The sequence below is a fragment of the Eriocheir sinensis genome, unplaced genomic scaffold (assembly GCF_024679095.1).
Source record: "Eriocheir sinensis breed Jianghai 21 unplaced genomic scaffold, ASM2467909v1 Scaffold98, whole genome shotgun sequence".
Classification (NCBI taxonomy): Eukaryota; Metazoa; Arthropoda; class Malacostraca; order Decapoda; family Varunidae; genus Eriocheir; species Eriocheir sinensis.
The window spans coordinates 22,001-94,089 of NW_026112363.1; the positions used below are offsets into that span (position 1 = coordinate 22,001).

The following is a 72,089-nucleotide window of genomic DNA, read 5'->3' on the forward strand; positions in this document are numbered from 1 at the left end:
TCTTTGAAGTCGTTCCACACGTTGTCGATTGTATCGTCGGTTGGGTTAATTTGGTCTCAGGTCGCAGAGGGTTTTAGTAGGATTATTTAGCTGTTCTGTGTTAGGTTAGTTTTGGTTCCACCAGAGCGGTTTGTTCAATGTGTAAGAGAGAAAAAAAGGGTGTTTATATTGTATTAGGTCTCGGGAGAATTAACAAACAAATTTTCATTAAATTTTATTATTACCAACTTAAAAATGAATAGCTTGCCGTAAATACTTAAAGATTCCTGGAGACAAGGTGCAGGGCATGGATATATGAAATAAAATGTTCCAGAGCAAGGTGGTTAAGCCCATCACTCTTCTCTCGTACTATATTTCTATTCTTTTGACTTATACTAGTTTCCCCTCCCCCTTTCCATTTTTTCACCCCTCCTTTGATCTATCCACCGGAATGAATGAATGAACCCCACTAGTCCCTCTCTCCCGCTCGCTCCGGTAAATTCTCTCTCTCTCTCTCTCTCTCTCTCTCTCTCTCTCTCTCTCTCTCTCTCTCTCTCTCTCTCTCTCTCTCTGTATGTTAACACTAAGATCCATGTGTCCATTATATGATTAAATAATATGTGCCAGGAACGGAGATGATCCTCTTTGACCTGTAGCGCTCTGTATCGCTTCTTATGTCCTCCTTCTCAACACTTCTATACTTCACACTATGCACTAAGTTACTTCACAGTGCACACTTAATACACTTCACCCTGTACCTAGGTGTTTTTCTGTTCTTTTCTTCCCCTGACTTTGCTTTTCTGTGCCCTTTTGTTAATAGTGTCCACTATAAGAGTGTTGTAGCAGCCCCTTCACTTGTAGTTGCCACATAGCAGGTGACTGAGTTGCCTAGTATCGGGATGGAGGATCGGCTTGTTGAATATAGTAATTGTGACGACAGCGTTATGAATGTCAAAAATAAATATTTAGAAACTGTGACAAATCAAACTAATAGGAGTACCCAGTTACGACTGTCAATGTATTTATATATTTTTTGGTGTGAATATTTCTCCCTCTCCTTACACTATATCCCCTTCGTGTCGCGGTGTGAATATGACTGGAGGGGTTGCCTGTTCGGTCAGCGTTTTTTTTATATACCCTGTGCTACGTCACGCGGTCTAGGGGAGGAGCCTCGGGAGGATGCGCTGAATGGGACGAGTTTTGAGCTGACCATGGGTTGACCTCCCTTTCTTTAGATCTTGAGCCTACCAGCCCCTCTAAGCCACAGATACAAAACTTATTCCTTAATACAATGATTCCTACCTGTATGAAGTTACTGTAGAAGATATTTTTTTATGTGATTATATTTAGTGTGCCTAAGTGAATGAGCTATGTAGGAAATAATGACGAAAAGTCTATAGATAGCCTACTATTGCCTTCAATGCTGCTGCTGTATTGTTTTGAAGGCCCGTTCTCCCTTGGAAACTGGTAGTAGTAGTATTGTATTTTGTTTCTTAGGTGATGTCATTGATTGTTAAATTAGAGTGCCGTCATTCAATTAAATTACGAATATTTTTTAATCATGAAACTAGCGAGATTATCTCAATCATATATATTTGGTACGTGTCAAAAACAATACATGATGTCATGAACAACCAATCGGATGAAAGGGGGGCGGAGCTTAGCCAGTACGGGGGAGGGGCTTTTCGGTGCAAATTGGCCAAGTTAATTTGGACAGACTTATACTGCAAGTGTTGAAAGAAAGTTTTCCACATTTGGCCTGGTACACTAAAAACTTAGGAATATAGACTGGGAGTGAGAGAAGGCTGGGAAGCTAGTTTTCCTTCACAAGATTTTAAACAAAAATTTAAATTTAGATTAGACAGTGGACTAGATAATCTTTGCTATAGGCCAACTGCCTATTACTGTGTTGATAGTTTCCTTTCTCTCTCTTATTCTTTAACGCAGTGTTCTGTTGTTTCTATCATAACCAGAGCTCAAGTGGGCCTATGGAAAATATAATGCTTTTGTATGCTATTCAAATTTAAATACCAATATTTTTTTTGGTGGATCAATATAGTACTGAATGCAATATATATAATTGCTCTGTAGGAATGAATATCAATTTGCTGTTCTCCTTTATAAATTACACATACCTGATTTTTGTGGCTTAGTGCAGTACTGTATGTTATATACATTTGCTCAGTAAGTTTGAGAAAGCAATACGTATGAATAAGCATTGTACTACATTTGAATTTACACATAATTTAGCTTCCAGTATTTTTCTGTATGCATGGTTGGAAAGGATTTTTCTTAAACAATTTATCTGCTGTTTAGTGAAGTGGCAAATATATTTATTTATTTATTTATTTATTTAGATATAATGTACCAAAAAATATGTTTTCAGTTACTTTGAAGTTGCAGCATTTGAATAGAGATTTGAGTTTACCAACTGATGTTTTCATCCTGGTATTAGTAAAATGACTGTGCATAATTAAAAATTAAAAACTCTATATAATTAAAACCACAATACCTGATGAAACTAACAAAGGTACATAAAAAAAACACTGGTTTTATTGATGTTTTTTTTAGTTTAAACCAGGGCTGTCAAACTCATGGCCCGCGGGATAGTCATAAATGGCCCGCGGCATCACGATAACTTCAATCTTGTCAATGTATTTTCTACCCTTGTTGGCCCCCATGACGGCATTTCAGAGGATGAATTGGCCCTCGAAGGGTTTTGAGTTTGACACCCCTGGTTTTAACCGCCAACCCTGCTGTACATAATTAAAATCTTACATATAGTTAAAACCACAATACTTATGAAACTAACAAAGATACACACTAAAGAAAAGAAGAATAAAAAAGTTTTATTAGTTGGTTTAAACCACTGTTTTTATTGGTTTAAACCATGGTTTAAACCTCTCACGGGGTCAAGACGTGTCACATGGCGCTCACCATAGCAGCCACAGGGTCGTCCTGTTGACCCTTTTCCTTTTCCTTCGCTCCCCATTCCCCTCCCCTTCTCATTCTTTCGAGGAGCTCATCACTCCAAAGAACTTTTTGTGAAATGTTGTAACGTATAGACATAGAGTGAGTGCAGTGTGTTAGTGGTGCTGGAAGGATAGCGAGCTGTGTCGCTAACACCTCGTCATCCACAGCGTCCCAGCAGACACCCTCAAGATCCGAAGGATACCATCATCTAGGTCACCCAGCAGCAGGGGAAGGTCAGTTCAGGTGGCAGGCAGTGTGGCAGTCTCGTCACTCAGGTTCGGAGCAAGATGTACAGCAACTATATCAACGCTGTGCACTTGTTCCCACGACTACATCTACCAGCCCGTCCAGCCGGGCAGCACCCACCACCTGTGTCTCGCCGCCCCAAGAGCTTAGCACCTCCCTACCAAGCCTGGGTATACCTGAGTGACCCACCCCCACAAATTGCCCACCTGCACCACCACCATCGTCTGTCACCTGAACCCAGCGTCTGACCTGAGGATTAACACCTGACCTGACCTCACCGTCATCTGAAGAGACCGCACCTTCCCCTCCTCTCGGCACCACCGCACTGCACTCCCCCCACCGCCCCTCCTCCCCCACCCCAAGCTCCGTCGCCTCAACCCCCCCCACACATATCAGACTCCCATTCCCCGTCCCTCTTCTTTTTGTACTTGTTTCATTAGCGAAGAAAAATTGTATTTATAATATGTAAATTTTCAGCCTGACGGCTGCCGCAACCAAATAAACCCTTTATTATTATTATTATTATTATTATTATTATTATTATTATTATTATTATTATTATTATAACACCTTATGGCCTCTTGTTTTTACTTGGCCGTCACCTCGTAGACGTCGTCTCGCATCTGCTTGAGGACAGGAATCATTTGTCGCACCTTATCCACGTAGTCCATGTCTGAAAGGGTTTAGGGCTTGTTAGTGCTGTTGTGGAAATGTCTCGATCCTTACTACACAGTGCCGTAAGGTCTGGAATAGGGCAACATCAGTGTGGTTCCCAGTATGGCAATGTACCTAATATCCAACCCGAGATGGTCTAGCAGCAAGAGGAGGTCTCATAGGACTTGTAAATTTATGGCATAATTCTAATACCTCAACGCTATCTCAAGACTGTGTTTTGAGTATCAGCAGTGGCATAGTTAGGCCTGGGCTTTCGGGGCTATAGCCCCGAATGTTTTATGGATAGCCCTGGATCTCATTTTTTTTTAATTGCCCCAACCAGGCCAATACAAAATGTTAATTCTTGTTAAGCTGTTAGTAATATAAATGAGATTTCATAGATCCCATATGGAGATTATGTTTGTTCCCGTCCGGTTCACGTTCCTGTCACGTATTCACGGCCATCAGTCAGGCAGTGGTGCCACCGTGCCAGGCGCCAGCCAAGGTGGGTATCCCGGCCCGCGCACACGTGTGGGCGAGATAATTTGTTGATTGGTAGTAGCAAGCAAGACCTGTGTCTGAGGCTATGGATGTAAGCAGTTTTTTTTCAAAAAGAAAGGGGACCAAGGCAATGAGGTGCAGCCTGCAAGGCAAGAGCAGGCAGAGGAAGAGTTACTTCCTGCTGTTGCTTCAACTGCAGATGAGTCATGACGGGAGCTAGACTGCCGCTGCCTTTACATTGTCTGTTAGTTTAGGTTGGTGAAGCAGAGGGCTCTTTAGCCAGCTAGTAAGTAGCCATAGTCTAGCTGAGGGGTTTTCAAACGTTTTTGTCACGAAGGCATTACAAAAATATGGTAGTTATGTATACTATATAATGCCGGGAAATGTGCACGCTGCACCGAATTGCTCCAGCATTCAGCAGTTCGAAGTGGAACGAGGGACCGTGCTTTTTACGATTTCCAAAGGATCCAGTTATTTTTTAACGAATTTCAAGAGGTAATTTAGTGATATTTTGCTGTGGGCAAAAACCTGTGGTGACAATTACACGAGATCGAATTTCGTTGATATAAAAAATAAGTTAAAAGCATTACAGTAAAAGCTTTTAATACGTCTTTAACCCTGTATTTAATAAACTTGCAGGAACTGATGACATGGCAGGAGTGAAAACCAGCATCTAAATTTATATAATGTAGTAGTAGAGTAGTAGGCTGCAGATGAAACCTGACAGGCCACAGTAATTATTTACTATCGTGATATGATTATCTAGGCTATGACAACGGGGTAAACAATACGTCTATTATAAAGCTAAAGGTAGAAAGTTTTTTTTCCTTCTTTTTTTAGGTGAGTAGACCAAAAAAATAAATAGATCGTTCCGTTGCCGCTGGAGTGTGAAGTTATTTTTTCTTCAGTCTTAAGTTGTGGCTACCATTAATATAAATATTATTTACAAGATTAATTGCTTAATCTTCCTATTGAAAAAAAGGGGGTATTATACTGAACGTGTTGGCGGTCTAATTTCCAAATACGGTCAATTTTTTTTACGAGCAAAAAACAAGAGAGTTAAGTGCAGAGGTGGACGCGGTACTGAAAAATCAGTAGTAAGGTTGCGGTAGTGCGGTACTTTTTCCGGAGTAGTGCGGTTGCGGTAGTGCGGTCCCATTTTTTGTATTTCCCAGTACGGTACTGCGGTAGCGGCAGTCACTAGTCAATAAAAAATATAAAAAATTTCAGTGCCTATCCTGGCTATCCATTGACTAACTAATAACTTGTGAGATACAGAAAAATAAATAAAGGAGGACTGGGGGAGGGAGAGAGGGAGGTAAGGGAGGAGAAGGGGGGGACAGGCCGGGGAGTAGAGGACGGGAAGGGGAGGAGGGGGAGGGGAAGGGAATGCAACTTTTCGAGGGAGGAGGGAGGGGACAGGGAAGGGGGAGGAGGAGATCAGCGTCATGTGAGAGAGGAGGAAGTGGGGAGTGGGAAGGAAGGAAGGAGGGAAGGAAGGCAGGAAGGAATGAAGGGTGGTGCAGCTGCAGGGATATGGGGGAGTGAAAAGGAAGGGGAGGAGGGGAGGAAGGAGAGGAATATTCTCCAGCGTTTGAGCGAAAACGAAAGATTACTAATATAGGAAAGTCATGACAGGAAGAGTGAAATATTATTCAAACTGTCCAACATATTAAGACAAAACACATCAACTGGAACTGTTAATTAGCGGCTACCATGGGAAAGCTGTAAGCCCTGGTGTCTCATGCCTCAGCGAAGAAACCACGTGGAAATTTCAACGTGGAGATAATATAATAATAATAATAATAATAATAATAATAATAATTTTAATAAATTTTTTTTTTTATGTTTTTTTAATATAATCTATAAATATTGATCTTGGATACATTTTAGAGAGAGAGAGAGAGAGAGAGAGAGAGAGAGAGAGAGAGAGAGAGAGAGAGAGAGAGAATGATAAAATAGAGAAGTTACAATGAAGTTATAAAACAGATATAGTATGTACTATGGTCTATGTTAATGTTATGCATCAGAGAAAAAATTGTGCGGGACATGAGATTGAGCGGCGATCATGTTAGTGCTTGCTTGTACTGTTGTACACTGCCATGTACAGTCATCGTCAGAGGCAGTCATGGCGCGCCGCCTTGGGTTGAGTGACGAACAGATTTACTCTGAGTTATTCATTTAGTATTTAATTTTGAACAATAACTGAAAAGTCAGAATGATTGAATCACTGATTCTGATGACTGATACCGATTGACTGATTGAGTCCGATTCACTGTTAAAAAAAAAAAAACATTTATGTGAGCATGCCGCGCTGCAAATGTCTTCGATGGTTTTCTAAGTACCGCAAAAAGTACCGCAGGATTTTTTAGTGCGGTCCGCGGTAGTGCGGTATTTTCAGAAAGTTTGCGGTAGTGCGGTACTTTTTTTGTGATGCGGTACTACCGCACTACCTCACTAAATACCCCACTTGCCCGCCTCTGGTTAAGTGTAAGAGTGCTGAGTTGTAGTTTTCAATCTCCTTGGTAACAATTAAAAAAGCAAAAAAAAAAACATGAATTTGTGAAAAAAGTGGAAGTTTCTGATTGCTAATTACTCGATGCTCACTTACTAAGATGTTCCTTATTTTACTGTAGTACAATGTAAAAATGGCCAATTGCTTTTCATCAGTTTTTAGTGCTTTGTTCCTTGCAGTAAACGTACCTGAGAATAAATTTTAATTTGAGTTGTCTGTACAGTACATTTATATGTATGACACATCAGTCTTAAGCGTTTTACAGTAATGTGCTTATGCTCTACCATAATTTGATTATGACCTCGAAAGTTTTAATATGACACACTTGCCATATTTTCAATGTTACTGCTAAATACAATAACACATACATTGACCCTAAAGTATGTCAGAGAGGCCTCAGAATTACCCAAAAACCTCCGGGCTTCTCTCGCCTACAACCACCCAGCATTTTGGGCTGGGCTTAAGCCCCTAATGTTTCAAGGTCGTAAATACGCCCCTGATTTTCAGTGCCATGTTCTTGTCTTGCAAAGCATTCTGTGACTAGAAAGTGTCAACCCTTCACTGTGCCATGTGGGAGTGCTCATCCTGTAAAAAGAGCATGTGATGTTTGGACACCAGGCACATGCTGTGGCTCCAATGCCCAAGCTGTGATGTATGGACATGCTCCCCTGTCCTAGAAAGTCCTGCCTTCAGAGGCCACTGCCATCCGTTGAGCACTGTGGTCATTACACTGCTCTCTTGCTGCAGGGTTTGGAAGGAACTTTTCCCCCCAATGCCAAAGCTGTGATGTGTAGACATGTTCCCCTGTCCTAGAATGTCCTGCCTCAGGGGCCACTGCCATCCGTTGAGCACTGTGGTCATTACAATGCATGTGTCTCTTGCTGCAGGGTTGGGAAGGGAGTTGTCCCAGAAATACAAATTTTGGTACATTTAAAAATTATTCCTGCACGTTGTTTGTACCTACAACTTCAATATGAGTATCTGTTTGGGACCGTATGTAAATATAGATCATATGGAGGGTATGAGATATGGTGAAAAGGCACTGTAGTATGTGATGATAAGTTTTTTTTTTTGTGTGTGTGGAAATGACTATCAGGAACAGTCTTGAAATCCAAATATTTATTCATCAAAAAGGTCACACTCACCCAGGTCACCATAGACGATGGTCTCCTTTTCCTCACAAGTGGCGATGACCTCCCCCCAGGGGTTGACAATCGAGGAGTGGCCCCAGGTGACGAAAGAATGGTTTGTGTTGCGAGCGGGAGAAACGTTCGCCACGTACACCTGGTAGTAGAGAATTAAAGATTGAGACTGATGGCGAAAGTTGACAGACGGTATTCAAACAGCTGTTCAAAAGTCAAGGATGTACACAGCAGGTATGGACGTCCCAGGGTTTTGATGTGAGTTTTTCTTGGCCAAAGTCTTTTGGGAATTAGGTTCAGCAGAAACAAACTAACCATACCTTAACCATAACCATTCAAAAACTGTTTAAAAGTCAAGGATGTACACAGCAGGTATGGAGGTCTCAGGATTTTAGTTTGAAATTTCTCTGTGCAAGTCTGGGGATTTTGGTTGAGTGGACACAAAATAGTAGCCATTTTTTGCTGGGTATAAGATGCTGGATTTCCTAAAATGCTCTAGTTTTGTGGACTGACATTCAATCACTTATATGATTCACATACAGCAAAACAAGCCGGATCCCATCATCACTACACACTTTTGATATTTGTTATTTGTCCAATATTGCTGATATGGTGATGGTGTAAGATCCACTTCCCAACAGTAGAAGGTAAGTAAATGCATGTCATGGGCTGGAGCCACACAGCTGAAGCACTAACAGCCTTGTGGCATGGGACAGGCAACGCCTCCAGCAATCATCAGCAACACAGCGGTGCTCGTGCAGTTGCCACCAGAGCACAGCCGTGTACAAGACGTCTCTTTTAAACACCAAAAGGAGCGTTACTCGCCTGGTTGTCGATGGCACGGCTTCGTTGCAACAGCTGCCAGTGGTCCGGACCGGTGACCATACTGCAGGCTCCGGGGTACAGCACCACTTTGCACCCTAAAAAAATCAATGTTAAGCCTTACTTGTATGTTACACATTTTTGCATTAAGAAATAAAATAGAAAGCTCACAGTCCATTTTCTATATGCAGAGGTTGGGGATATCAGATGAATGAATCAGTCACTACATGCAGTCATTATACATTAAATTTGTCCAGCAGCCCTGCCTCCTCCCTCACCCTTGCTCCATTGTGACCTAAACTCTTTTCACCCAACCAGTCATCTCCCATAGCTATGAAAGAGGGGAGGGGGGGGGGGGGCAGGGCTTCTGGGTCACTCTAGTGTATGCTGACTATACCTATTAGCACAAGAAAATGTATCGATTCCTTGAAACAAAGCATAAGTCAGTTCCCACGAATGCCACTGGTCAGAACATCAAAAGTCTGGATTCCTGAAGGCACGGATCTATGATTTAAAAACAGCTGTTCAGATATTTTTAGGCAGGAAACTAGACCCCAAAATAACGATAAGAATTACAGATTAAAACTACTGCATGCCTGGCTGTCACCCACCCATCAGTCATACCAAGGAACTGCTGGACAAATTCTACCAAAGCCCTTGCTACGTGCACTAAAATATGGATACCAAAATATTGAATAATGAGAAAAAAATAAATAAAGCCTCCAAGCCAAACATCCACCAATCAAACCAAGAAATTAGTTCATGTTGACCCTCCCCCTCAATCCTGCGCTCACAAACTCTATTTTACAAAATCACTCTCCTTCATTCTCATTACAAGTCCAAACCATCTCATAATACATATTTTCGCTGCTTTGAAAAGTGTGAAATAATACACAGTACAATCTGCAAAGTGACAAGCTGTGTCCCAGAACGCTAAGTGTGAGTATGTTATGCACGGAATATCAGTACTAGACTGAGACCAATGCTTTGTACAAGAGGAATTGGGATGTTACGTCTCCTTGCTAACCTTGCTGACGTCACGGGATTGTGTAATGGGAACAAGCACAGAAGACAACCATGTGATTTGTAAACTTCAGCACATAACATGTAGGAGATAAAGAGTGACAAACATAACAAATATGCAGTAGGCAATGACAAACATAACAAGTAGCATGCAAAAGAGTTGGCAAACGCAGCACAATATAAGCACTCACCTAACTTTGCATAAAGTCGGGCCGTTTCTGGAAACCTCATGTCGTAACAGATGCCGAGACCAATCTTACAGTGGGGGAGCTCAAAGGTGGTCAAGGTGTTGCCAGGAGTGAAGAAGCTGGACTCTTGCGAGACCAGTTCACCAGGCATATTGACGTCAAAAAGGTGCATCTGGAGACAAAACATCAATTCGTAATTTGTTCAATTTGGTCAATTCAATTTGTTTTGTTTTTTTGTCTTTTTTTGCCCTCGAGGTGCTACTACTGTAAAAGAAGTTTCCAAAATGGATCGTAGGAACAGTGAGAATTGGATCTAGGTAAACAGCCAAAACATGTGATCAAGGTGTGAGGCAGAAGAGTGAGTGTGGCAGGTCAGTGTAAAAGCGCGTTCAGACCTGTGCAACTTTTCGTGCGCACAGGAGGCATGCGCCTATTGCATGAAGAGGCAAGCAGAGGCATGAATCGGAGCAAGGTAAGGCATGCTTTAAGTCTGTGCGCACAGGCCAACGTACGCAGACGCATGAAGGCGCAAGTTTTTCCCCATCCATGACGAGGAGACTCGTGCAACAGTCGCCCGTCAGCCACGGTTTAATATACCTTGTGTTTTCTAATTTTCAGGTCCTCCTTTGTATTGCCAGTATGGCGGATTGGTCCAATGAAATAAATATAAACTTTATTGAGGATTATCGTTCATCTACTTGTCTGGATGGCTAGCTCCGCAGACTATAAAGACAGGGTGAAACGGAAGGATGCTCTACAGTTCCTCAAAAATATATATGAAATAGGGACGTCATAGGCAGTCCTAAACAAAATTAAAACCCTTCGGTCGTACTCCCTCTTCTTCTACACTCACACATACGTGCAAGATATTTACTGACCCAGCACTAACGTTTTTTCCTTCGATTTCATCTTTGTCGCAAAATAATACCAGCTCATTGCCGTCTCGATTGTAGAGAAGGCCTGACAGCTCAAATTATGAGTCATCCAAGTAAAGCCGAGTGTCCCGCGCTCTCCAATGAAAAAAAAATGTTTGTTTGTTTTAATGCATATCTTTATGAAAATATATTTTTTCTGTGATAAATAAAGGTTTTCCAACATTAATATCTAATAAACATTATCAAATTAGACATAAAAAAGAGGAAATAAATAAGATATAAGGAGAGGGAGAAATATTCACACACAAAAATATATTAACACATTGACAGTCGTAACTGGGTACTCCTATTAGTTTGATTTTTTTTTACCGTTCCTAAATATCTCTTTTTGACATTCATAACGCTGTCGTTACAATTATTATATTCAACAAGCCGATCCTCCATCCCGATACTAGGCTACTCAGTCACCTGCTATCTGGCACCTACGAGTGAGGGGGCTGCTACTCAAAAGGGCATAGAAAATCAAAGTCAGAGGAAGAAAAGAACAGAAAAACACCTAGGTTCAGGGTGAAGTGTATAAGTGTGCACTGTGAAGTAAATAAGTGCATGGTGTTGAAATTCCAGAATTTTCTCTTTTCTATACCCCAACACGACCACTGCGTGTAACGAAACACACGATAAATTAATCCAGACAAGGTAAGGTTTTCCCGCCGCCGGGGATCGAACCCGCGACCAGCGAGACGGGAGAGCCATTCCTTAACCAGTCGGCCAAAGAGGTACCCCCCTGGCAGAGTGAGTTATGGGAGGCTCGCCCATCAGGCAAGTCGCTGCACTACACGGCTCCCCATTCCTACTTAGATTAATTTCTGTGTGTTGAGATTTCCCATTTTCTATGAACTTCGGAGAGCATGGGCCATCACTCTACCTGTTATATACCCACTCGGGGTGACAACATAATCACAAGGAAGGATGCCACCGCCTTACCACCAGTGAAATGCCAGAATTTTATCTTTTCGATACTCCAACGCGACCTCTTGCGTGTAACGAAACACACGAGAAATTAATCCAGACAAGGTAAGGTTTTGCCGGCGCAGGGGATCGAACCCGCGACCAGAGAGACGGGAGAGCCACTCCATAACCAGTCAGCCAAAGAGGTACCCCCACTCGCAGAGTGAGTTATGGGAGGCTCGCCCATCCGGCAAGTCGCTGCAGTACAGTGTGAAGTATAGAAGTGTGGAGAAGGAGGACCTAAGAAGCGATACAAAGCGTTACAGGTCAAAAGAAGAAGAAGAAGAAGGTTTAGGGTTCAGGTGAAGTGTATAAGTGTGTACTGTGAAGTAACTAAGTGCATGGTGTGAAGTATAGAAGTGTGGAGGATGGTGTGAAGTATAGAAGTGTGGAGGAGGAGGACGTAAGAACAGAGACGCGTTTTGTGCTGGCCGCCACCACTCGGAGGAGTGTAAAAAAACGAATCAAGGACGGTGCCTCCTTTCCGTCTCGGTGCTGTAATTGTGGTTGCCCTCATAATGCCCAATTCAGTGCGTGTCCGGAGAAACCTGCCCCCTTCTTCAGCTCCCTACGGGAGCAGTCGGACCCCTTCACCCGTCAACATGTCACTTCAGCAGCCTACCGCCCTGCACCGCTCCCTGCCCATAATGCCTGGGCAACTCTATCTAGCTCTGGACCTCGACGACCCTCCGCTGGCACTGTCTCTGAGTCCTCACCTGCCCCTGCATTCCCCGCTGGGGGTCCACTAGTTTACGCTCCTACTGCTGACCTCTTTTCTAGTATCCTGCTCACCGTCCAAAAGGAAATAACCAATCTCTCAGCTGTCCATGCTCAAGTTTCTGAGCGCCTCACTGTTGTGGAAGCTCGCCCTGTTCCCCCTGCTCCATGGCACCCTCCTAGCCCGGCTCCTGTGACTGCTGATGCTGATGGAGGATCCCGTTCTCTACCGTTCTCGCCGGCAGCCGATCCCCTGCAGCCTCATGCAGCACCCAGTACTTCTCTCGGTCCAGTTCCTCCTGTGCAGGCTACAGTGACACATGTAGCTTCACCCGCCTCCGGCAGCGGTGCCCAGATTGTGGGTGACTCTGGCCTGACCGCAGTCTACTCTCGGATGGATTCGCTGGAGACTGCGGTAGAAGGCATGCATTCTGCGATGCAAGCCCTCTTCGCAAACAGGCTCGGCAGCGATAGTGGGGTGACTTCTTGGGGCAGCTGCGTAAGATTAAGACACTGCAGAGGATTTGGCTCCATGTCAACAGGGTTAGGGGCAAACCCAGGTCGTAAGTATCTGCACCCACACTTATGGAAGGCTTAGTGCATCCTATGATCTGGTGGTGATGCGGCTGAGGCTGGGCTAAAGATATTACTGGGAAGTCAGTGGGGCTGACCCTGTAACTTGTGTGCCAGGCCAGGGGGTCACACGCTCAAACACTATGTCCTGCAATGTCCTGCTCTTAGTGCTTACCGCCCACAGGGCCACTGGGACCTGTCTGAGTTGGTGGGCTGGTTCGTTAACAATAATGTTCTTTCAGTTGTACTCAGTGAGTATCCTGCATTTGCCCCTAGATTGTAGTTTATATGTTCAGTCCCTTATGTCTACTCCCCTGCCTAAATCAAGGCCTTTATTTTTTTAGCACTTGTCCCCTACTATTGTATCTTTTTAGTTTCCTGTTGCTACTTCCACACGTATCCTTAGTTGTATTGTGTTGCCTTCAGCTGCGATCCTCTGTTTTTATTATCTTACTAGAAGTGTGCTTCCTGGTTGTTAGGGTTACGCAACACAAGGTTTAATTATGAGGTTTATTCACATTATGTTGGTTTATAATGGTAGGGAGCTTATGGAAGTTAACAATATTATTTTCAATTCATCATTCTGTTGGTAATGGTAGCGAGCTTACTGAAGTTAATTTACAATGCTATTGACAACACATTCTGTTAGTAATGGTAGCGAGCTTTTATCGAGTTTCTTTACAATACTGATTACAACTCATCATTCCAATCACCAGTAGGGCATACTCATCACAGAACATTTCATAAAATATAGAGAGAGAGAGAGAGTCCTGGCCATAGCTAACAAAACCTACTCTGGTCAAGTTTCTATGATGCATAATTGTACAAGAAAATATATCCCTTCAACCACCGATATGTGTTCACAAAGATGATCATCCGTGGGGGCAAGGTATTCGTGTGGGGTTAAGATACCAAGGGGGTGATCATAAGCCCACACAAAAGGGGATGTTCACATACGTACTCTATATAATGACACAAGTGAAGTGCCAGCTCAGTCAGTATGCTAGGGAACCTGTGGGGTGAGGTTGAGGCGGTGTGTGTCAATTCACCTCTTATAAGTAACATTAACATTGTATCAAGATAACACACTAACAGGCTTGGTCCCAAGGAGCTGGGTTTAACGTAGCTGTGGAGTGAGGTTGAGGCGGTGTGTGAGAGAGACTCGCTCACACCGTCGGCTTCTCACCTCCCCCCACTGCCCGCGGGCTAGCCAGAGGCTAGTGAACGCATTTATCGGTGGTTTAGTTAACATACAATTGGCCTGTTCCACCAGTTCAGAAGGAGTTTCGAAGCAACTGGTTCTCTCTCACTTAAAACAGGTGAAAAATTCTACGAGTCCCTCCTCCGTGAAAAAAAACTGAACTAATGATCATTCGGCACCTTCGGCTGGGGCGTAGTCATGCCAGCAGCTCCACATCTGGTTCGTCTGTCTGTCTAGCGGTTCGTAACCACCTGACTCACAAGCAACACATCAGTTATTATAAGTTATTGATTTCTCAATTTTCCCCGCATTACACGACATTTTCGCCCCCTGAAGAAGTTTTCACCCCTCAAATCCTTCCTTCACAATCCAAGGTCCACTCTGCCTTTCCCCTGTAGGGGAGTTATCTCTCTTCCCTGACTGTAGTAACCCCTTGCACTTAACATTACTCTGGACGGAGCTTATTATCCCCAAACAGTGACCACAATCCGGTCACAACTCCACAATGTCCCTTTGAGACATAACTCCACAATGTCCCTTTGAGACATAACTCCAATGTCCCTTTGAGACATAACACCAAGATTAGTGATAGGCAGTTCCACCCCAGCCAACCTCTTGGTTCGCCGGCAGTGTGGGTACTTAACCTTAGTCCCCTGGTACTCTCGATGGCAAGATTCGGCACCTCATTCACCCATTCCTTTCATTCTAGTCTACTATCACTCCCTCATTCATTCTAACCTTTCATTTTGTCAGGTCTCCTAAGGTGGGGATACGAGAGCTTGTCACGTCCTGAAGTCGTCCCACCCCGGCGCGACCCGTGTTGACTGTTAGTTGCAGCCAATTTCTGCGAAATAAAGTGGCTACCACATCACAAAAACCTTCCAACTACTACTCGCGTCTCCGCCAGGTGTGTTAGTGCACCGCAGGGTTACCAGTAGCCTTACAAACATTCTAAACTTTCCATGTCTCACTGGATCGTCACTTCTAACTCGTCTGGGGAAGTCATGGCCACCGTAAAAGATGACCCTGGCACAGCACAGCCAGGAGAGACTTGAGTGTGCGAAGCATCCTCTCCATGACGACATTTCCAGTGGGGCGGTAGGTGGTAGGGGAATATAATGTTTTGAAGTGTTGCTGGCAGACATCTGGGAAGGCGTTCGATATGAACCCGCCCCCGTTGTCCAGGTCGATACCTTCTCGGGCGTTCCGTAGTCAGTCACATACTCTACTATAGCCTTCAGCACTTGTTGTGTGTGCTTAGATTGAAGTGGGTGGAATTTTACGAATCGACTACAATGACTGATGATGGTGAACACATATCGGGTTTTCTGACCTCCCGCAAACAGGTCGGTCAGATAGACGCCTTTATACAACGGTTTCCCTACTGAGGGTAATTCCTGCCAGGGCCTCTATAGTCCTTGAATTATTGTCAAGTTGGACCTTGTTCTACATAACGACAGACGACTACTTTCAAGTTGCACCGATGTAGAACATTTACTGGTGATTAATAGACTAAGTTAAGCGTGTATCAAAATGGAGAGAGGATTTTTCCAAGAAATATTACACGAGGTTAAATTTAAATATCTCATTTAGCAAACGAAAATTATCACTTCCAAACCCATGTTTAGAAACTGCTTCAACCGACAGTTATAATATGATGGATCCTTTTTAAGTAAGATCACCTATCCTATTTCTAACTTAAATTTTACATATTTATACTCGGCCAGATTCTTAAAACCACATTTAACTTGTAGTAATAGGAGGCCTATTCACAAGTTTTTGCCCGAGCGGTATATTTAGTAAAACGAAGTATATGAGTATGTAGGTCTAGTAAATTTTATTCTAATCTAAGAATAATAAAGATTAATATTTTTACACTTCAGCAATAAAACTCTGCATTTGCATACTCGCTCTTCACTCGGAAATAACCTTAAAAAATCTCACTTAAAAGTTGAGCTGTTTTCGAATTTGGTTATGGCTTATTAAAGCTGTTTTCCACATGGTCTGTGATGAGTGGGCACTTAGGAAAATAATGATGAGACATCCCACCGCTTATGCCACTTGTGTGTTGTAAAGCTTCGGTCTTTAAGCTGTGAGGTATACGAGGGTGTAATGTATGCCTCCATCAATTGTTTCCCTAGCATAGTATAGAATCTCATCCCCTATTTCAAATTGCTGCAAGATGGTTTTATGGTAACGTTTAGTAGGGACAGAGCCTCCTTCCAGATATTCAATTAATTCTCTCCATTTCACTTCTTCTCTCTGTCGTTCTTTAAAGACTAATTTGGGATGACCTAGGAATGTGGTTTCAGGAATACGTTGGATGATTAGCACTGGCCTTGAAAGTTGGTCGGCCACGAAGTTGTACTTCCCCTTTAAATACTGTATCTCATAACTGGATTCTCTCATTTCTAAGACCCAGCGGTTCATTCTCGCGGATTTGGTCTTCCTTTTAAAAATACTGGTAAGGGGTTGATAGTCGGTTACTATGGTGAATCTAGTACCCCACGGATAATGGTGAAACTGCCGACAGGTAAGCAAGACCGCTAGTGCTTCCTTGTCAGTGGCGGAGTATCGGCACTCTGTGTGATTTAATTTCTTCGAGAATTAGCCGAGAGGTTTGGTGACTCCGCATAGTTGGATCTGACTTATGACTCCGCCTACATGGGTGCTACTGGCGTCGGTGGTTATTATGAACGGCTGGTTAGTTTGCGCTCTGGCTAGCACTGGCGCATTAGCAAGGCATTCCTTAAGTGTCTCGAAAGCCGTTTGACATTGTTCATTCCAATTGCAGCTTTCCTTGGCCCGAATGAGGTTAGTGAGAGTGGCGGCTATTTTTGCAGTTATTTACATGTTTTCGATAGAACCCGGCCATTCCTAAGAATCTCCTGACTTCTTTTACTTTAGTTGGGGGTTTCATTTATAAGATAGCTTCTACATTCTCAGGATTAGGTCGGCTGCCCTTTTTTGAGATCTTGTATCCTAGGAATGTGACTTCCTTCTTCCCACATTCGCATTTACTTAAGTTTAGTTTGACGCCATTCGCAGTGAGTAGGGAAAAAACCTTTCTCAGTCGGCTTGTTAAGGTAGAAAAATCTGGTGCCCATATGATTAAATCGTCCAAATAGTTTTTAATCCAGCCATCATTAAGCAGGAGAGATAGGAGGGTAGCCATATGGCGAGAAAAAATCGCAGGGGAGCAGCTTAAGCCAAACGGCAGTCGCCTAAATCTATACAAGGTGACTTCATCACTGAAGGTGGTAACGTCCCCGCTGTTTTCATCTACAAAAATTTGAAAATAAGCCTCACGCATGTCAAGGGTGGCATAAAATTGCTGGCCCGCTGCTTGTTCTACTAGCTCTCCCAGTCTCGGCAAGGGATAAATATCAGTACTAAGGTGCGTGTTAACGTGTCGGTAGTCCAGACACATCCTCTTACTACCATCAAGTTTATTCACTAAGACAACGGGTGAAAGCCACGCAGATGTCGATTTCTCAATGATTTCCCTATTCTCTATGTCTTGTAACATTTCCGCTATCACCTTTTTTGCCTGTTCAGGGTAACGATATCTAGGGCCTCGACTCGGTCTCGGGTCGGCTACATTAAGTTTCGCAGGGGGGCCTGCCATTAACCCTAGTTCACTTTTGTCCAGAATGAAAAGTTCGGTGTGGTCTAGAATGGCTGAATTCAGTTCCTCCTTTTGTTCATGAGTAAGATGGTTCCATTTCTGCTGTTTTATAATTTCTGCTAGTCGTACTGTTCTGCTACCCTGGATGTTCACTTGATCGGTGGTTGGGAGGAGGTCATGTTGAATCTCCCGGGTGTTCCGGATAACCTCGGCCGTCTCACTCGCATGGTCTGGTTCGTCGTCGAGGTATTTATATGAACCTAATAGCGTTCCCGGTTTGAATCAATTTACTGCTTTGGTGTTGTTAACGAAAGGAAGGTAGATGGTGCTTTGCTCATTTACTTTAGTTAAGTAAACTGTTTTGACTGATTTAGGGTTGAGGATGAACCAGCAAGGTGGTATTTGAGTTTTCCTTTACCTGGATAGGGATAAATTGTGACGTATAGGGTTCCATATGAAGAGGCTTTGTGAGATTTACCCCTTTAGGGATGTCGCCGTGGGCTAGGGGCGGGGGAATGCTTCGTATTCTCTCTACTTTCCTTTTCTGTCGTCTTATGTGACCAACTACGTATGAAGCATTACCCCAGACTATCTCGTCCTACCTTCCGTTCCATTGAAAAGGAACCTTCCCTAAGATGTCAGTACCCAGCAGTAGCTCTGCATCAAGGTAACTGTTTGGGACTACTGGAACCCATTGTTTGTGTACATGATCGTTACCTACCCCGATTTCTAACCAAACCATATCAATAACTCGGAGATCGGAATCCGTGACGCCTCTTAAACTAGGTATGTTGCGTCTTTTATTTATTTCACTCCCTAGTTCATATGCAGCCGATTCTTTGATAAGGGTATGACCATTACCCGTGTCTACTACCACTGCTCTCATGATTTTACTGATGATAGCCAAACTGTGTCCCTGTATTAGTCATGTTCGGCTGGCTGATTGACCTGGGCAGTTTTTATTTCCACGCCAGCATCCGTACTTCTTGCAATCGAAGCAAGTACCACGTGTCGGTTTCCGCCAACATTATCTCAAGAAATGTGTGTGGGACCGACAGTATGAGCAATATCGTTCTCATCGTGACTGACGGGTTGAGGTTTGTAATTGTCCTACCCGTTCCGTTAAGTTCCTAATCTGCCTTTTAAGTTGTTCTACCTCTGAGGATTCGCTGGATGTAGCATTTGGTTTAGGCGTATCGTTAGGGTTGGGTGGACAGTTCGCAGGTGGTGATTCAGTGGCCGTTTTTCGCTCTTCTCTAACTCTATATAGAGAGGATGCGCGGGTAGCTTCGGGCCACTGGCGATCATGTTCCACTCGATCAATGAATTTATTTAATGGGTAGTCCTCATCCAGGAATCCTTCTAATTTAGCTTTTGATTCGGGAGTCAAGCCGTGCCACAGTTTCCTTTTTATTGCTTTGTCCGCGTCTCCAGAGTGGCATACTGGCAAATTAAATTATTAGTAATGGTCTGGGGCGATGATGCCCAGTCATATTTTAGGGAGTCTATTTCTTGTCATGCTCATCAAAATTTACGTCGGTGGAGAACTCTGTTTTTAATAACTTTTTAAGGTCTTCCCAGGTGATACATTGATGTTGGGTCTGATGGTTGTGAATGAGAGCTGCTAGCTCAGAGCTTACTCGCCCTTTTGCTACCTGCATCCTTCTCAGATCGTCGTCGCTAACCTGCTCGACTAGTTCAAAACATATATGGAGCTGTGTGGTTGAATTGAGCCCTTGTAGTTGGTCCAGCTCCAGAATAGGTATGTCTCGCGGTTTGGTATTCCCTGTGACTGGCCGTGGGGGAGTTTGTAACTGCGCCCCGAGTCTTTGAATAACTTCATTCTGCCGGGTTAAACATCTTTGAGGCAACTTACTTCCTGCTCTAAGGCATCTATGTCCCTTGCAAACCGCCTATCGGCCGTGGGGTCTCGTCCTGGCGGGGGTTTGGTTTCTACTAATTGATCGTATGAACCCCACATCCGCGGCAGTGGTTTCTCGGCCATTTTTGACAATGTGACTTCTCACGATGGGTGAGATGTAGGTCAGGGGTCCCAGGTTGAGGTTCGATCCTCTTTTTACCGTCGGTACGGGTGTACGCTCCAGTATCCTGTTACCATTCCGTACCTACACCTCACTCATCGGAGTCATCCCCTCCCATGAATCCCTGGATAATCTTTTTGAATTTATCTTCGATACTCATTCGACCGGCTTCGCTCCAATGGACTCCGTCCTCCGATAGCTCATCCACAAATTGCTTGTTGTTAAAATGATGTTTTTAAGGTCTTTCTAAATTCGGTTATTAATCCCGCACTGAATTATCTTATACTGGTCAGGGGAAAGATTTATGGGTTGGAGTCTAGGTTCAATTTGACATACATACACTACAGCCTGGCAGTTTTCTTAAAACGCGTGACAAATATCATTAATGTGGTTGTAAACAATTGCTGGGTCAATACTGCTAGTGATATCATTGCTTTCGATCCACAAAATGGCCAAACCATGTTCCCACTTGAGCACTTAATTCATACGTGGGTCGTCAAAGAACTAGCGAGCTTTGCCTCCGGGGGCACGGCAAATCCTTACGTTCGCTCCTGGCAGTTTAATGAAAAGACGATGTCTCTGTAGAGCTTATTTTCTCTTTTTCTTCTTTTTCCCAACACGTCCTCTGCGTGTATCGAAACACACGATAAATTAATCAAGACCAGAAGAGGGCATTCGCGGGCTGCCTGGGATTGAACCGGCGACCAGCGTGACGGGAGAGCCACTCCTTACCGAGTCGGCCAAAGAGGTACCCCACTGGCTAAGTGGGTTATGGGAGGCTTGTTCATCAGGCATAGTCGCCGCACTACACGACTTTCCCCTCTATGTAGATTAATTTCTGTGTGTTGAGACCTTAAATAGTGACCACTGTCGGTTCACTATTTCACAACGTCCCCGTAGAGACATACCTCCAACTCTCCCACTTTCTATTACCCTCGGAGAGCATGGGCCATCCTCCCTGTTACCCCTTCGGGGAAACTCAACAGAATCGCAGGATAGGATCCCACCTCTGCCACCAGTTTAATGAAGAGACAATGTCCCCGTAGAGCTTATTTTCTCTTTTTCTTCTGTTTCCCAACACGTCTTTTGCGTGTATCGAAACACACGAGAAATTATATCAAGACCAGAAGAGGGTATTCGCCGGCTGCCTGGGATTGAACCTGCGACCAGCGTGACGGGAGAGCCACTCCTTACCGAGTCGGCCAAAGAGATACCCCACTGGGTAAGTGGGTTATGGGAGGCTTGTTCATCAGGCATAGTCGTTGGGATGGCATGTTCCTCCATTCTCCTTTGCTGTTTACTTGCAACAATACACTATCAATCAATATAATGGCCACATGGATCTCAGTGTTATGGTATATTTAAAATTATATTTTTTAGGAAGATATATTCGTATATCAACAATGAAATAGTTTACGTTTATAATAATAATACCTCTATGTTACTTGTAGTTGCCAGATAGCAGGTGACTGAGTTGCCTAGGATAGGAATGGAAGATCAGCTTGTTGAATATATTAATAGTAACGACACCGTTATGTATGTCAAAAGAGATGTTTAGAAACGGTGACAAATCAAAATAACAGGATTCTACCCAGTTACGACTGTCAATGTAGCCTATTTATATAATTTTTTATGTGAATATTTCTCCCTCTCCTTATACAATATCTTATTAATTCTCCTCTATTTTAGGTCTAATTTGATGATGTTTAGAAGATATTGATGTTGGAAAACCTTTTTTTATCAATGAAAAAATGTATTTAACACAAAAATATGCATTAAAACACACAAAAAAATAACATTTTAGATGGACAGCGCGGGACACAATCGGCTTTACTTGGATGACTCATCGGCAAAGAATCCAGCAAGCTGCCATGCCTTCTTTATACTCGAGACGGCAATGACCAGCTGCGGCAGCAGCAGCTGCTTGGTTCAGAGCAGACACCTTGACGACTTAAGTGTATGTGTGCTTCACTCCAGGTGTGAACAGAAAGAGGCATGCGCATCCATCGAGGAAGTGCGTGTTGCATGCGTAGAGACATAGGCAGATGCACGGCAACCAGGCGCAAGGCGCACAGGTCTTAAGGGACACTTGTGGAGATAGACAGACACTAAGACTTGCAACAGAAGCTTCGATCCAAAATTAATGACAGACTGACAAGCATGAGGTCGGGGTGTGAGGCAGAGGAGGAGTGGGTGTGGCAGGTCAGTGTAAGGAACATGAGACAATTGTGGTGATCAGCGGACATCTCGGATTGCGACGGAAGCTTTGATCATTGTCTCCATTGGTTCCAAAATTACATGAACAAAACTTACCTTTCTGTACTTTGCTAACATGTTGCCCTGTGGCCCCCAGACTGTGCAGGTGTTGTAGATCTTGTCTCCCTCCCTCTCCCGCACCGAGCCGCCCACCACAAACACGCCAAACTTCTTCGCCGCGTCACCGAGGGGGGCGGTGCTCTCGCCGGGGACGGGCTCCACGTAATTAGTATTCGCACCTGTGGAGACGATGCTGTTGAACTGTTACAAAAAACAAACAGTATTGTAAATATGTATAATATGTTTAATAAAATGATTTCTCTCTATACATGGGGAGGCGGTGGCCAGGTGGTCAGCGTGCAGGTGTGGTGAGCCCGTGGACCAAGGTTTGAGTCCCACCGAAACACGCTGATTTTTCAAGCCAGAGTGTCTGAAGGTTATCCACATACTGCCCAGATCTTCAATCAACCATAACGTCAGCGGCATTGTTCAAGTGCTGCGCGGGGGGGTAGCATGGGCCAGGCAAAGAGTCATATATCACGGCAGCCACTATAAACATATTTCGCCTGCTAATGAACTGGGGCATTCCAAGAGGGCCATCAAGAGAGCCTACCAGCGCAGGAGGCAGCACCAAAAAAATAAAAATAATAATAATAATATTAATAAATAAAATAAATAAATATATAAATAAAATAAAAAATCACTTCATACTCATGTAAGCAAAGCTCCTTACTGAGGCTGCAGGGTCCGTTGAAGCACTCCGGCAACACCACCAGCTGGGCATCGTTGCCGGCAGCCTCCTCGATGAGCTGCACGGCCCGCTCAACGTTCTTGGTCTTCTCCTCGGCCACAGCCATTTGGACCAGAGCAATGCGTAAGGCTGTCAAAGAGGAAGTAGAACCATTTAGCTGTCAAGAAGGATATAGTACCATCTAGTTGTCAAGGAGGATGTACTACCATTTAGCTGTCAAGGAAGATGTATTACCATATAGCTGTCAAGGAGGATGTACTACCATTTACTGTCAAGGAGGATGTAGTACCGTTTAGCTGTCAAGAAGGATACAGTACCATCTAGCTGTCAAGTAGGATGTACTACCTTTTAGTTGTCAAGGAGGATGTACTGCCATTTAGCTGTCAAGAAGGATACAGTACCATCTAGCTGTCAAGGAGGATGTGCTACCATTTAGCTGTCAAGGAGGATGTAGTAACGTTTAGCTGTCAAGGGGGATGTAGTACCATCAAGCTGTCAAGGAGGATGTACTACCATTTAGCTGTCAAGGAGGATGTAGAACCATTTAGCTGTCAAGGAGGATGTACTACCATTTAGCTGTCAAGGAGGATATAGTACCATTTAGCTGTCAAGAAAAGTGTAGTACCATTTAGCTGTCAAGGAGGATATACTACAATTTAGCTGTCAAGGAGGATGTAGTACCATCTAGCTGTCAAGGATGATGTACTACCATTTAGCTGTCAACGAGGAAGTAGTAACGTTTAAGTGTCAAGGAGGATATAGTACCATCTAGCTGTCAAGGAGGATGTACTACCATTTAGCTGTCAAGGAGGATGTAGTACCACCTAGCTGTCAAGGAGGATGAACTACCATTTACCTGTCAAGGAGGATGTATTACCATTTACCTGTCAAGGAGGATGTTGTATAATTCAGCTGTCAAGGAGGATATAGTACCATCTAGCTGTCAAGGAGGATGAACTACCATTTACCTGTCAAGGAGGATGTATTACCATTTAGCTGTCAAGGAGGATGTTGTATAATTCAGCTGTCAAGGAGGATATAGTACCATCTAGCTGTCAAGTAGAAAAAAATTTACAGCTAAGGAGACAGTTCAAGGGCGTAAAAAAAACAAAAAAAACAAACCCGCTACTCACTGCTCCCGAACAGAGGTCAAAGGAGTGTCCAAAACGAGAGGTCAATTTCGAGAGGAGAGGTGTCCTGATACCCTCCTCTTGAAAGAGTTCAAGTCGTAGGTAGGAGGAAATACAGATGAAGGAAGATTGTTCCAGAGTTTACCAGCGTGAGGGATGAAGGAGTGAAGATGCTGGTTGACTCTTGCATAAAGGGGTTTGGACAGTATAGGGATGAGCATGAGTAGAAAGTCGTGTGCAACAGGGCCGCGGGAGGAGAGGAGGCATGCAGTTAGCAAGTTCAGAAGAGCAGTCAGCATGAAAATATCGATAGAAGATAGAAAGAGAGGCAACATGGCGGCGGAATTTGAGAGGTAAAAGACTATCAGTATGAGGAGGAGAGCTGATGAGACGAAGAGCCTTTGACTCCACTCTGTCAAGGAGAGCTATGTGAGTGGACCCCCCCACACATGAGATTCATACTCTATACGAGGGCGGACAACGCCCTTGTAAATGGATAGCAACTGTGCGGGGAAGAAAAATCGGCGGAGACGGTACAGAACGCCCAGCCTCGAGGAAGCTGATTTAGTAAGAGGTGAAATATAAAGTTTCCAGTTGAGATTTTGAGTTAAGGATAGACCGAGGATATTTAGTGTTGAGGAAGATGATAGCTGAGTGTTGTCAAAGAATAGTGGATAGTTGTTTGGAAGATTGTGTCGAGTAGATAGGTGGAGAAACTGTGTTTTTGAGGCGTTGAAGGACACCAGGTTCCTCTTGCCCCAATCGGAAATAATAGTAAGGTCTGAGGCTAAGCGTTCTGTTGCCTCCAGACTTGAATCGTTAAGTTCCTGTATGGTGGGTCTCCTATTAAAAGAAGTTGAGTAATGCAGAGTGGAATCATCGGTGTAAGAATGGATAGGACAGTTCGTTTTGGAAAGAAGATCATCAATGAACAACAGAAAAAGAGTGGGAGATAGGACAGAACCCTGTGGGACACCACTGTTAATAGATTTAGGGGAAAAACAGTGACTGTCTACCACAGCAGAAATAAAACGGTCAGAAAGGAAACTGGAGATAAAGGTACAGAGAGAAGGATTGAAACCGTAGGAGGGTAGTTTGGAAAGCAAAGATTTGTGCCAGACCCTATCAAAAGCTTTTGATATGTCCAGCGCAATAGCAAAGGTTTCACCGAAACTGCTAAGAGAGGATGACCAAGAGTCGGTTAGGAGAGCAAGGAGATCACCAGTAGAACACCCCTTACGGAACCCATACCGGCGATCAGATAGAAGGTCAGAAGTGGAAAGGTGCTTTTGAATCTTCCGGTTAAGGATTGATTCAAAAGCTTTAGATAGACAAGAAAGTAAAGCTATAGGACGGTAGTTTGAAGAATTGGAACGGTCACCTTTCTTAGGCACAGGCTGTACGAAGGCATACTTCCATCAGAAAGGCAAGGTAGATGTTGACAGGCAAAGGTGAAAGAGTTTGACCAGGCAGGGTGACCATAAGCAGGGCACAGTTCTAAGACAATTGGAGGTACTCCATCAGGTCCATAAGCCTTCTGAGGATTGAGGCCAGAGAGGGCATAGAAAACATCATTTTGAAGAATCTTTATACCGGGAATAAAAGAGTCTGAGGGAGGATGAGTAGGAGGAATATGCCCAGAATCGTCCAGAGTGGAGTTTTTAGAAAAAGTTTGAGAGTAGAGTTCAGCCTTAGAGATAGATGAGACGGCAGTATTGCCGTCAGGACTGAGGAGTGGAGGGAAAAATGAAGAAGTGAAGTTAGAGGAGATGTTTTTGGCTAGATGCCAGAAGTCACGGGAAGAGTTAGAGAAAGCAAGGTTTTGGCATTTTCTATTAATGAAAGAGTTTTTGGTTAGTCGGAGAATAGATTTGGCACGATTCCGGGCAGAAATGTAAAGTTCATAGTTAGCATTAGTTTGAAGGCTCTGGTACCTTTAGCGAGCTGCCTCTCTATTATTGACAGCATGAAAAGAAGCGTGATTAAACCAAGGCTTTTTTGTCGGGAACCAGAAAACGAACAAACAAGAGGAATAGCCATAACAGTAGAGAGTAAACATCTCAAGTACAAAAGAGGGGAAACAACGAGGGTAAAGGAAAACAGATACCCAGAGAGGAAAGGCAGGTATACAACTGTGTAAACATCTGACAGGACAAACACTAACAAAAAGGGTGACATATATATAAGTGTAAACATCTCAAGTACCAAAGAGGGGAAACAACGAGGGTAAAGGAAAACAGATACCCAGACTCAGATACAGAAAACAGATACCCAGTAGGCGTGGTCAGAAAGTGTGAACAACCATTGAAAAAGACTCTGACCCGTGACGTCAGTCGTGGCGACATGTTATGAGCCAATAATTTAACAGAAAAATCACTGTGGGAGTGTCTTAAGACTGACTCACGAATAGCAGGAGAAGTAAAACAATACAACATAATGAGCGAGCAGATGGGTGTGACAGGAAGTATTGGCCATTGGTTATGTAGAAAATTAAGGGCGTGTCAAGGATGTAAGTCCGCCTAAAGCAAAGAAAAATGTGGCCTAGAAATCAGTGGTATAGGTAGACCGAGCTTGGTTCTCGCCTCAAGCAGACCTGCTACTCACTCAGCCGAGAATGGCTGTTGTGATCTTATTAGTGAGTAGAAATTCGAGAATCTAAGGGAAACCGACTGTATTGTCCTGGAGATTATAATGTAGGAGATGTGAAGTAGGATTGTCAGTGGGACAGGATTGTGATTATTTGTTTGCGATGTAAAGCAAAGGTAAAACCACTGGGTGTGGTATTTGGTGCTTCCGTGACTTGTAGTAGATTATACTATAGGGATGTGTAGTAGGATTTTGTGAAGAGAGTACATAATAATTGTGATGTAAGCAGAGAGATACAAACCACTGCTTGTGGAACGACGAGTGTTATTATTATTGGCAACAACTGAGCACATATTGTAGTATTATGTTTAAGACATGTCGTTTGTCATATGTTGCATCCATTGATGAATATGCCAGTGTTATGATCGTCTGAGCAAAGAATATTGCGTAAGGCAATTACTTTCATTTAATTTTAAATAAATGTATATTTTCTTTTTCCCTTGTTTATCCCCGAACACCAGTCTCCAATAACAACTTAAGCCGGATCACGCTACCAGGGATACGAGACGGTGAGATCATTTATGGAGTAATTAATGAGTGATAAAAGAGTTGATTTAATACAAGAAAAGAAGGGTCTAAAATTTTAGCATGAGGAGAAGAGAAAGTACGTGGAATGTATGCCTCCATTCCAGAGACAAAGTACGTGGAATGTGTGCCTCCATTCCAAAGACAATCACCTCTATGATGCGCTGAGCATACACAGAGGGGTCTCCATCTTGGAAGCAGTAATCATTCCAAGGGAAATCGAAAAAGTACATCCTCAGGTCGTCCCACCGAGCTAAAGCAAAATGCCAGAAGCATCGGCTTTTCGGCGGGTCCAGAGGGTGTACAGGAGCGATAGGACAGGATACAGAAATAAGATTCTGAGCGGAGGAGCCCAAAGGAGAAAACAGTTTGACAGAATAAGCAGAAGGGTTTGAGGTAAGGAATCCGGTAGTACCATCTAGCTGTCAAGGAGGATGTCCTACCATTTAGCTGTCAAGGAGGATGTACTACCATTTAGCTGTCAAGGAGGATGTAGTACCGTTTAACTGTAAAGGGGGATATAGTACCATTTAGCGGTCAAGCAGGATGTAGTACCATTTAGCTGTCAATGAGGATGTAGTACCATCTAGCTGTCAAGGAGGATGTACTGCCATTTAGCTGTCAAGGAGGATGTAGTACCGTTTAACTGTCAAGGAGGATATAGTACCATTTAGCTGTCAAGAAAAATGTAGTACCATTTAGTTGTCAAGGAGGATGTAGTACAATTTGGCTGTCAAGGAAAATGTAATACCATTTACCTGTCAAGGAGGATATAGTACCATTTAGCTGTCAAAGAGGATGTAGTACCATTTAGCTGTCAAGGAAGATATAGTACCATTTATCTGTCAAGAAAGATGTAGTACCATTTAGCTCTCAAGGAGGATATAGTACCATTAAGCTGTCAAGGAAGATATAGTATCATTTAGCTGTCAAGGAAGATGTAGTACCATTTAGCTGTCAAGGAAGATGTAGTACCATTTAGCTGTCAAAGAAGATGTCGTACCATTTAGCTGTCAAGGTGGATACAGTACCATTTAGCTGTCAAGGAAGATGTAGTACCATTTAGCTGTCAAGGAAGATGTAGTATCATTTCGCTGTTAAGGAGGATGTAGTACCATTTAGCTGTCAAGGAGGATGTAGTACCATTTAGCTGTCAAGGAGGATGTAGTACAATTTAGTTGTCAAGGAGGATATAGTACCATTTAGCTGTCAAGGAGGATATAGTACCATTTAAATGTCAAGGAGGATATAGTACCATTTAGCTGTCAAGGAGGCTATAGTACCATTTAGCTGTCAAGGAGGATATAGTACCATTTAAATGTCAAGGAGGATATAGTACCATTTAGCTGTCAAGGAGGGTATAGTACCATTTAGCTGTCAAGGAGGATATATAACCATTTAGGTGGTAAGGAGGATATAGTACCATTAAGTTGTCAAGGAAGATGTAGTAACATTTACCTGGCAAGAAGGAAGTAGTACCATTTAGCTGTCAAGGAGGATATAGTACCATTTAGCTATCAAGGAGGATGTAGGATCATTTAGCTGTCAAGGAGGATGTAGTACCATTTAGCTGTCAAGGAGGATGTAGGATCATTTAGCTGTCAAGGAGGATGTAGTACCATTTAGCTGTCAAGGAGGATGTAGGATCATTTAGCTGTCAAGGAGGATATAGTACCATTTAGCTATCAAGGAGGATGTACTACCATTTAGCTGTCAAGGAGGACGTAGTACAATTTAGCTGTTAACGAGGATATAGTACCATCTAGCTGTCAAGGACGATGTACTACCAATTAGCCGTCAAGGAAGATGTACTACCATTTAGTTGTCAAGGAGTATGTAGTACCTTTTAACTGTCAAGGAGGATATAGTACCATTTAGCTGTCAAGGAGAATGTACAACCATTTCGCTATCAAGGATTATTTAGTACTGTTTAACTGTCAAGGAGGATATAGTACTGTTTAACTGTCAAGGAGGATGTAGTACAATTTAACTGTCAAGGAGGATATAGTACTGTTTAACTGTCAAGGAGGATGTAGTACAATTTAACTGTCAAGGAGGATATAGTACTGTTTAACTGTCAAGGAGGATGTAGTACAATTTAACTGTCAAGGAGGATGTAGTACCATTTACCTGTCAAGGAGGATGTAGTACAATTTAACTGTCAAGGAGGATGTAGTACAATTTAGCTGTCAAGGAGGATATAATACCATTTAACTGTCAAGGAGGATATAGTACCATTTAGCGGTCAAGGATAATATAGTACCATTTAGCTGTGAAGGAGGATGTAGTACCATTTAGCTGTCAAGGAAGATGTAGTACCATTTAGCTGTCAAGGAAGATGTAGTACCATTTAGCTGTCAAGGAAGATGTAGTACCATTTAGCTGTCAAGGAAGATGTAGTACCATTTAGCTGTCAAGGAGGATATAGTACCATTTAGATGTGAAGAAGGATGTAGTATCATTTAGCTGTCAGGGAAGATGTAGTACCATTTAGCTGTCAGGGAAGATGTAGTACCATTTAGCTGTCAAGGAAGATGTAGTACCATTTAGCTGTCAAGGAAGATGTAGTACCATTTAGCTGTCAAGGAAGATGTAGTACCATTTAGCTGTCAAGGAGGATATAGTAATATTTAGCTGTCAAGGAAGATGTAGTACCATTTAGCTGTCAAGGAAGATGTAGTACCATTTAGCTGTCAAGGAAGATGTAGTACCATTTAGCTGTCAAGGAGGATATAGTACCATTTAGCTGTCAAGGAAGATGTAGTACCATTTAGCTGTCAAGGAGGATATAGTACTATTTAGCTGTCAAGGAGGATATAGTACCATTTAGCTGTCAAGGAGGATGTAGTACCATTCAGCTGTCAAGGAGGATGTAATACCATTTAGCTGTCAACATATACACCTTTTCCCAAAATTAAAATTTTAAAATGGCGCACCTACATCAAGCCTCGGAGTCTTCGCCTGGTGGGGGGACCACAAATTCCCCCAGGGAGGACTCCCCTTCTGGCTGCCGACCCGAGAGGTGTCTTGATAACTCCTCGAACCTCTTTCTTCTCAATTTCTGCAACATTCGCGGTCTTCTCTCTAATTTTCATTCTGTGGAACATCATCTCTCCTCCTCTAAACCTCACCTTCTCTTCCTTACCGAAACACAGGTTTCTGAGGCTACTGAGAGCAATCTCTACTCTGTTCCCTCCTACTATCTCTATCCTAAATTTCAATCCAAAGCTGGATGTTGCGCCTACGTGCGTAACGACATCACTTGCTCTCGTGCCCACAACCTTAACTCTTCTGAATTTTCTACCATCTGGCTAAGACTTCATTGTCATTCAGTTACTAAATACATCTGTGCTGTTTATCTCTCACCTAACTCTACCAACTATGTAAAATTCTTTGACTATTTGAATTTTAAAGTGGAGCACATCTTGACCCACTCTCTCTTCGCTGAAATCTCCATCCTAGGAGGTTTCAATGTTCACCACCAGCTTTGGCTTTCATCCTCTCTCACTGACCATCCTGGTGAACAAGCCTACAACTTTGCTATCCTCAACGACCTACAGCAGTTGGTCCAGCACCCTACACGTATTCCCGACCGTCTTGGAGACCAGCCCAACATTCTAGACCTCTTCCTTACCTCAAAACCTTCTGCTTATTATGTCAAACTGTTCTCTCCGTTGGGCTCCTCCGATCACAATGTTATTTCTGCATCATGTCCTATCGCTCCTGTACACCCTCTGGACCCACCGAAGAGGCGATGCTTCTGGCATTTTTCTTCAGCTCGGTGGGACTACCTGAGGATGTACTTTTCCGATTTCCCGTGAAATGATTATTGCTTCCAGGATAGCGACCCCTCTGTGTGTGCTCAGCGCATCACAGAAGTGATTGTCTCTGGAATGGAGGCATACATTTCTGGTTCTTTCTCTACTCCTCACGCTAAAAAGCCTTGGTTTAATCACACTTGTTCTCGTGCTGTCAATGATAGAGAGGCAGCTCACAAAAGGTACCAGACAGAGCCTTCAAACTAATGCTAATTATGAACTTTACATTTCTGCCCGAAATCATGCCAAATCTATTCTTCGACTAACCAAAAATTATTTCATTAATAGAAAATGCCAAAACCTTGCTTTCTCTAACTCTTCCCGTGACTTCTGGCATCTAGCCAAAAACATCTCCTCCAACTTCACTTCTTCATCTTTCCCTCCACTCCTCAGTCCTGACGGCAACACTGCCGTCTCATCTATCTCTAAGGCTGAACTCTTCTCTCAAACTTTTTCTAAAAACTCCACTCTGGACGATTCTGGGCATATTCCTCCTACTCATCCCCCCTCTGACTCCTTTATGCCTGTTATAAAGATTCTTCAAAATGATGTTTTCTATGCCCTCTCTGGCTTCAATCCTCAGAAGGCTTATGGACCTGATGGAGTTCCTTCTATTGTCCTTAAAAAATGTGCCTCCGTGCTGTCACCCTGCCTGGTCAAACTCTTTCGCCTCTGCCTGTCAACATCTACCTTTCCTTCTTGCTGGAAGTATGCCTTCATACAACCTGTGCCTAAGAAAGGTGACCGCTCCAATCCCTCAAACTACCGTCCTATAGCTTTACTATCTTGTCTATCTAAAGCTTTTGAATCAATCCTTAACAGGAAGATTCAAAAGCACCTTTCCACTTCTGACCTTCTATCTGATCGCCAGTATGGGTTCCGCAAGGGGCGTTCTACTGGTGATCTCCTAGCCTTCTTAACTGACTCTTGGTCATCCTCTCTTAGCCGTTTCGGTGAAACCTTTGCTATTGCGCTGGACATATCAAAAGCTTTTGATAGGGTCTGGCACAAATCTTTGCTTTCCAAACTACCCTTCTACGGTTTCTATCCTTCTCTCTGTACCTTCATCTCCAGTTTCCTTTCTGACCGTTCTATTTCTGCCGTGGTAGACGGTCACTGTTCTTCCCCTAAATCTATTAACAGTGGTGTCCCACAGGGTTCTGTCCTATCTCCCACTCTTTTTCTGTTGTTCATTGATGATCTTTCTAAAACGAACTGTCCTATCCATTCCTACGCCGATGATTCCACTCTGCATTACTCAACTTCTTTTAATAGAAGACCCACCCTACAGGAACTTAATGACTCAAGGCTGGAGGCTGCAGAACGCTTAGCCTCAGACCTTACTATTATTTCCGATTGGGGCAAGAGGAAGCTGGTGTCCTTGAACGCCTCAAAAACACAGTTTCTCCACCTATCCACTCGACACAATCTTCCAAACAACTATCCCCTATTCTTTGACAACACCCAGCTATCACCTTCCTCAACACTAAACATCCTCGGTCTATCCTTAACTCAAAATCTCAACTGGAAACTTCATATCTCATCTCTTACTAAATCAGCTTCTTCGAGGCTGGGCGTTCTGTACCGTCTCCGCCAGTTCTTCTCCCCTGCACAGTTGCTGTCCATATACAGGGGCCTTGTCCGCCCTCGTATAGAGTATGCATCTCATGTGTGGGGGGGGCTCCACTCACACAGCTCTTCTGGACAGAGTGGAGGCTAAGGCTCTTCGTCTCATCAGCTCTCCTCCTCATACTGATAGTCTTCTACCTCTTAAATTCCGCCACAATGTTGCCTCTCTTTCTATCTTCTATCGATATTTCCACGCTGACTGCTCTTCTGAACTTGCTAACTGCATGCCTCCCCCCCTCCCGCGGCCCCGCTGCACTCGACTTTCTACTCATGCTCATCCCTATACTGTCCAAACCCCTTATGCAAGAGTTAACCAGCATCTTCACTCTTTCATCCCTCACGCTAGTAAACTCTGGAACAATCTTCCTTTATCTGTATTTCCTCCTGCCTACGACTTGAACTCTTTCAAGAGGAGGGTATCAGGACATCTCTCCTCCCGTATTTGATCTTGCTTTCGGCCACCTCTTTTGTTTATTTTTAGGAGCAGCGAGTAGCGGGCTTTTTTTATTATTGTTTTCTTTTTTTGTGCCCCCTTGAGCTGCCTTTCTTGTAAAAAAAAAAAAAAAAGGAAGATGTAGTACCATTTAGCTGTCAAGGAAGATGTAGTACCATTTAGCTGTGAATGAAGATGCAGTACCATTAAGCTGTCAAGGAGGATGTAGTACCATTTAGCTGTTAAGTTGGATATAGTACCATTTAGCTGTGAAGGAAGATTAAGTACCATTTAGCTGTCAAGGGAGAAGTAGTACCATTTAGCTGTCAAGGAGGATGTAGTACCATTTAGCTGTCAAGGAAGATGTAGTACCATTTAACTGTCAAGGAGGATGTACTATTTAGTTGTCAAGGAGGATGTAGTACCATTTAGCTGTCAAGGAGGATGTAGTACCATTTAGCTGTCAAGAAGGACGTAGTACCATTTAGCTGTCAAAAAAGGTGTAGGACCATTTAGCTGTCAAGGAGGACGTAGTACCATTTAGCTGTCAAGGAGGATGTAGTACCATTTAGCTGTCAAGGAGGATGTAGTACCATTTAGCTGTCAAGGAGGACGTAGTACCATTTAGCTGTCAAGGAGGATGTAGTACCATTTAGCTGTCAAGGAGGATGTTGTACCATTTAGCTGTCAAGGAGGATGTAGTACCGTATAACTGTCAAGGAGGATGTAGTACCATTTAGCTGTCAAAAAAGGTGTAGGACCATTTAGGTGTCAAGGAGAATGTAGTACCATTTAGCTGTCAAGGAGAATGTAGTACCATTTAGCTGTCAAGGAGAATGTAGTACCGTATAACTGTCAAGGATGTTATAGAATCATTTAGCTGTCAAGGAGGATATAGTACCATTTAGCTGTCAAGGAGGATGTAGTACCATTTACATACTCGGAAAGCTTGCCATTCCTATGATATGACTATCTCTTATAATTAATAGTAAGATATTATAAAGTAAAATTTTTGAACAGGATAATTTTCATGTTATTCATTAAAACAAATTAGTCTATAATTTTTTAATCCCACTCCCTTACCCATTCACATTTAGGGGATGCATCTTATATTGTTTCTATCTAACATAATATGAAAATTTCCAATGCTTATAAACACCAGCAGACAAGATAACATTTCCTGCACAGCCAGACAAGTGCCTTGAATGTGGCAGCAAGGTGCATCAACCTCAAGTCAGGTGTGTACATTCATGAAGGTCTGTGCCTTGAAGTTGGCAGCAAGGTGCATCACCCCCAAGACAGGTGTGTACATTCATGAAGGTCTGTGCCTTGAAGGTGGCAGCAAGGTGCATCTCCCCCCCGCCCCCCTCCCAGGATTGGTGTGTACATTTTTTTTTTACAGAAAAGGAGACATTTCAAGGGCATGAAAAAAAAGAAAACAATAATGAAAAAAAAGCCTTCTACCTACTGCTCCCGAATAGAGTACATAGGAATGTCCAAAAAGAGAGGTCAATTTCGGGAGGAAAGGTATCCTGATACCCTCTTCTTGAAAGAGTTCAAGTCGTAGGCAGGAGTAAATACAGATGAAGGAAGATTGTTCCAGAGTTTACCAGCGTGAGGGATGAAGGAGTGAAGATGCTGGTTAACTCTTGCATAAGGGGTTTGGACAGTATAGGGATGAGCTTGATTAGAAAGTCGTGTGAGGCGAGGCCGCGGGATGGGGGGAGGCATGCAGTTAGCAAGTTCAGAAGAGCAGTTAGCGTGAAAATATCGATAGAAGATAGAAAAAGAGGTAACATCACGACGGAATTCAAGAGGTAGAAGACGGTCAGTAAGAGGAGGAGAGCTGATGAGACGAAGAGCCTTAGACTCCACTCTATCCAATAGAGCTGTGTGAGTGGAGCCCCCCCACACGTGAAATGCATACTCCATACGAGGGCGGAGAAGGCCCCTGTATATGGATAGCAACTGCGCAGGGGTGAAGAACTGGCGGAGACGATACAGAACGCCCAACCTCGAGGAAGCTGATTTAGTGAGAGAGATGTGAAGTTTCCAGTTAAGATTTTGAGTTAAGGATAGACCGAGAATATTTAGTGTTGAAGAAGGTGACAGCTGAGTGTTGTCGAAGAATAGGGGATAGGTGTTTGGAAGATTGTGTCGAGTTGATAGGTGGAGAAATTGAGTTTTTGAGGCATTGAAGGACACAAGGTTCCTTCTACCCCAATCGGAAATGATAGCAAGGTCTAAGGTTAAGCGTTCTGCAGCCTCCAGTCTGGAGTCATGTACTTCCTGTTGGGATGGTCTTCTATTGAAAAAAGTTGAATAATGCAGAGTGGAATCGTCGGCGTATGAGTGGACAGGACAGTTTGTTATGGAAAGAAGATCATTGATGAATAACAGGAAGAGAATGGGTGACAGGACAGAGCCCTGTGGAACACCACTGTTAATAGGTTAAGGGGATGAACAGTGCCCGTCTACCACCGCAGAGATAGAACGGCCGGAAAGGAAACTGGAGATAAAGGAACAGAGAGAGGGATAGAATCCGAAAGATTTACATAGATTTACATAGAAAATCAGACCACACAGACCCCATGGTCCAGACTAGGTGGTCTGTCCTTAAACCTAAGTGATTTTACATTAATCAGATGGCTCCAAAACGTTGCTTTTCTACTCAAGTTAATATTAAGTTCAAGGAAGTGACGGTCGAGCTTGTTTTTAAAGGAGTCAATCGTGTTACACTGGACCACTGATGGTGGGAGCTTATTCCATTCTCGCACTACAACGTTGGTGAAGAAAAATTTGGTGCAGTCTGAATTTACTTGTCTACATTTGAGTTTTGTGCCATTGTTCCTCGTTCGCAAAGTGTCATCGATCATAAACAATTTTGTTCTGTCTACATTCGTGAAACCATTAAGTATTTTAAAACATTCGATCAGTTTTCCTCGGAGGCGACGTTTTCTCAAGAGAGAACATGTTAAGGGTAGAAAGCCTTTCTTCGTAGGATTTGTTGCGCAAGGAAGGGATCATTTTTGTTGCTCGACGCTGAACACCTTCTAGTTTAGCAATGTTCTTTGCATGGTGGGGAGACCAAAACTGTACCGCATATTCCAAGTGGGGTCTGACTAAACTATAGTAGAGCGGAAGTATTACATCTTTATTTTTGAATAAAAAGTTTATTTTAATGAAGCTCAACATTCTGTTCGCTTTATTTGCTGCATCGATGCATTGATGTGAGAATTTGAGGTTTGACGCGATTTTAATCCCCAGGTCCATAACGCACTGAACACTTGTGAGTTTAACGCCGCGTATTTCGTGATCGAACTTCTTATTTTTTGTTCCAACTTGAAGGACCTGGCACTTGTCTACGTTAAAGGGCATCTCCCATTTATCCGACCAAGCTGAAATTTTGTGGAAATCCTCTTGGAGGCTTTGCCTGTCTTCGTCAGTGAGAACCGAGTTACCAATCTTTGTGTCGTCTGCAAATTTACTAATGCGATTATTGAGTCCAACATCCACGTCGTTGATATAAATAATGAAGAGCACTGGGCCAAGAACCGAGCCCTGAGGGACGCCACTAGTGACCGGCGCCCACTCTGAGTTAAATCCGTCAATCACTACTCTTTGCTCAACCAATTTGCGATCCATTGGTTTACTTGACCGTCAATGCCTATTTGCTTTAATTTATAAAGTAATTTATGATGTGGGACTTTATCAAACGCTTTCTGGAAATCAAGATAGACTACGTCCAGTGATTTGGTTACGTCATAAATTGAGAAGAGATCGTTATAAAAGGTCAGTAGGTTTGACAGGCAGGATCTTTTGTTACGGAAGCCATGTTGTGAATCCCCAATTAATGAGTGACTTTCGAGGTAACTCACAATTTTGTCTCTAATTATGCTCTCGAGTAGCTTAAATTGAAGTTAGACTAATGGGTCGGTAGTTACCTGGTATTTTTTTGTCTCCTTTCTTAAAAATCGGTGTCACGTTAGCCTTTTTCCAATCCGAAGGGACGATGCCTTGTCGCAAGGACATATTGAATACGGTAGTGAGGGAGGAGAGTATTTCGCTCTTTGTTTCTTTAAGCAGTATAGGATATACTTTGTCGGGTCCGGGACTTTTATTTGTTTTAAGTGAATGGAGAGCTTTAAGGACTTCATCAGTTGTTATTTCAAAATTGGGCAATGCATGCTCGAGATTTACAATAGTACTGGTGTTGTTGGTAGCGAGAGGAAGACTGTTAGTATTAAACACCGAGGAAAAGTAATTGTTTAAGAGGTTTGCAATGTGTTGGATGTCAGTCACTAGTGCACCGTCGCTGTTTGTTAAAGGTCCAATACCACTTTTGATCGCCTTTCTGTTGTTTATGTAACTGAAGAAAGATTTCGGATTATTTTTACAGTTGGCTGCAATATTTTCTTCATATCTACGCTTTGCCTGACCTACTAGTCTTTTTACTCGTCGCCTGGCATCATTATAAAGTCTAATGTTTTCGGGCGTGCTTTGTTCTTTCTTTAACCTGTAAAACATTTTTCTCTCATTGACTGATTGTTTAATTTCGCTATTAAACCACGGTGGGCTTTTATTAGTGTTAATTCGCTTCTCGCACAAGGGGACGAATGTGTTCTGCTGAGTGAGTAAGTGATTTTTAAGGCTTAGCCAGGCTTCATCTACGTTGCCGTCATCTGATAGTTGTATTTCTGTTAGTTTTTGTCGGATTTCTACGAAGTTAGCTCTTTTGAAATTGGGCACCTTTGCTTTATTTTCAATCACTGATGATTGAGCTCTAATGTCGACGCGCACTAATTTATGATCGCAAGAACCGAGGTGTTCTCCTACCGTGACACTACTGACTAGGTTATCTTGGGTCGTTATAACAAGGTCGAGTATAATATTTTGTCGAGTTGGCTCAGAAACCATTTGGCTTGATAATTTTCTTCTAGAAATTCGATCATTCTATGTGACTCGCCTTCTGTACCTGACAGTGTCGCCCAGTCGATATGAGGGAGGTTAAAGTCTCCTAATATCAGTGAGTCGTTGTTATTAAGTGACTGCCTTAAGACGCTGTACATTTTAAGGTCATCATCGAGTGATTGCCCGGGAGGTCTGTAGGTGACAGATATATTTAAATTGACTGTTGCAATGTTTACTCGCACGCACAAATGTTCAACGTTACTGTTTCCCGGTGTTTTGTCAGTGGGTTGCAAATAGCTTTTGACATAAAGGGCGACGCCACCGCCTCTACGGTTTACACGATCTTTGTTGAATAGTCTGTAGCCATCTATGTTGTATTCGGAACTTAAATCAATATTTGTGGTGTCGATAAATGTTTCGGTTATAGCAATTATGTCAAAATTTTCTGTTAGAGCAAGACATCTCAGTTCATAAATTTGTTTCTTAGGCTACGCGCATTGAAACTAAGGATTTTTAAGTTATTTAGAGGCTTAGTAATAGAGGTGGTGGTACTTGCGGGATCACGGTTGCTGGTTTGTTGCGATGCACGGCGTCTATTTACACGGGCGGGGTGGGGGGACGTGGCTGTGACTTTTTTTGCTCGGAGAGAGCAGTTTAAAAAGCAAAAACTTGTGCCAGACTCTATCGAAGGCTTTCGTTATGTCTAGCGCAACAGAGAAAGTTTCACCGAAACGGCTAAGAGAGGATGACCAAGAGTCAGTTAAGAGAGTAAGAAGATCGCCAGTAGAACGCCCCTTGCGGAACCCATACTTGCGATCAGATAGAAGGTTAGAAGTGGAAAGGTGCTTTTGAATCTTCCGGTTAATGGTAAATTCAAAAGCTTTAGTTATACAAGAAAGTAAAGCTATACGACGGTAGTTTGAGGGATTTGAGCGGTCACCCTTCTTAGGCACAGGATGTTCGAAGGCGTACTTCCAGCAGGAAGGAAGGGTACATGTTGATAGGCAGAGGCGAAAGAGTTTGACCAGGCAGGGTGTCAACACAGAAGCACATTTTTTAAGGACAATAGAAGGCACTCTATCAGGTCCATACGCCTTCTGAGAGTTGAGGCCAGAGAGGGCATAGAAAACATCATTAGGAAGAATCTTAATAATATGCATAAAGAAGTCAGAGGGGGGATGAGTTGGAGGAATATGCCCAGAATCGTCCAGGGTGCAGTTCTTAGAGAGTTTGAGCGAAGAGTTCAGCCTTAGAGATAGATGAGACGGCGGTGCTGCCGTCAGGGTCAAGGAGAGGAGGGAAAGAAGAAGAAGTGAAATTGGAGGACATATTTTTGGCTAGATGCCAGACGTCACGGGAAGAATTAGAGAAAGCAAGGTTTTGCCATTTTCTATTGATGAAGGAGTTTTTGGTAAGTCGGAGAATAGATTTGGCACGATTCCGGGCAGAAATATAAAGATTATGGTTAGGAGTGCGAAGGCTCTGGTACCTTTTATGCGCTGCCTCTCTATCTTTAATAGCACGAGAACAAGCAAGATTAAACCAACCCTTTTTAGCATGAGGAGTAGAGAAAGAACGTGCAATGTATGCCTCCATTCCAGAGACAATCACCTCTGTGATGCGCTGGGCACACACAGAGGAGTCTCTCTCCTGGAGGCAATAATCATATCACGGGAAATCGGAAAAGTACATCCTCGGGTCGTCCCACCGAGCTGAAGCAAAATGCCAGAAGCATCGCTTCTTCGGTGGGTCCAGAGGATGAACAGGAGCGAAAGGACAGGATCAAGATATAGGATTGTGAACGGAGGAGCCCAACGGAGAGAACAGTTTGACAAGGGTTAGAAGTAAGGAAGAGGTCTACTATCCATATCAGACCCTATGACATACCGTTTTTCGCAAATGTATTTCAAACGAAGACTCGGTTCAGCATGGGACTTTGGCACAGATTGTTTCACACACTCCGCTATTTTTTTACGCTATTGTGCAATGCCAGATGCGGTTAATTATGGCGTTTACTTCTGACTGTTATGGCAAAACCTGCGTGACCCACTTACACATTCGAACAAGTGAGGCGTGACGTATTTGTGACGTGTATCCACCACCTACCTCCACCCCTGGCTTCCCCTACTCCCATCCCTCCCTTTCCCTCCCTCCTCCTCCCCCGCCCTCTTTCTCCCCCATACCTCCCCTCTCTCTCTCTCTCTCTCTCTCTCTCTCTCTCTCTCTCTCTCTCTCTCTCTCTCTCTCTCTCTCTCTCTCTCTCTCTCTCTCTCTCTCTCTCTCTCAAACACTTGTGCTGTACACGAGATATGAATCTATGCACACGTATGACTTGAATTAATGGCAGATAAATATAAATTATATCCCGTCTGCATCAGCATCAACAGTGATGACGAGGATGACCTGTTTGTCGATGGTGATGAATGTTGAAGTAACATAACCAATGTGGTCAGTTATTTACATTATTAATCCACCCATCATATACTCGCTATCTATTTTTATTTGCTTTGACTTTTTAACATATCTACATAAACACATATCGTATGGCAGTCTTTTCCTAACATCAGAATAAATTATTCATATATTTCTCCAATTTCGTTTCACGTTTTTACTCTGCAAAGAATTCCCGCGTCAATTCCAACGTTATTCCTTTCCGTCTCTTACGCGATTTCCTATAAATAATCAAGCGTCAGCTACGTGCTTCATCCCATCATACGCTCAACGTAACCTGTGGGAAGGAGGGCCATATACTCGTACAACTTTCAATGGTTGTATAATTGCCAAACAAACCTCATACAGCACTTAACCAACATCCAGTTACGCTGGAACAGGAATCAAGGTCGTGTGCATAAAACACCAGACCATACTTAGCATATACTTTCGAGTTATCCGCCATTGTAGACAAGTCATATGTGTGCAACGCTTCACATCGCATGTACACCGAGAGAGAGAGAGAGAGAGAGAGAGAGAGAGAGAGAGAGAGAGAGAGAGAGAGAGAGAGAGAGAGAGAGAGAGAGAGAGAACATAAGAACGCTGGAGTCTACAAGAGGCCGGTAGGCCTGTACGAGGCAGCTCCTTTGACCCTAAGCTCCCGTGTATCTAACCCCACCTAATATCGCTGTCCATGAATGTATCTAGTCTATTTTTGAATATGACCATTGTATTGGCACTCTCCACATGACTGCTAAGTCTGTTCCACTCATCCACCACCCTGTTAGTAAACCAATTTTTGCCTATGTCCCTGTTGAATCTGAATTTATCCAGTTTAAACCCATTACTTCGTGTCCTACCCGGTTCTCTTACCAACAAAACCTTATGAATGCCTCCCTTATTAAAGCCCTTCATCCATTTATAAACTTCGATCATGTCTCCACGCACCCTTCGCCTTTCTAGAGAATACAAGTTTAACTGTTTGAGTCTTCCCCCGTATGGCAAGTTTCTCAACCCCTGAATCATCTTAGTCATTCTCCTCTGCATCGATTCTAACATTTTGATATCCATTCTACAGTAAGGTGACCAGAACTGAACCGCATAGTCAAGATGAGGTCTAACTAATGCTAAATATAGTTTAAGAAAGACTTCGGGGCTTCTGTTGCTTACGGTCCTTGAAATAAATCCCAGTACCTTATTAGCTCGATTTCTAGCTTGAATGCATTGTGCCCTTGGACGGAGATCAGAGCTCACTAAGACCCCTAAATCCCTCTCGCACCCAGACCTACTTATGAGAGTGTCATTTAAGCAATAGTTATGTGAGGGGTTGTTCCTACCTACACTCAGAATACTGCACTTCCCTACATTGAACTCCATCTGCCATTTATCCGCCCAGTCATATAATCTGTTGAGTTCACCTTGGAGAATACTAGCGTCCTGATCCGACTCAATTACTCTACCGATCTTGGTATCATCTGCAAATTTACTAACATCACTACTAATTCCTGTATCTAAGTCATTGATATAAATAATAAACAAAAGTGGACCTAATACCGAACCTTGTGGGACCCCACTCGTAACACATCCCCAGTCAGATCTTTTACCATTGATTTGCACTCTTTGCTTCCTATTGCTAAGCCACGCCTTGACCCAGTTCAAAACTTTACCCTCTACTCCGTGAGCCTGTAATTTAAGCAACAGTCGTTGGTGAGGAACATTGTCAAACGCTTTACTAAAATCAAGATAGATTACATCATAATTTTCATCTCTGTCAACCGCCTCAAATACTTTATTGTAGAAGGACAAGAGATTGGTGAGGCATGACCTACCTTTTGTGAACCCATGCTGCGAGTCGTGAATTAAGCTATGTTTCTCTAAATGCTCCCGAATGTTCCTGGCTATTATGGACTCCAGCATCTTCCCTATAACCGATGTTTAATTGATATAGTTTTGAAGCAAACCGACCCTCCCCCTTTAAAAAATCGGCGTCACATTAGCTACTTTCCATAGACTCGGCACATAGCCAGTATTTATCGACATCTTAAAGATGTCGGTTTGTGGGTCACTGATTACATCACCTAACTCCTTTAATACCCTCGGAAATATCCCGTCAGGACCTGGCGACTTGTTCTTCTTAAGCTTATCTATCTCATCCTGAACTACTTGCCTGGTAATGATTATATCCCTCAATTTATCGCCATCCCCGCCCTCGTACACCTGAACTCTTTCCGTTATAGTCGTTCGATCCTCCTGTGTGAATACGGAAAGGAAGTAGTCGTTCAACAATGTGCTCATATTTTCGTAATTTTCTACTAGTTCCCCTATGTTTGTTTTCAGCGGTCCAATTTTCTCCCGTGTTTTTGTTCTATACATCTGAAAGAAGCCCTTAGGATTAATTTTCGCCTCATATGCTACTTTGATCTCATAGTTCTTTTTTGCTATCCTGGTGTTTTTCTTAACTAATCTAGATAGTTCGACGTACCGGCCCCTGAGATGTGTTTCCCCATTCTTTATTTTCTGATAAATTCCCTTCTTTAACCCAATCTCGTGTTTTAGTCCACGAGTCATCCACTTAGGATCATTGTTTTCTTTTCTAAGTGTTCGCTGTGGTTTATGCTGTTCTTGCCCCTCTACTATTACTCTAACTAAATTATTGTAAGACATTTCTACCTGGTTCTCCTGGCTCTCCAATCCGCAGTTCTGGCCCTCATGAATCCCTAAATTATCCCAGTTTACCCCTTCAAGATGTCTTCGAAGCCCCTCGTAGTTTGCTCTTCTAAAATCTGGCACTAACACTGGGTTTGGTTCGCGGGTTACCGCCCAGTCTAAGCTAAAACGAACCGTTCTGTGATCACTATTTCCTAACTCTCCGCCCACCTCCAACTCACGTAGCAAGTTCCCATTATTGGTTAGGACTAAGTCTAATATGTTATCTCCTCTGGTAGGCTCAGTAACTACCTGCTTAAGGAAATTATCTTGTATAACTTCAAGAAAGTCCTCGGCTTCCAGGTCACCCACTAGATCTTCCCAGTCTATATTCCTATAATTAAAGTCCCCCATTACGCAGACATCTCTACTCATACTCGCCCTGCCAATCTCCTGTAGTAATATACTCGTGTCCTGCCTGTTAAGGTTGGGTGGCCTGTATATAACTCCTAGAGTTAGTTTTTCTTTCCCTTTGTAAACGTCCACCCAAACTGATTCTGAATCCATGTTAGTTTTGACTGAGTTGTTAACTAAACATTTAAGTGAGTCTTTAACATATAGCGCAACTCCACCTCCCTTTCTGCCCCTTCTGTCTTTGTGAAACATCTGATAACCCGTTATTTCAAATTCTGATCTAAAATTTATATTAGCAGTGTCTATCCATGTCTCAGTGATCGCTATTTTGTCAAAATTTTCTGAACAAGCTTCACCCCTTAGTAAGTCTATCTTGTTTCTGAGGCTCCTGCTGTTAGTATAGAAGATTCTTAGCCCGTCCTCTGTTACTCCCCTAGAATTACTTCTAAGCTGCCTGGTTATATTATGAGCTACTATGCATTTCAGCGGCAGACAAACGGTGTTTTTTGCAGATATCTCCTAAACTAATCGTTGGATGAGTATGATATTTCAGCACACTACCTTGAACATCCGTTCGTAATTTTTGGTTAACATACCATATTGCTATATGTATTATGTGAGGAGTTTACTGAGTGATATTACGCCTAATCCAGTCATCATATCAAAGGTGTTACACAGAATCGGACGAGTGTGGGGTACTCGTCTAACCCCTCCACCACCACCACCACCACCCTGAAGAACCCCCAGACCACTCCTTCTCTACCCCAGTATCACATGACCCTCTTCCCCCCCCCCCCCCCCCTACTCACACCATCAGCCTTCCACCTGTGATTTTTTTTCCCTATTGTAATTACATACGTATAGGTATAATAGTTACATACGTCAGTATGTACATACATATCATACATTAATAATATTATCTAATACAATTGCTGGTATATGTGGACATGAAAACCAGACTGGGTCAAACGACCGTTAAAGCAATAGCTAATTCCGCTGTTAATGGCCGTATAGCTTGATAATAAGCAACGTATCTAACCCATATCTCCTCCCTCTATCCGAGGTCTGAGGTGCAACCCTCGACAAACCGAGGCTTTGACAGGGCCACAGGCTATATATCATTCAGTACCGAGGCGCACCCATTAGCAGTAATGTCACGTTGCCCCCGTGGATGCAGGACAGCGTATGTTCTTCGTCTTGCCACGTTGTACAAAAGGGAAAGGACCCTTGGTAGAACTTATATAAGTTTGAATAGGTGAGTAGATGATTTTGGCTATGTTTGTTACTTACATTATTGTATTTATATACATGTTTTATATAATAGTAGGACAGACTGTATTATGTAAGAATATCGTATTATAGAATCGGGTGAGAAGAAATGCATACCAGAACAACATGGATCTTTATGCTTACAGGCCTTACGAGCGAGTTGCTTACACTGTGGGCATGAGTGTGTCAAGAGTGAGGGGCATTGTCAACGACACCACCACATCCTCTCCCACACCGCCACTACCATCTACACCGGCTGTTTTTGACAACTTTACTGTCGGTGCAATACGCCGCCATATCCACAAGAAGTTTTCTGAAAAACAACATTTTACACTCCGCGTCATATCGGCGGATCTGAAAACAGCTGGTATCATCCCGGAGGATACCTCTGAGACAACTGTTTGGCGGATCATCCACACCATGGGATTCCAGTACAGGCTGTCACAGCGAAAATGTATTGGAGGAGGAATCGCTGGACGTGGTGTGTCGTCGGATTGGCGCTCTCCGCTCTCTACAGCGCCACCGAGAGGAGGGGAGGAAGGTGGTGTATGTGGATGAGACGTGGTTTACCACCAGAATGGGTCACAATAGGGAGTGGGTAGATACCACACAGGCTCCAAGCAACACTGCCTACAGTCGTCATCTACCACCCGGTGAAGGGGAGAGATTTGTGGTGGTCGCAGCTGGCACTGACGAAGGCTTTGTTGAAGGCTCGTACCTGTGCTACCCAGCCAAGAGCAACCAGGGCGATTATCATGGAGAAATGAACGGCGAACTGTTCCTGCGATGGTTAACAACGCAGCTCCTTCCATCTCTGCCAGAGCCATCGGTACTGGTGCTTGACAATGCACCATATCACAGCCAGCTGACGGAGGAGAGTCGATGCCCTACCACAGCCACCAGGAAGGCAGACCTCACCAAGTGGCTGGAGCACCGCAACATTTCCATTCCACCTGCTGCCACTCGCCCTGAGCTGTTGCTCCTCTGCCAGAAAAACCGTCCACAGACTCAGTATAAGGTCGACAACACCATCCGTATGTGGGGCCACGAGGTCATACGGTTACCACCTGGCCACCCCGAGCTCAACGCCATAGAGCAAGTATGGGGAGTCATGAAGCGTTATGTGCGCTCCAAACTCCAGCGGTTTACCAGGACGGATCTACTGGCTAGACTGGAAGAAGCCAGACAGTTGGTGAACAAGGACATGTGGGCGGGAGCTGTGCAGCACTCTAGAAAATTTGAAACATCATACTGGAAGACTGATAACATACACGAAGGAGTCGAACCCATTATTATTCACATCGGCAGTGATGATGAGGATGATGAGGTTTTTTTGCATAGTGATTGTGAATAAATCATGTTCTGTCATAGTTGTGCATATTTTTATTCCTCTCTCTCTCTCTCTCTCTCTCTCTCTCTCTCTCTCTCTCTCTCTCTCTCTCTCTCTCTCTCTCTCTCTCTCTGACTTTACGCATTATACACATACGTATAGATTAAGAAAAATATATGCAGTTTATAATTTTTGATAACATGAATATACAACAAACAAGTCAACAAAATAATATTATATATAAACTGGACCACTTTTATGATCAATAGGCAGACAGTACGCAATAAGAGTATCAACTTTTCCTAACAGTAGAAGGTCCAAGTCACAGGTAATTCCAGCACATCATGTTCACGTGGTTGACCATAACGACTGCAAACATGGCTCTCCTATATACTACACGTAAACGTGCTGTTGTACAGTAATTATCAACGTGAACCACTTCTTGCCTTCATGAAATTGTACCATACTCTTAGGAAATAATCATATCTATACATACACACTTACAGAACATTATAATGTATAAATACAGTAGTGGGAGAAGTAGGGAGGGGCACAGGAGTGAGGGAGGCGAGAAGGAAGAGGAGGAGAGATAAAGAGGCGGGGGGGACTTCGAGACGGGGAGACGTAGTAGTGGTTAGGAATGGTTTGGGTGGGTGTGTGGGGGGGGGGGCACACTTTCATTCGAATGCGTGAACATGACTCGTCGGCTTTGTGTTATTTTTCACGAGAAAACTCCTCACATAACATATATAGCAATGTGGTATGTTAACCAAAAATTACGAACGGATGTTCAAGGTAGTGTGTTGAAATATCATACTCATCCAACGATTCGTTTAGGAGATATCTGCAAAAAACACCGTTTGTCCACCGCTGAAATGCATAGTAGATGTCCCCTCCCATTACTCCTCCCATTGAGAGAGAGAGAGAGAGAGAGAGAGAGAGAGAGAGAGAGAGAGAGAGAGAGAGAGAGAGAGAGAGAGAGAGAGAGAGAGAGAGAAGGGGGAGGTATGGGGAGAGAGAGGGAGGGAAAGGGAGGGATGGGAGTAAGGGAAGCCAGGGGTGGAGGTAGGTGGTGGATACACGTCACAAATACGTCACGCCTCACTTGTTCGAATGTGTAAGTGGCTCACGCAGGTTTTGCCATAACAGTCAGGAGTAAACGCCATAATTAACCGCATCTGGCATTGCACAATAGCGTCAAAAATTAGCGGAGTGTGTGAAACAATCTGTGCCAAAGTCCCATGCTGATCCGAGTCTGCGTCTGAAATGTATACTTGCGAAAAACGGTATGTCATAGGGTCTGCTATGGATAGTAGTACGTTGGGCCGGTCTCAAAGACGGTCAGGAATACGTGTAGGGTGCTGAACCAACCGCTCTAGATCGTTGAGGAGAGCAAAGTTGTAGGCTTGTTCACCAGGCTGGTCAGTGAAAGACGATGAAACCCAAAGCTGATGGTGTACACACACTCAAAAAACTCTCGTTACACATTCAGCACGATACAAACTGACACCAAGGACGAAGCCATTGAGAACAGGCTACTCATGTCGGTATCACTGCGTGTGTTGGGTGTGGGTTCACTTGCCTGAACCAAGAGAGCGGGACTCGTATATGAAGCAGTAGAATTTGAGCTGGCACAGTAACGCTTCATGAAACACACAGGTGGAGTCTTAGTCGAAGTGAATTGATCTGTGTTTTATGTAGCTATAATATTATAGTGTTTGGGGTGATGAAATTATGCTTTAACACCTCACACACAAGTGAAGGGTTAAAATTCGATACAATATGGTAAGCACCTTGCAGTGATGAGGTACTCAGGATTCGGATATCAGAGTGAATCCCACTGACTGATCGTCACATACGGCTCCACTGAGCCTAGGAGGTTACGTAAAACTTAGCTAACCCTTATGATAGATTTATAGTGGATAATAAACTTGACTTATCACCCAAATGGTAAGATAACGTTGGCATTGGTTTCACTAGTATAGCATGTACTACCCGAGTCACGGTATTCGCTTGTCTCGAAACAATCATGGATTGCACCCAATAAGATTAATTTTCCAATAATTTTCAGCGAGTCATTATACCAACATGTTAGACAAATAACTCCTGCATGCAAGCTATTTAATAGATTACTCTTCTCCAGAGACGGCTAATTTCGGCAATTCAAAACGCCAACGGCAATTTCCTTGTTCGTTAACTTAAAAACCGCGCAAATTTCCTATTTTTTATTAGGCAATGAGGTAGCACAAGAGAGAAGGGTAGCCCAGGAGTAGATTGAAACAACCTGTTTAAACTTTTATCTTTCTTACCAGCAATGCTTTTAGCGTTGCAATTTGAAGTTTTTTTTTTTTCAGATGCCCACAACTTGTTCATTGAAGAAAAGACACGTTCAGTGGAAGCATTAGTTCCAGGATGGCACATTATGAACTGAACTATATCTGACATACGATGATGGTTGTTTTTGTCTTTGACATGGGATAATACTTCTACCCACCGCTGTTACGTATATCATATGAGCATTATTGTTTAATAATTTGTGAATATAAAGTTTAAACAAGTGGCACTCAAATCACTCCGTTAATATTATGGTCATATCTGGTATCTCGGTGTTTCCCTTCCTCTCTATCCCTCCCTTACGTGGGTCAGGTTCCGGTCCCCCCAGCAGAGCTGAGGTGGTGGGGGTGATCGCACTCTTACCAACCCTGCCGAGATTACCGGGTTGCTCAGTGTGAAATTCGTCGGACCCCACTGTAACGATAGTTTTTTGAGTGTGTGTACATTGAAATCTCCCAAGACGGAGATTTCAGCGAAGGGAGATTGGGTCAAGATGTGCTCCACTTTAGAGTTCATATAGTCAAATAATTTTACATAGTCAGTAGAGTTAGGTGAGAGATAAACAGCACAGATGTATTTAGTAATAGACAATGCAGTCTTAGCCAAATGGCGGAAAATTCAGAAGACATAAGATCGTGGGCACGAGAACAAGTGATGTCGTTGCGCACGTAGACGCAACATCTAGCTTTGTATTGAAATTTAGGATAGAGATAGTAGGAGGGAACAGAATAGAGATTGCTGTCAGTGGCCTTAGAAACCTGTGTTTCGGTAAGGAAGAGAAGGTGAGGTTTAGAGGGGGAGAGATGGTGTTCCACAGAATGAAAATTAGAACGAAGACCGCGAATGTTGCAGAAATTGATAAAAAAATGGCTCGAGGAGTTATCAAGACACCTCTCAGGTCGACAGCCGGAAGGGGAGTCCTCCCTGGGGGAATTTGTGGTCCCCTCCCCCAGGCGGGGACTCCGAGGCACTGTCGTTGAAAGCCATTTTTAATTTTTAATTTTGAGAAAAGATGTGTGTGTTGTGTGTATGTATAGTCTGTTCATTTGGGCAAGGCCACTCACGGTAGCTTAGTAGTCCCAGCGACTCCACTTCCCCCTTTTGGGTGGGTAGCTCCGAGTTGGATGATGTAACCTACTTATCATGTTAAGTAGTCAACATAAAATGGTAAGTAGTGATAATAAAATGTAAAGTAGTCAACATAAAATACATATCATAAAATACATATCATGTTCAAGATTTTTCTTTCCTCCATCATGTAAACTGTAATTAAATCACCTTGGGCAGTGCTTGAACATAAATTAGCAGTTTATGTTGGATATGTATTTTATGTTGACTACTTAAAATTTTATTATTACTACTTACCATTTTATGTTGACTTTTTAACATGACAAGTAGGTTACATCATCCAACTCGGAGCTACCCAGCCAGAAGGGGGAACCGTGAGTGGCCTTGCCCAAATGAATAGACTATAGTGTGGTGTGGATAGAAGAGGATCTGGCTTTAGAGAGCATGCTGAACTACTCTCTGGTGTTCATGAGACCATAGGGAAACGGGGTAATGGGAAGGGTCTTTGGAGGGCTTCAGCACCCTCCTCACTCCCCATATATACCTCACCGAGAGTGGCCTGCGCCCGTTCGGTAGGTGTCTTCCTACCTACTCCAACCATACGAAACACGAAGGTCTGTGCCTTGAAGGTGGCAGCAAGGTGCATCACCCCCAAGACAGGTGTGTACATTCATGAAGGTCTGTGCCTTGAAGGTGCCAGCAAGGTGCATCACCCCCAAGGCAGGTGTGTACATTCATGAAGGTCTATGCCTTGAAGGTGGCACCAAGGTGCATCACCCCCAAGACAGGTGTGTACATTCATGAAGGTCTGTGCCTTGAAGGTGGAAGCAAGGTGCATCACCCCCAAGACAGGTGTGTACATTCATGAAGGTCTATGCCTTGAAGGTGGCACCAAGGTGCATCACCCCCAAGACAGGTGTGTACATTCATGAAGGTCTGTGCCTTGAAGGTGGAAGCAAAGTGCATAACCCCCAAGACAGGTGTGTACATTCATGAAGGTCGTAATATGTTACAGGCGTCCCTCACTACAGGACTGGGTTACTTAGTTAAAAAATGGTTGTAAAGTGATCAGCCATATACAAATAGCATTAAAACATGGATTATATAAATGGATTGAACAAAATTAATTAATGAAGTCCATTTTAGAGTGAGCTCTACTCCCCTGTGCAGGGTAGTGACCACATGCTTGCACCAGTACTATGCAGCATAACAGTCATATACTCACATGACTGCACTGCACTGCACCAATGACTGAACCACCAGTCACAAGCAGTTTGAATAAACGATAGAAGAGGATCATACATACTGAATAATTACACACTGATGGTCTAAATCAGGGGTGATCAACCCACTGTTTGAGGGCCGCATGCGGCCCTCCATTGTAAACAATGGAGGTTTCCCCGGCCCAAGCCACAGGGTTCAAGTTAGAGTTGGTGGACTATAGCAGCCTGAATGCTGGCTAGCCTCACTGATTTTGTTCGTACCAGCGTTGCCACTCCTTGGCTTTATTTAACTAGATCTTGGCTTTTGGGCTGAGACTTTGGCGCCTTGTCTTTTTTTTTCCTTGAAAACAGGCTAATCTGGGCTTTTTTTATTCTTTCCTGCTTCGCTATTCCCTTCGCTCGTGTCTTGCCCTCTCATGCCCCCCCCCCCCCCTTATCCTCTCATTCAGTCCTGGTCTCTGGCTCCCTACCCCTCTCCTACCCAACCACTCCCTTCCGGGCCTTCCCCACCATTGCCCATCCACTCCTAGCCCTCTCCCCTTACCCGTCGCCTTCCACGCCACCTCCCCTGGACCCCTACCCAATAGTTCCCCCACCCTCCCGGCACACAGCAGCCGCTCCACGTTTCCCCTCTCCCTGCTCAACAGCGCAATGTTGTCGCTCGTATATAGGTCTTCACTTTATTGTAGCTTATAATTGCTAATTTTCCCCATGACCTGCAATTTATGTAAGAAGTGTTTTGATTACAGCTCTATCCGGAAGGTTACAGTATATACACAACATGATCAGTGTTATCAATGTGTAAAATATATTAATTACTATGCGTATTCACATTGCAGGCAATACGAGGCCCTCATCACACCACTGGTCTAAATTATTAAGATTTGTAAAATGGTACTCACTGGATGCCATTCTGTTGTTTTACTTCAAGATGCTTCTGAAATAAAGAAAGTAAAATGTTATAATATTACAAAGTACACTTAATTACCTAACTGACCTATCACAAATTACTTGAAGTACACAAATGCACAGTGTTGGGCGTAGAGGCACTACTAGTAGCGCCGCTACGTAGCGAAGCTACTTTTTTAGTGGCTGTAGCCACGGCTCACGAAGCCTTGGAAACTGATAAAAACTGGGAGAGTTAACTAGCACAGCAGAGGGAGGTGAGTGAATCTTCTAGCCTCACGTACAAAGTGTAAAGTGACTTACTCAGTACTCTATCAGGGACGTGGAACGTAACAATATGTATAAAAGAGAATCATGTTTTTTTTCAGTACTTATTGTTCACAAGTAGCGGTAGCGGCAGTAGTAGCGGTAGTGCACTACATTTATAAATGAGTAGCTGTAGCGGTAGTGCACTACAATTTGACTGAAGTAATGGTAGCGGTAGTGCCACTACTTTTAGCAGGTAGTGCGCACAACACTGCAAATGCATTAGGATGAGAGCTACATCACTATCATGATGAACTGACGTACATTCTTGTGGAGGTCAACCTCCTGTAAGGGTTGGCCTCCAAGGCTGTGCTGTGTTCAACTGTGGAACAAACTTAAGTCTGTATTTTTAAACTTATCAGCCCTTCAGTTTGCCTGTTTGAAAGGCCGCTCGTAGAAGTTGCTGGGATTTTCATGGACTGTTTAGTGATGCTGGTGATAGTTTGACAGGACCTCTGCATCTTGAACGGGAAAAATGCCCGTAAAAGCCTGACTAATTTTCTGTGACCTTGGGAAAGAGTCACAGTGGGAGCTCAGTACTTTTGATAATATGGACCTTAAGCCCTTGAAATATAGATTCCAGGTATAAGTCAGCCTTCTACCCTTGCCATTAACATAAATCATGAAAAATTAAACTGAAGTACATAAACAACAATACAATGATATAATACAAACTACGTACAAAGGTATAACACACACTCAATTGAGCTCTCCGTCACAGCACCTGCACCAACCCACCCCAGCCAGCAGAATGATAGGCACGGTGTAGCGTGAAAAACTGTTTCCGAAAAACTGTTGATTCCCTATCTGCGCGTGCGTGGCTCCGCCTCTTCTCTCTCTCTCTCTCTCTCTCTCTCTCTCTCTCTCTCTCTCTCTCTCTCTCTCTCTCTCTCTCTCTCTCTCTCTCTCTCTCTCTCTCCAAACCGCTTAGTTTTTACACTCAGTATACCTATCTATAACACCTTCCCTTACACTTGCTATTTACCACAACACTGGGCTTCCCACCTCATGACACACAATGTTTTGTTTTGAGGTTCTTTCTTCCCAACTCAAGACACTCAATGTTTAGTTATGGCGCTGTGCTTCTCACCTTGGGCTTCCCGTGTAGCGTGGAGGAGATATATCACCTCAAGGCAGGAGACAAGACTGACGTTACTGAACTCATCGCCTCACAAAGACTGGGAACGGAAGGCAGTGGGAGCAGGGAGAGAGAGAGAAAGAAGAGGAGGAGCCACCATAGAGTTATATACCTAGAGCGCGCGCTCCCGTGTTGTGGAGTTGGCGACGGTTGAGGCAAGCTACCCTGGCGCGGCAGCCATCTTGGGGAGCCCACTTTCCCTCACTCTGTGGTAGTGGTTTTGATGGTGGTGGTGGTGGTAGTGATAGTGGTGGTGGTGGTGGTGGTGAAGGTGGTGATGGTGGTGGTGATGATGGTGGTGGTGGTGATGGTGTTGGTGTTTGTGGTGGTGGTGATGATGCTGGTGGTGGTGATGGTGGTGGTGGTGGTGATGATGATGATGGTGGTGGTGATGGTGGTGGTGATGATGATGATGATGGTGGTGATGGCGGTGGTGGTGATGGTGGTGGTGGTGATGATGGTGGTAGTGTTGTTGTTGTTGGTGGTGGTGGTGATGGTGGTGGTGATGGTGATGATGATGATGGTGGTGGTGATGGCGGTGGTGGTGATGATGATGGTGGTGGTGGTGATGGCGGTGGTGGTGATGGTGGTGGTGGTGATGATGGTGGTAGTGTTGTTGTTGTTGGTGGTGGTGGTGATGGTGGTGGTGATGGTGATGATGATGATGGTGGTGGTGATGGCGGTGGTGGTGATGGTGGTGGTGGTGGTGATGGTAGTGTTGTTGTTGCTGGTGGTGGTGGTGATGGTAGTGTTGTTGTTGGTGGTGGTGGTGGTGTTGTTGGTGGTGGTGGTGATGATGATGGTGGTGGTGGTGATGGCGGTGGTGGTGATGGTGGTGGTGGTGATGATGATGATGATGGTGGTGGTGATGGTGGTGGTGGTGATGATGATGATGATGATGGTGGTGGTGATGGCGGTGGTGGTGATGGTGGTGGTGGTGATGACGGTGGTAGTGTTGTTGTTGGTGGTGGTGGTGATGATGGTGGTGATGGTGGTGGTGGTGATGGTGGTGGTGATGATGGTGGTAGTGGTGGTGGTGGTGGTGGTAGTAGTGGTGGTGGAGGTGATGGTGGTGGTGATGGTACGTGGTGGTGGTGGTGGTGGTGGTGCTATAGTGGTGGTGGTGGTGGTGGTGCTATAGTGGTGGTGGTGGTGGTGCTATAGTGGTGGTGATGGTGGTGGTGCTATAGTGGTGGTGTTGGTGGTGGTGCTATAGTGGTGGTGGTGGTGGTGGTGGTGCTATAGTGGTGGTGGTGGTGGTCGTGCTATAGTGGTGGTGGTGGTGGTGCTATAGTGGTGGTAGTGGTGCTATAGTGGATCGCGAATTGGTTGAGCAACAGACAACAAAGAGTGGTGATTGACGGATTTAACTCAGAGTGGGCACCGGTCACTAGTGGTGTCCCTCAGGGCTCGGTTCTTGGCCCAGTACTCTTCATTATTTACATCAACGATGTAGATGTTGGACTCAATAATCGCATTAGTAAATTTACAGACGACACAAAGATTGGTAACTCGGTTCTCACTGACGAAGACAGGCAAAGCCTCCAAGAGGATTTGCACAAGATTTCAGCTTGGTCGGATAGATGGGAGATGCCCTTTAACGTAGACAAGTACCAGGTTCTTCAAGATGGAACAAGAAATAAGATGTTCGATTACGAAATGGGCGGCGTTAACCCTTTCAGTCCTATGTGCGTCTGTGGACGTTTTCCTGGTTCACTGGTATGAGCGTCCGGGGACGTTTTTTTATTCGGGCAGGTTTTATGACCTAGTTGGCAGGTAGTAATTAGTAGCTTGTTGGTCACGATGGAGCGCGGTCACGCTCGCTTTCGGTCCTCAACTAAGCCTACAGCCCACCGTGACCACTCCTGCCGCAGCCAGAGAACTTCGGGTGACTTGAGCAAGGGCGTCGACTCACCTCGCTCCCTCCCGCACGCTTCGTCTACCCAGCCTACAGCCCACCGTGACCACTCCTGCCGCAGCCAGAGGACTTCGGGTGACTTGGGCAAGGGCGTCGACTCACCTCGCTCTCTCCCGCTCGCTTCGTCTACCCAGCCTGCACCACACCGTGACCATTCCTGCCGCAGCCAGAGGACTTCGAGTGACTTGAGCAAGGGCGTCGACTCACCTAGCTCCCTCCCGCACGCTTCGTTCACCCAGCCTGCAGCACACAAGCGTCGGAGGATCTACAGTGACTCAGATGAAACTTCTTTTGATACGAGCAGGGAGGAAGACAGTGATAGTGGAAGTGATGAAAGCAGTGTCATTTCAGAAAATTGTACTGATACTGACGCACCCCGTGTAGGTACACCAATAAGGTCACGTGCAGGTGCTCCAGAGGGCCAGAGGTCTGATGGCCGAGGTTTTGTACCTGCAGTGTACACTTTTACGCAGACAAATGCCAGAATCAGCAGTGACTGTGATGTTAGTGAGGAGAGTTTTTATTGTGACTATTTTCAGCAGTTTTTCAGTGAAAGTGTTATGGACATACTTGTCACTAACACTAACGGCTACTTTTTGTACAAGGGTGGCTATCGTAGTGATATGGAATTTGCAAGAAAACTGAATTGGAAAAATACGTGCATCGCCGAAATGTATGTTTTCTTGGCCCATGTAATGCTCATGGCACGCGTAAAGTTACACACTATATGTGACTACTGGGCAAGAGACTCGCTTACTCCTCTTCCCATATTTGGAAAATATACGAGTCACGATAGATTTCAGATGCTGATGCAGTTCCTGCACATGTCAGACAGGCGCACGGAAAATGATATGGACGCATTACGCAAGCTTCAGCCAGTGCTGACAATGTTGACAAGGAAATTCCAGCAATTCTTCAAGCCTTTCCAAAAGCTTGTAATCGACGAGTCTCTCTTGCTTTTCAAAGGACGTTTGTCCTTCAAACAATACATTCCGACCAAAAGGCCCCGATTTGGCATAAAGTTATTCATGCTCTGCGACTGTGAGACTGGCATGATTCTGGATTTTATCTTATATAATGGAAAGAAAACTGAAATACCAAGAAACGATATTTTGGGTCTATCAGGAGCGGTCGTGAAGCAGCTCATGCAGCCATATCTTGGAAAAGGCCATGTGCTCTATACTGATAGCTGGTATTCAAGTCCAAACCTCTGTCAGTACTTACATAAACACCACACAGGTTTCGTGGGCACGGTCACACCAAGACGCAAAAACATGCCGAAACTTGCACAAGGCCTAAAAATAACTGACACTCGCCTCCAACAGCGCGATGGCATGCTTGCAGTGCAGTGGCATGATAAGAAAGAAAGAAATTTGTTGACCACCATCCACACGGGAAAAAGGCAGTACTCTGGGAATAAACATCACAAGACAGGAGAAAAGATAATGAAGCCAGATGTCGTCTTAGACTACAACGAAAACATGCGACTTGTGGATAAAGCAGACATGCAAATCGGAAATGTTGAATGTATCAGGGAGACACAGAAGTGGTACAAGAAGGTTCTGTTCCACTTGATATGTGCGTTCTAAACTCATATAACCTGATGTTAGTCAAAACAGACAGCAAACCACCATCACTCAATGAATTCTGCCGCGTACTTGTCTATCAACTTCTGCAACGTTATGGAGATGTGAAATCATCGTCAGGCCGCGCTCTGTCTCGCCCGGATCTGCCTGATCGCCTGGCTGCTAAAGATTATGTCTCTCGTCACCACCTTGTGGACATTCCACCACCAAAGATGCAACAAGGCGAGACACGAAGAAACAGGAAGAAAGGACTGTGCAAGTGTAAAGTTTGCGCAACATCAGACCAGCGTCCAAGAGCCCGTAAACTTGTTACACAAATGTGTAAGGAGTGCCAAACACCGTTGTGCAGCTCATGCTTCGTGTAGTACCACACACAAGAAAAGTATTGATAGAGACGGCGACAGTGGTGCCTGCCTCACAAGTTGCTGCTTGGCTAGTGGAAAAAAAAGGGTAAGTAACGTTCATATTTTTCTGTAACGAATTATATGTAATACGGCATATTGAGATATATATAGTTGTTTCTCTCTCTCTCTCTCTCTCTCTCTCTCTCTCTCTCTCTCTCTCTCTCTCTCTCTCTCTCTCTCTCTCTCTCTCTCTATATATAGATATATATATATATATATATATATATATATATATATATATATATATAGATATATATATATATATATATATAACATGATGTAACTCAGGAAAATTGATCAGTACTTCAAATCATATTTGTTTTTCCCTAATATTCTGTTTCTTTCATGTATGTTGTGTCTCATCCTTTTTCTTTTCTCCTCCACAGCTTTTGCAAAAATACTGGGAGGAAGATAATCTTCGACCAGGAAAGGAGTTTCGACATCTTCAGAATAATCATCAGAATCGTGCGTTCCAAAGTAGTGTGAATCACTATTGGCAGTCCTAATAAACTGTGCCTTTCAATCATCCTTTCATATTATTTATATGGTAATGCACAGACCTATTCCCCCCCCCCCCCCCACACACACACACACACATCACATGTGTGATAATTATTTCTCGCCACTTTCTTTCCTCTCCCACCAGAGAGAGAGAGAGAGAGAGAGAGAGAGAGAGAGAGAGAGAGAGAGAGAGAGAGAGAGAGAGACGTTCTCACTAAATTGTTTCTTGCTAGGAGTTTGGGAGGGGGATTATTTAGGAGTTTGTTGTGGGGGGTGAGCGATGGGTTGTGGTGGTGGGGGTTGGGTGAAGGTTTGTGGAGGCAGCCTGTGAGGCGGCATATCTAGCAGCAATGGAATACGATTGCCTCGCACTACAAGTCTCCCAATTACCCGGTACTGTCTCCGCCGAGTACGGTTTGCCGCCCGCATTTCTACGGTTAGTTTCTTCATTTTTTTCTCTCGTCTTACATTGCTAAAAATTGTGAAGTAACAAGAGAGAATCTCTCTCTCTCTCTCTCTCTCTCTCTCTCTCTCTCTCTCTCTCTCTCTCTCTCTCTCTCTCTCTCTCTCTCTCATTGGCATCAAGGGGAGTAAGAGACGCGTAATAAGATTTAGTAAGCTGTCAATGTTTCAAGACGTTGCCACATATTTTTCTTTTACATGATTATAATTCCTACAGCTTTTCCTGAGAGAAAAAGAGAAAGAAAGAAAAGAAAAAAAGGGAGAAAGAAAGAAATGAAAAGAGAAGGAAAGTAAGAGAGAAAGATAATTACCTCTTCTCCTCCTCCCCCATCTCTATACCCCTCCTTCCTTTCCTTCCCTTCCAAATAAATCGTGTGTGTGTGTGTGTGTGTGTGTGTGTGTGTGTGTGTGTGTGTGTGTGTGTGTGTGTGTGTGTGTGCAACTTGCCTGCAAGAACCTAAATGCAGAGAAAGCGAGCGAGAGAGAGAGAGAGAGAGAGAGAGAGAGAGAGAGAGAGAGAGAGAGAGAGAGAGAGAGAGAGAGAGAGAGGTAACTCCACCCACAATAATAATTATCATCTCGGCTCCTCCTCTTCTCTCCCCTTTTTTTCACTCCACTCCCTCCTCCTCAAAATATCATGTGTGTGTAATTCACCATGAATGCGGCCCCTGAGGACAAGTGATTCTCTCTCTCTCTCTCTCTCTCTCTCTCTCTCTCTCTCTCTCTCTCTCTCTCTCTCTCTCTCTCTCTCTCTCTCTCACACACACACACTCCTCCTCCTCCTCCCATCCTCCCGCCTAATGAGAGTTCGCACCTCCGCCCACTTCTCGCTTCGCCTCCACCTCATTTGACACTTGTAATCTCTCTCTCTCTCTCTCTCTCTCTCTCTCTCTCTCTCTCTCTCTCTCTCTCTCTCTCTCTCTCTCTCTCTCTCTCTCTCTCTCGACCCGGGGGAGGGACCTAGGGGGACACGCCGACCACCACCACTACCACCACCACCACCACCACAACGCGGCGACATGGGAAAAAACCTCTGCCACATGTCATAGAATTTATACAAATCATTGTTATAATCCTAAACATCGACACTCATTGTACTATGTAGCTTCCTTTACTATATACAGAATATATAAAATATCACTTTCAAGTAGCACATGGATGGGAAATAAGAGAGACGCATGTACGAAGGTTGATTTGGCAGAATGGCTAGAAGTAAACGACGATACCAGCTCCACCCTGAACCGCCTTCATGCTGCCTCACACACCACACACCCCATCCCCCTTGCGCAAGGGAGGACAGTAACCACTTCTAGTCAACGGAAAGAATTCGGCCTGAGCGGGGCTCGAACCGCCGCCTGTTTAGCCTTGAAGCCTTGCAGCGTGTGTGTGTGTGTATGTGTGTGTGTGTGTGAAAGAATGAAATAAAAATAAATAAAGGAAGGGAAAAAAGAGAAGAAAAGAAATCAAATGAGAAGGAAGAAGGAGATAAATAAATAAAGAGAATAAAGATAATGTAACAAAGAAGGAAAGAGAAAAAATAAAGAAAGGAGAAAAGTACTCCTACTTGAGAGTGGGCGGTGACGCCACCAAATTCACTTGAAGGTCAGGTCACCCTCATCCCCATTCCCACGATCGCCACGAATATATTTAAGAAAGAAAGAAAGAAATCAAAATAAAGAGAGAAAGAAAGACAAAAGAAAGAGAAAGAAAGAAAAAATGAAAGATAAATAAATAAGAGGAGAAATAGAGCAGAGAAGAAAGGGAAAGAGAAAAAAGGAAGAAAAAGAAAAAAATGAAAGAAAAGGTTGAACGATGAAAGAAGAAGAATGAAAAAAGGGAGAAAGAATGAAAGAAAAAGAAAAAAGTAAAGAGAAAGAGAAAAATAGAAAAAAAAGAGAAAGAAACAAGAATGAAGGAGAAAGAGAGAGGAAGAATGAAAGAGAAAGAAAGGAGAAAGAGAAAGAAAGAAAGAAAGAGAGGAAGACAGGAAGAGAGTAGGAAAGGAAGAAATAGAAAAAGAGGAAGATAATTATCTATACTCCTCCTCCCCCAAGGGAGAACACCTGCGTTTTCCCCCTCTTCATTCATTACCTGCTCCCTCCCTCCCAAATCACACCGCTACTTCTGAGATGCTAACGTTTGAATTTTGTCTTCACTTCTCCCCGGCCCCCGCAGTACAGGGTACAATCCATGCCCGGCTATAGCACTGAAAGGGTTAAACTCACAAGCAAGTTCTCGTGTGTTTCGTTACACGCAGAGGTTGTATGGGAGTGTATAACAGAGTAAATCCTGGCATTTCATCTGTAACCTACTTACTTTAAACAAAAACTGTGCATTTTATTCTTTTCTAATAATTCAGTAGCCTACTTACTTTAAACAAAAATTGTGCATTTTATTTTTTCCTAATAATTCCAGGGTTGGTGATTTTTATTTTTTATATATTTTTTTTATTTTTTATTTAACCCTTTCCTTGTGCGCAGTGCGGACGCGACTATCTCCTCAGGCGCAGTTGGGCAGCCCAATGGGGGGTCTCTTTTAACCTCTATATCTCAAAAACTATTCATCACAGCTAAAAACCAAAAACACCATTGGAAATCGGAGGTCCAGATCTATAGGAGTCGGTTATGTATGCCTCTCTTGCGAACGTACATGCACGTTCAGGGAGTGTTAAATGTCAACACTTACGTCGGTGCGTGCGGAATGATCAGCCATATTGAGGGAACTGTGGATATCTCTCCTTCAGATTCTGGCAAGGGAGTATTGCCAACTGCAATATTTACAACTATTTGGTCAAAGAATCAGTCAGGTGATAGGTGAAGCTATGCAAAATGCCGCTATATTGGGCAAGAACATCCACCAGTTACTCGTCCGTAGATTTGCCGCGCTGGGCTGATATAATTTTCCACCAAATTTATAGAAGACTCCACTCAATTGGCAATCCTGTGTTGTGAGAATGTCGTGCCCGGAAATTCGGGGCACTAAATGATGTTAAAAGAAAATTCAACTAATGGGGTATCTGGGGAAAAATCAAAGGGGACTCACCCTGGGGGTAGAGGTGCTGCCACCACCCAGAGATCTACCGATAAACTATGTCACCGGTCGCTCACTTTGAACCTTAAAATATATGTATATAAGAAAAACTAAGGACCTAATTAGGGGTTAAAGTGACCCAGAGCGAGACTCTGATCCCTTGGGCAGGGGGTAACCTGGGGAGCGGGGAAGCTCGGGGCGGTAAAAAGAGTACTTTAACTACACAGCCGTCCGGACAAAACTCACGACGGGGAGAAGAGATAAGAAATAAAGGCCTAACAGTATGGGTTGGTACATTTATTCATGTGATCCTTAGTTCAGGAGGTACACATAGTCATAACTGATGACACCGTTTACAGTTAACAGCTAATTGAAGGCACGATTTTCCCGAAACTGACAGAAGTGGGCGAATGGACACACGACTGAGTTATAGTTTATCCTCTCACAATGGTAGTCAGAACATCGCTGAGAATTCTCTACGAAAAACCTTACCCTTGCGCGGGTGTACATCTATTGCAAAACCAGGTACATAAGATACAGGAAAATTCAGGGAGGGGAAAACTTTACACTTCCGAGGAGGCCCGTACACGGCGAGAACAAATTTCCGTCGAAAACGACAAACATACAGCCCCCTATTCTACTAACACTTCTTACCCTAGAGATAAACCACAGATTAATGGCCTATATGCCTATATACTTACAAAGTACTAATAGGGGCATAAGAAGGACATTTTGGGGGGCTCGATTCCCCGTTCCTACTCCCCCGCCAGGCTCCAAGAACGCTGACGGTGGTTTCCTTCCTACAACCCTTATCACGGAAAGAAGATGAATATTGAGGTTAACAACTAAAAGAACACATCGGGACAGAATCACCGGTTCGTGTAGGTGTATGGGGCGTGTGGTGTGGTGTGAGTGGTTGTGTGTGTGGCAGTTGACCGCCAGACCTGCGAGCAAGTAGTGGGTTGAGCGGGCAAATGATCCCCGGGAAGGGGGGGGGGGGGAGAGAGAATTGCCATAGGTGGCCCGTAGCAGGGAGCCGACAGACCGACTCTATCGGCGATCGAAATCTAGCCGACCAAGTCGGTCTGTCGACGAGGACTGGCGTGTCTCTGCCCGGGAAGTTGTTGTTGTTGTGTGAGATTTACCCCCTAAAAAGGGGGAACGGGCCTTTGTCGATTGACGGCCCGTCGCAGGGGGGAGCCCGCCGCTGGCGTGCGGCGGGTGTAACCCGGGAAGACGCTACCCCGAGTTTTATACTCGCCCTGCGGCGGCTCCGTAGGGGCGGGAAGAGGGGCCAAGTAGCTGATTTATAATCTATTGAGGTTTTATTTAAAATGAAGGGAAAATTAGGGTAGTTTATATATGGTTACGGTTTCTTAACTTGCAAGGTGACGACATTAACTTTTGAAGCAGCGTAAAAATCTATGCAAGGTGGATGACTTTAACAAATAGGACATGTACAAGCAAGAGCTGTCAACAACTCCGAAATGCGTGCGCTGGTAGGGGGAGTGGAGGAAGGGGGGCAGGGGGGGCGGTAGACGCTAAGTTCTGGCAGGAAAGTGACGTGAAAGGATTGCACCACCTTGTGTAATTGTAGTCTGAAGGGTGGGGGGGGATTTGTTATGTTCTACAATATAGAGACAAATACAAGCCTTCCGATACTTAGAATTATAGATTGTGAGTAATGATAGTTTCTTATAAGAACTTACAAACCTATGATGGCCTTGTAGTGACTTATAATCACTTATAACTACTTATGCTCACTTATAACTACTTGTAATCACTTATAATGACTTAACCTACGTCTTTTCCTTGTACTACTAAGTTTCTCCTCCTCCCTACACACCCCGGCATTACACGAGACCTTCCCCCGGTAAATATATTTTTTTCGCGACTCGTCGGCACCTTGCCTCTCCCATACATGTTCCAACAAACAAACGAACGAACCCAAGGAAACGGTGTGTGAGAGGGGAGAACCTACTACCAAGGGGACTTCCCTTCCCCGACTGCGCTGACACATCTCTCTGAATCACCCTCGTGGTACCTGTCGGTCTCACTTACACCTACGTATCCCTGGGGGTCGTTTCTCTGACTGAACTGGGCAAAGTATGGGTATGGACATGAATATCCCAGCCAACCTCACACCGGGGCCGCAAGCTGGGGAACAGACTAGTCCGCCCGTAGCATTCTCGCTGTCGAGTTACCCCCTGGAAATAGGTGCTCAATCATCCTACCTGTCTTTCGATCACAAACATTCACCCAGACACGCAACCTTGCACTGCCCACCCATTCCTCAGCAACTGGGGAGCGCCCGACAGGTCATGAAATACTGACTCTGACCCCGAATGGTGTTGGCTGTCAAGTTAGACTTTCTCACCGAACTCCCGAATTAAAATACCCTGTCCACTCCCACACTAATCCCTGACCGCTCTGATAAGACACCTGAAAGAAAACTATTTAGGGGGGAAGTAACCCGGACTCAATTCTCCCGGCTCACACACGCAGGTCCTTTACCCACGCCTAAACCCATACATCCTAAGGCATTCAGCATTAACACTCCTCAATCAACCTCCGGGGGGGTCTGCGCACTCGCGGTGGCAATTGCTCGTCTTCTGGCTCGGATTCAAAGGTACAGTCAGGCGGTTCGACCAGCCACTCCTCTTCCCCTATGTAGGGCTTTACTTGTCCAGCAGCTCGTTGCGCCTTTTTCCCTGTGAACAAGCTTTCCATCACGTACACGCTCCCACCCAAACGTTTTTCCACCACTCGGTAAACCCCATCCCACCTGGGATTTAGCTTCCGGCAGGTGCCCGGTATTGTGGTTTCCCTCTTCACCCATACCAGTGAGCCCACCTCCACCGTTTGGTTGACCCGCCGGTTGGCAACTTGGCGGTTATGTCTGGACATGCGCTGATGGGTACTGCGGATAAGGGCATGTGCCTCCGCCGTCTCCTCGTCTCCGCCGTCGACCGACGGGAGTGCCGCACTCACTAACCTGGGTGGATGTCGAGAGAAGAAGGCGAAGTAAGGCTATTGTCCCGTGGAGGTGTGCACCGCCTGATTCATGGAGATCGGGCAGGGTTGAAGTAGTTGGGGCCAACGAAGAGGGTGGCCCTGGCAGAGGGCGGAGGGGACCGCCTTGAGGGTCCGATGCATCCTTTCCGTGATGCCGCTGCCTTGGGGGTGTTAGGGAGTCTTGTAGAACAGGGTGATGTGGTGCTTGTGGCAGAACTGCTGGAACTCTCTGCTGGTGAATTATCCTCCGTTGTCCAGCACGATGCCACGAGGGGTCCCGTAGTCTGCCAGGTACTGCCATAGTGCGTGTGTGATGTGTGTGGTGTGTTTTGTTTTAAGGGGGAAGAACCTAACAAACCTACTATAATAGTCTACTACCGTGAGGGCATACCGGAAACCGTGATTCCCTGCAACCATGTCAGTTAGATCGATCCCTACCCTTTCCAATGGTTTTGACACGGGTGGTAACTCCTTCCATTGTTGTTGTAGTCCTGACTCTCCTTTAAACCTCTGACAAGTTACACATCCTTTGACATAACTGCATACATCCACCTTGAGATTGGCCCAGTAAAACATTTCCTCGGCCTTCTTAATTGTTTTCTTCTGACCGAAGTGTCCTGACAATTCATGGGCATGTTGCATGGCTTGTTTAGTTAACTCTCGAGGGACTATGAGGCTATAGTGCAGGCTACCGTCATTCTTTTCCCGCACAAAATACAAGAGTTCTTCCACTAAGGCAAATTGATCAAGGGTAGTTTTGGGGAGTCGTTTACTGGGAATCCTCCCACCTTGGAGATAAGTAATCAATTCTCCCCAGACCGTTTCTTCCCTCTGTTTAGTCATGAATGCTTGCTTGTCCAGGCCAAGTCAAGACGTCTCGGGTGATCTTACTATGATTCTTACTGGGCGGGAGAGGTGATCCGCTACAAAGTTGTCTTTGCCCTTCAAGTATTTAATCTCATAGTTGTCCTCCCGCATTTCCAAGAGCCAACGATTCATTCGCGGCGATTTTGTTTTACGCTTGAAAATACTAGTGAAGGGTTGGTGATCGGTTATCACTGTGAATCGTGTACCCCACAGGTAATGGTGAAAGTTCCGACAGGCCAGGGCCCAGATTCACTAACGCCTCGCAGATACGACAATCTTAAGTGGATCCAGTATGGCGGAAATTAGAATGTCGTATCCGCCATGTTTAGATTTTTCTGCCTTAACGCTGTTTCACACTCCCGCCGACAGACGGCGTTGTGTGTTGTTGACATATTTCGTTCAACCATTGGCAGCGCTCGATACATACGTACTCTAGAGACAGTAGCCAATCACAGGAACCTCAACACCAGTGCAGCACGTGGCCCGTGACAGAGGCAGGCGCTGTTTGTGACAAAGGCAGACGATGTTGTCTGCCCCACCGGGAGTACGGAGATGAAGTGAGGAAGTTCAGGTAAGCCAATCACTTGTCATGCGGAGATTCAGTTTGGTATATTGTTGCTAAAACGTGCTAGTGAGTGAAACATTTTTGTTAACCTGCATGAAGGTATCCTTTAGGTAACGTTATAAACGTGCCTTTCAGTCAGTTCTTAGCCATGACTTTGTCCTCCAAGTTGTCCATGATCAGTCTCATTAACCTGTTTTGACCTCCTCTGTAGGTAAAAGTGTAATATACTTGCATGCACCAAGTTAGCTCAGCATGGAGGGGAAAGGATATGGGGCCACACACACTTCAGTACGTGATGTCATTTCAGTATTTTCATAGATGTGAGGCCATTTACTGAGCAGCAGAGCTTAGCAGACATATCAGTCATTAAGATTTGCCACTTCTGCCACCAGGGCACTGCCCAGTAATGTGGCTAGGATTAGGAGTGGAGCTCAGACATTGTCAGCTGCTCAGATATGGGGAAGTAGATAAAACGGCATACTTTCCCAAGAGCAGCTCGCTGTATTATGGCTTAAAACACTGTCGCTCTACTATAAGTGCAATATCAATAAGTAAAAAGCTCTTTCATAGTGCTTGAGATAAACTAACTTCCTATTAAAACATAGATACTTTAAATTCACTATTATAACTTAGCCATTGTATTTCTTTGTTTTCTTCATTTCCACAGATTAAGTTTATTAACTATGTAAACTTTCTACTTCATTGCTTCTTAACCTTTAACTACTAGCCAGTCACTTTTACCTCTCTCTCTCTCTCTCTCTCTCTCTCTCTCTCTCTCTCTCTCTCTCTCTCTCTCTCTCTCTCTCTCTCTCTCTCTCTCTCTCTCTCTCTCTCTCTCTCTCTCTCTCTCTCTCTCTCTCTTATGATCCTGGTTATGATGACCAAGCAAATAATTTTCCTTTTATAGGAGACTGAGTGTAACCTGTAAGTGTAGTGGGTGCTTCAACACCTAGCAGCCCATATGTCCCAGCAGTGGTGCAGCGTCGGACCCTTAAACTTCCAGGCAGGAGACACAAGATGGTCACAAGATAAAAGATTCTGAAGAAGCAAGACCAAGCATATATTACTGGATAGCTTGCAGAAATGTGTAGATTTCCTTGAATAGTTTCAACCAGAATGACTGCAATAGCTGGAGCTTTTCAGGACTTTGTTGAATATTGCAGGGCATGAAATTCTGTATTTCTTATGCATCACTAAAGGTCTCTTTTGCTTTCTTCGAACATGTTTTGTATTTGCAATTTATTTAATTGTTTTCTATAGGAAATAACATATAAAAAGATGTTTAATAGCAGACTGTGAAGAATTGCTCCAAATAGTACACACCACAGGTGCTATGCTTTACATTTTATTAAGTGTATAATAAGCTCAGCCATATTGTCCTGCAGTTAATTTTTAGAGTCAGATAATTTCTCCCCTTTATTTACAATTTAAGTTGTGATTGTGTTCATGTATACCAGCAGTTCTTTATTTAATTATATTAGTAAAGAAGTTGTTATTATATATATGAAGTCAGATTTAGTGACTTTCAAAAGCATTATAATTAATTTAATTTGGCATGTGTCACTCTCAAAGTTATACGCCTTCGTGGTCTAGTGGTTAGCGTGCCTGGCTTCTACTCCGCAGGCCCGGGTTCGAAACCCGGCCCGGGCAGTCGGCGTGCAGCTCACCCAGCTGTTCATCTTCCCTCTCAGGCTGGTCGATAAATGGGTACCTGGGGAAATCTGGGGAAGGTAAACTGTGGTAACCCCGATATCACACTGGCCCTGTGTCCCTGGGTAATGGGCATAGCTGGGCGTTATCGCGATAAGTTATCGCGATACTTTATCGCTGATAACAAAATCGGATTATCGACCATCCGCTACTTATTTAAATATATATCGGTGTCTTCGTTACTTTTGTAACCAAATTAGCGATAATCGCTACTTTTTTTCCGCCTCTCAGAAAAAACGTTGTCTCCTCCCTACTGCGCATGCGTGGCCCGGTGTTGTATGAAAAATCTTCGGGGTATGAAATATCTTCGGTGATGAAATTTCATACTTAGATCATGAAAATTAAAATACTAGGTTATTTTTTTTTGTTACTCAAAAATCAATATATCATAGAGAAAAATCATTTAACTTTGCCCCAAAAATGATTATTCACTGCCTCAAATTTGATATTCCATATTCTTTTGTGACTATGCCATGATATTGAAGGCATCCGGTGTTGTGTTATTTGGTGTCCCATCGTCAAAAGCTGGCGCTTTTGTTTACAAACACTGGTCTCTCGTGAACTGCGCATGCTCAGACCATTAAGTGTAGACCTGTACAGTCTCACATTGCTTTTTTAACCCATTAAGAGTTGCTGGAAAGCTGAATCAAACATACAGTACCACCATCCTCGCTGTTTCTAGAACGACGTACACTCTGTACATATAAATACAACTCGTACAGAGTGCCGTTCTAGTAACAGCGAAGACGGTGGTAGTGGTACTATATGTCTGATTCAGCCTTCCAGCAACTCTTTATTACGGTTTAAAAGCTTTGTGAGACTGTACAGGTCTACGCTTGCTTGTCTGAGCATGCATCGTTCATGAGAGACCAGTTTTTGTAAACAATTTTTGACGGTGGAGACGCCAAATAACACAACAGCGGTTCAGGCATTTCTAGTATTACCGTCCATATGTACGTGTTAACGTGTGGTTTTAAGGTTCTGTAAGTTTCCTAAAATACAGATAATGAAAATTTGAATTCATCAACGTTGTTCTATCTGAAATATCAATATATTATCGTTTTCGCCTATCTGACTTATCGCTAGCTAGTATCGGAACTGTGGATTTATATCGGGTATCGGTTATCGGTTATCGCCTATATTTGTCTCTAGTTAACGAATATCGGTTATCGTCGTTAAGGTTTTTCATTATCAGTTATCGGTTATCGGGAATAAGGTTTTCTGTTATCGTGCCCAGCTATGGTAATGGGGGCTCCCTTCCACCACAGTCTCAAGGGCCAATGTTACGGAGATGAGCACCGAGGCCATGTGCTGCTACTGCGTATCCCCCCAACTTTACTACTCTTACTTTCAAAGTATATAATTGTGTGTTTGTGTGTATGTGAGTGTGTGTGTGTGTGTGTCACATCCTGGAAAGCCCAAGACGTCTCTCAAAACTCTGATGACTCGAGAAAGAGTCTGGCTTCCAGCTATATCTTGAGAGCCAACAGTCGTCGTGGAAATTTTCTAGGTATAGTGGAATGTGTTTGGACAGTGGGCAGTGCCATTGTCTTTGAAGAACTCTACCGAGTTTTTAACGAAACACACCCATACACCAATTTGCTCGATGATTTCCTGTATTTTATTGCCAGTACACTATCTAACACATTTAAATATTTAATAATGTATATATCAATGCCCACTTTTTCATTATGTTATCAACTTGTGCCAGGAACATATGAGTCAGTACTTTAGTTAGGTTAGGTTACATAAATGAAAAAAAGTGCATATATAAGTTAAAAACAGAAACATTATTTTCTTGTCAATACCCCCAAAATAACTTGAATTTCAAGGTGAGAAAGATTTTTTTTTAGTCAATGGACAAAGAACCTTTATTTTCTAGTTTTAATATTGTGCTATAAGTAGAAAATGAAGTAATTATATACTTTTCACTTAACCTTTTTTGCATGAAATAAATATCAATATAAATAAATATTTTGCCTCAACCTAAAATCATAAAATACTTTTTCAATTATAGTAGCTATGAAACTATGAGTGGGAATAAAACTGGGTGATGAATCAAACCTTGACGGGTGTTGCTAGGTTGCTAATTTACCAGCAACAGGTTACCATGTGATGGAGATGAGCACCGAGGCCACACACAGCTATGTGTATGCCACCAACTTCACCCTACCTTTACTAGACACATCATCTATAACACCCAGTAAAACTAGCATACTAAATAGTAAATGTAATACCTTAATACAGTAAATATCATTGAGACAAGAATGAGCCATGGGATGACTAAATTACCAAAACATCCAACAAACATATAATGCATGTTGCAAAGAATGGGTAATTGCTTAGCAGGAGCAGTCTATTTGAGATGCATATTACTTATTTCCTGTGGTATGTTATGATGCTTTTTAATGGGGATCTGTTTATTACCACAATAATTCAGATATGAAAGTGCTACAGCAAATTTACCCCATAATTCACTATAACAAGCACTGCGGCATCTTCACTCCCAAATCTATTTACAAACTAACAGACTCATTTTAACCTATTGGATGGTAACCTAACTCTGCTAAAATTGTAACCTATAATTGCCTATCGTTACAGAGGAGACTAAACTATCAACCCAAATCACCAAATCAACTCTAGTACTTTCATAATTGTTTCCTGGTGATAACTAACTCCACAAAAAAAGACATGATAATTTACCCAGTAATGAATAGTTTGTGTCTCTAAAATAGGTCGCTAAAATCTGCTAAACAATGGCAAGGGGACACCAAGAAATATGTTCAGGGAGATTGGAGGGCAGAGAAAAAGACTAACCAAGAGAAACTTTGGGGGTGCAGGGCCTGAAACCTCATCAACGGTAAACGGGTGGGGCCCGGCCCATACTTGTTTGTGCTAGTGGTCTAAGGTATTACAAACTACAAATTAAGAATAAATTATTCACCGAGCATGTATGAGTACCCACGTTACCCCCTGGTGAATCTCCTGCTAGCATTACAAGCCCTCCATATATATATTATCACCAGTGTTTACGGCAGGATATTTGATTCAATAGTGTAGGAGTTCACAATCACCACATATTCAGTGAATGGTATTATATACGGTTGACACGTCCTTATAAAGCAATGTTTTGATAGCACTGTGACGTTTTGTTCATTATTTTGGCAGCGAGTCTTCCTTTTCTTGTTCATTCCTCCTTGTGTTGTGGAGAAAATCTGCCCTACGTACGGGTCACGATAACTTACGCCATGCCTGGAGCTGCCGTAAAGTTACGGTGCCGGAAGAGTGTCGTAACTGTTTAGTGAATAGCCCAAAGCAGCCGAAGGTTGCCTTAAGACATTTTTTTGTGACTTACGAACGTCGTAACTCGTTAGTGAATCTTGGCCCAGTACTATAGCGAGTGCTTCCTTATCTGTGGCTGAGTAGCGAGTCTCACAACGGTTAAGTTTTTTTGAGAAATAACCGATAGGTTTGTTGGAGCCATCGGGTTGGATCTGACTGAGCACTCCGCCAACGTGGCTGTTACTCGCATCGGTAGTAAGGATGAAAAGCTGGTCTACCTGAGCTTTGACAAGGACGGGGGCGTCCATAAGACATGATTTTAGTTTTTCAAAAGCCTGCTGGCTCTCCTCGGTCCAATTGAACATGATCCGGGTACGGGTGAGGCTAGTGAGAGGGGCGGCAATCTTGGCGAAAGAGGGGTTGTGTTTCCTATAGAACCCACATTCACAAGAAGCGTCTCACTTCTTTTGCTGAGGTCGGGGCCTTCAATTTAGCTACGGCTTCAATGTTCTTAGGATCTGGCTTACTTCCTGCCGCGGATATGCGATGGCCCAGAAAAGTAACTTCTTTCAACCCGTAGGTGCATTTGCTTAGATTGAGTTTTACGCCGTCATCAGCGAAAATACTGAAAAGTTTTTTTAATCTTTCTAGTAATTCGGGGAAACTGGGAGCCCACATAATCAGATAATCTAGGTAGTTGCGTTCCCATCCCTTTTGCAGAAGGGGGGTGAGCATGGAAGCCATTCGTCGGGAGAAAATAGCGGGAGAGCAGTTAAGGCCGAAGGGTAACCGTCTACAACGATATAGTGTGACACCGTCGCTGAAGGTAGTCAGATCCCGGCTTTCCTCATCCAACATTATTTGAAAGTAAGCTTCCCGCATGTCCAGAGTGACGTAGTAAGGATGACCGGCGGCTTGCTCAACTAATTATTCTAGGCGGGGTAGAGGGTACACATCGGTGGCCAGGTGTTTATTGACGTGTCGGTAATCTAGACACATTCTCTTACTCCCATCTGGTTTGTTAACCGATAGGCGAGAGCCATGCCGCGGTAGACCTCTCGATAATGTCTCTTTGTTCCATGTCTTCTAACATCTTCGCAATCAGCTGTTTCGCTTGTTCTGGGTACCTGTACGTAGGTCCCCGGCTAGGGCATGGATCGTCTACCTTGATGTGGGCGGGGGGACCGCTAATGAGGCTTAATTCCTTCTCATCCAGGATGAAAAGAGGGGCATGTTGGAGGATGAGTTTCCGTAAGTCGGCTTGTTTTGATGGGGTTAGGTGTTGCCAATTTTGACTTTTAATTAACTCCCTTAATTTCTGAATTCTAATGCCAGGATGGTTCACTTGATCATTCTGGGGGATGAGATCATTATGGATTTTCTGAGTGACATTGACTTGAGGGATAGGGTCTACGTCCACTTTCTCACATGATCCTAGAATGGTTCCTGGTAGGGGAGGTGTAGGGGTCAACTAGTCATGCCTGAGAGGTTGGAGGCTG

General features: G+C 43.9%; 1 protein-coding gene across 1 annotated transcript; it reads right to left on the reverse strand.

Annotated features, from left to right (window-relative positions):
* Nucleotides 1–3,602: 3,602 nt before the first annotated feature.
* Nucleotides 3,603–52,863, reverse strand: LOC126995089 (omega-amidase NIT2-like). Its single transcript, XM_050854374.1, has 8 exons — nucleotides 52,795–52,863; nucleotides 51,803–51,837; nucleotides 23,077–23,223; nucleotides 22,401–22,582; nucleotides 10,047–10,215; nucleotides 8,836–8,930; nucleotides 8,014–8,152; nucleotides 3,603–3,871 (listed from the first exon to the last, which is right to left on the reverse strand). Exons 2-8 carry the CDS (start codon nucleotides 51,810–51,812, stop codon nucleotides 3,786–3,788), a joined length of 828 nt encoding a protein of 275 aa, XP_050710331.1. The 5' UTR covers nucleotides 51,813–51,837; nucleotides 52,795–52,863; the 3' UTR covers nucleotides 3,603–3,785.
* Between the last annotated feature and the right edge of the window lie 19,226 nt (nucleotides 52,864–72,089).

Coding starts and splice junctions, on each gene's coding strand:
- LOC126995089 (XM_050854374.1), bottom strand. Junction 8,153..8,835: donor GCCGTGCCATCGACAACCAG/GCGAGTAACGCT, acceptor CTCTACTACCAG/GTGTACGTGGCGAACGTTTC. Junction 3,872..8,013: donor CATCGTCTATGGTGACCTGG/GTGAGTGTGACC, acceptor AAACCCTTTCAG/ACATGGACTACGTGGATAAG.